General features: G+C 42.2%; 1 protein-coding gene across 2 annotated transcripts; it reads right to left on the bottom strand.

Moving 5' to 3' along the window:
• Positions 1–14,499: 14,499 nt before the first annotated feature.
• Positions 14,500–53,146, bottom strand: LOC147464703 (protein CHAPERONE-LIKE PROTEIN OF POR1, chloroplastic-like). 2 transcript variants are annotated; one of them, XM_086516242.1, is made up of 5 exons: positions 52,994–53,145; positions 52,752–52,861; positions 15,529–15,908; positions 15,349–15,425; positions 14,500–14,945 (listed from the first exon to the last, which is right to left on the bottom strand). In XM_086516242.1, exons 1-5 carry the CDS (start codon positions 53,074–53,076, stop codon positions 14,795–14,797), a joined length of 801 nt encoding a protein of 266 aa, XP_086372368.1. In that variant the 5' UTR covers positions 53,077–53,145; the 3' UTR covers positions 14,500–14,794. The 2 variants fall into 2 exon arrangements, with proteins under 2 accessions (XP_086372368.1, XP_086372360.1); XM_086516234.1 differs by lacking the exon at positions 15,349–15,425 and having other exon boundaries at positions 52,994–53,146.
• Between the last annotated feature and the right edge of the window lie 18,943 nt (positions 53,147–72,089).

Genomic DNA, 72,089 nt, shown 5'->3' with positions numbered 1-72,089 from the left:
TGACTCTCTAGAATGTAATGTTCCCATTGGGCTTGGCATAGAATAATGAGGTCGACTGAAAGATTCAGTTACATGAGTCCTCTCTCTACTGTTGCCATCGGGTCTGGCAAGACAGTTGTAGGTGATGGTCTCAGTGGGCTTGGAGTGACATAATAATGGTGGAGTGGTCCCCCAAAGTATGTGTATCCTTCCAACTTTTTATCGATTGCTGCATATCGTCTTCCATACTTATCATATGCGACAATCTTCGTTTCTGATCCCTTGTGTAGGTAAAGACATAAAGTCTTTTCCGCTCTGTCAACTCATCAACGTAGGGTTCCTCTCGCATCTATAATAGAGATCTTCCTCTCCATTATTATACTTGTATAACCCCACGTAGACGTTGTCTGTGTTAATTCTCAAAGTTTCATTTTCTCATCTTAATCTAGCATTAGGAAAGATCATTGTTGGTGCTTTCTCTTCGGGTTCTTCATCTACTTTGGCTTTCGTGCCCATCCATCCCACTTGTCCACAATGTTAGGATTCAGGACTACCAAGTACATGATACCTTCATCATCTAAGTACCTATCTCCGCTATAGCTCACAGGCACTAAGTCCTTGAACTTACTTGGTCTATCTTCTATTTTCACACAGTAGTGGTCCATACCATCTTTGTAGATCTTGGCACCTTGCTTGTTGTCATATTGATACTTGATGAACAATAGCTTCATTGCAGCCGAAGGGTTTGATGGTCTTGCTGCCATGTTTTTCTTTCGTTTAAGTTCAAGTATCCTAAGTGTTCAGTGAAAATCTCGTAAGATCTCTCTGAAGAAAAGTATCGGAAATACTTCCTTCAAGGATCGGCTCTAACGGTCGCACTACACTTTGGTTTACACTCTCCTCGGTTGATATAACACTCGCTTGTTCTCTTTGTCTCGGTTGGTTATTCTGGAGATATCTACCGGATCTCAAATTCATCAATCCCCCTAGAGGATTCTAACTTTTCAGTCTCGGCAGTTTGTTTTATCCCCGTTTCTGTGATCAAAAGTGATCTAAACTGAATGATACTTGGTCAAAATGGATTGTTTTGTCAATTGGAAGACTTCTGTTATCTCAAGTGAAAATTTTGTATCAGATTTGCTCAGAAAGACATTATACGCGTATGATGTCTTTTTTCCCAGATTTTGGATACTTTTGCTTTGCTCACTCCCAGTAGCACCCTTATGCTCTGTCCACTCACAAAATTCAATTTGAACTCTGGTTGTGCAAGTTATGGCCAGATTAGGCTTTTCTAGGCAATTTCCCGAATTTTGACGTATGAAACTTGAAATACAAGCTCTAGACAACTAGTACAAAGGATCTGTGATAGCAAAATGTCAAAATTTTCCCAGAATTAAGTTGGAGACATTATATGCGTATGATGTCTTTTTGTCCAATTTGGTCCAAACTTGATATTTCAGCTATTCACTATGTTTGCAACAATGTTGTCAAGTCAAAATTCAAAAAATCACATCAGCAAGTGCAAAAAGACATTATACGCGTATGATGTCTTTTTTCATAGATTTTCCCAATTTTCTATTTTAAGCTTTCCAAGTGTTTATCTTTGAGTTTCAAGTGTTTTATCAAGTTTGAATGCAAAATGAGCTCTGAATCAATTTTCCCTATTCTTTGCGTTTTTTTGCACTCTCTGACATGGTATTTTGAGTTTCTAGAAGTGTTTAAAGCCCTTGTTTTATGTTGATCTTAGGGTAAAACCCCTTCTGAACACTCTGGTAATGTCAAATTTTCTGTTCTGGTCTCTGTTTAGCCCCTAAGACATAATACGCGTATGATGTCTAATGTTACAGAATTCCAGTTTTTTGGCCAGAAACTCTTCCAAGAGCTCTCTTAAGTGCTCAGCAACACTTAGTTTCACAGAAAATCTCTCTACACTTTGTTTATGCAAGTTTCACTACCAAATCAATGGTTTAGTGATCTAACATGCAAACAAACACATCAAGCAAATAAATCACTGATTAATAGCCCTAGATCAGGATCAAATCAAGTCCTACCTAAGCTACTTCTAATCATAAATTGGGTTTTTGCAATGGTGAGTATAAGAGATTCACTTCCACACACAGACTAGCAAATACCTCAATCTCAACAATCACTCAATCACCAACAAAAATCAATCTAATCTAAACTAAAAAACTGTCAAACAAGAAAGACCTAGGAATACCACGAGTTTCCTAGTACCTCTCAAAGATCCTCGGAGTTCACCACTCCTAGACCTTTCTAACTAAAATATACAAAGTAAATGAAACAATTCACCTCGTAGGATTAGTCTAAGGTCACCTACTTAGGGCTCTTGTCCCGGCGGCGGCGCCAAATGTTGGGCGGTTACGCCGCTAGCGGTGGCTATGATAGCGAGAACTCAACCGACAAACAAGAATGTCAGACGAAGACGGAGCTTGACCCGCAGGTGCATGGAAAACAAATAGGTGGGTGTCAAATCACCTACTCGACCTTCTAATGACAATCACTACCAAGGAAATCAAACCTAAGTTCTCAAATACGCAAATGACTGAAAACCGTACCACAAACAAATGCTATCCAAAACGTGATCTAAAGTCATCGAATCAGCCTCAAACTCAAAGGGGAATCTCTACACTAGGTAAGGACAATATCCTATGAATCTACAATATAATCTCAACCTGTAACCACTCCGTGCGGTAAACGCGTATGAAGACAGCCGAAAAATTTAGGTGACCGAATTTCGACTCCGATGGTACTAATGTGTAGCTCTACTCGCTGCGGTTCTATAGATATATGGCACGCTCAATTCCGACACACAGGTAGGAAGAAAACTCACATAGAATCTCGTGGGAGCTCACCTCGCGTAGAAGTCGAATACGCACACACTTGGTATCGGTGCGTAGCTCTCGCCGTTGCTAACACAATGGCGGTGTCGCTTCTCCAATGGCGGCTCCATAGCTCGCGTAGCAAGAGGATAAGACTCTCTCTCAGACACAGTCACGGACGCTCAAAACTTATCTTGATTAATGATTCAAAAAAAACTGTCCTTAGGTTTACAATAATTGGCTCTTATACTTCAGCCTTGGAGGTGTGAACACATCTCTAATCTAATTACATAAGCAGGTGAAACTACTTGGTGAATACAAGCTGGAAACTCAATTGAGTCCCGCTAATTACAATGAATCGGCTCCATCAAGAAATGAAATGTCGAAAAGACGTTTATTACAATAAGTGTTCACAAAAATATGCGTGTGAGCAAAAAATTATAGTGTAGTCCTTCGCTCAACAACTTGCGAAATAAATAAGATCATTAGCTAAGTGTTATTATCTCTAGCTATAAGTGCAATCTTTTAAATGTCCAATGGTAGGATGGTACGTGTCTCCATGTGTTGAAGCACTAAATATAGTTGTCTAATGTGAAAACCTTTGACGTGTAAGAACAACTAGATATATTTTGAACCTTCCTTTTTTGGCTTACTTCCTCAATGCACTCGATTCTCTTTTAACGTGTAGAAACTTCTATAGAAAAAGTACACGATTCTAACCTAACAAAGTGAAAACAATAAAATAAAATAAAAAGGAAATCGAGCAATGCAAGGGTATGAAATTAAAGGACCTATAGAAAAATTAGAAAAAAATCAATCTGTAATCTTCAGCACCTCAAGGCTCGGCTTGAGTTTAAGGCTAGTTTGTAAATTTGATGTTGTGCTTAATACAATCCACTCTCAAATTGTGAGTTTTGCAAAAAACAAAAACAAAAAACAAAGAGATTTCACTCCAAAAGGTAGATCCATTCAGGATAGAAAGTAATAAAGTATCACATGTACGCTTAACTCTCTTCTTCTGTACGGCTTCTTTTATGTTTGGTTTGCTAAGAAAAAGGCTTCTTTTAAAAAGCTAGAACTAGACTTTTATACCCCATAAAGTTGCATATATCATCCAAAAAAGTTACACACACACACACACACATACACTTTTTATCTCACCCTTCTAAGAAAATCCCATGTGTTCCATGTGACACATTTTTGCCTCTCTTCTAAGCAACTCCCATGTGTTCCATATCTCGTGTGTGTGTGTGTGTGTGTGTGTGTGTGTGTGTGTGTAAGAGAGAGAGAGAGAGAGAGAGGGAGAGAGAGAGGCTTATTAATGTCTACTAGAGACCAAAATCATTCTATGAGATAGCTTGGATGAACTTATCATGCTTGATTAGCTTCATCTAAGGACACGCTATCTCATGTTGCATAGAAACTAGGGGTACAAAGTCTCATGATTTTTTGAATATGATATCATACTAAAATATGTTTCAATATCATTTATGAAAGATTAGATTGTATGGAGCACGAATCTTTTTTCTTTTGGCAGTACTCACTCAACTAAGTGAGTTGAAATATATCAAAAACTAGAAAAGCATACACCACCTCCATGCTCCAAATGAGCCATGGAGTTCAAAAGGAGTTACAATAGGACAACTTGCTCACCCAGACAAGTCACAACTAAGCAAAAACACAAAGAGGCTGACAGGGAAATAAGGTGGATTGCCACCTCAATAAGACATCCCCCTCGAGATGGACTACCTCAGAGCCAAAAACCAAAACATTACAAAGGCTAGAATAGGGAGCCACCCTTCTGAGAGGCATCCATAAACCAAACCATTAGGAATACAACAAAGCATAATCGCAATATGGGTGGAGCCTGTAATCTCGATCACCATCAAGAAGGGTTCACTTTGCAACCAACCGGACGGATCTTATATTAAAGTTGCTCATTTTGGTGTAAAGCACTAATGCAATGAACACTTCATGACAAAACGAGCATTGACTTGAATAGGTAATGTGTTCATTCAAACATGTTTGTAAATTAAATAACCTTGCTTTTAAAAGATCAAGTTAAATTGTTCATATTATGAAAGCTTTGCGAAAATATTGATAAAGTATATAGTGCCTAGAGTAATAGGGTTCCATACTAAAGTATGTTGCAAGAGTTGGGATAGTATCTCCCAAACTTGAAGAATTGAACCTGTGCCTTGCCACATAGATCCTATCCTACTACATGGCATGCAAATGAAGAAAAAGGCAAACAAACTAAAACTGTTGACAATTTGATTATGCATACTTCTTCCATTCACTATATCGTCCATTTCAAACATACTGTAGTGCAAAGGAGCCTACCTTATGAACAATATCTTTATTTTGCATCATTTTATTCTTTTTCTTTTTCTTTTTTTGTCAAATTCACAATTGTGAGTGGATTACTTAAATTAACCCAGAAAGAAATGTACAATCAACTTCAAGCACGACGGATGATGTCTTGAGGGACCAGATATAGGATGTGGGTTTACATAATCCATAAATACGATAGCTACTGAGAGAGTCACATTTTTTTGGCTGGAGGAGCTAGAGTTAAGAGGGAAAATATTTCTTGACGTTAGTCTTCAGAGTTCTTATGTTTTCTAACATCGATGGTTGCTTCACTACTTTCTTGAGTAATCTCTTTGAAGCTAGCCATCGAGTGGTCTTTTCCAAAGACACACTGGTTCCTAGACTTCCACGTTTGTTTGAAGTAGCAAAAGCGGACACTTTGTGTGCAAATCAAGATGGCTTGGCTTCTTCCCACCATGCCTCCCAAAGTAGTTCATCTTGAAGAATGGATCACCAAGTCTTTTGTACCCATTTGCATAATTTTCCCACTACCTCTTGTAGATGGATAATTTTGGAACAAGTGGAGGGATCCTCACTGGCCGCTTTGCACCCTAAGCATCTATTCAAACCTATCTCTCTGGTTAAAATCTTGACCACAATTGAAAGGGCCCCCCAAAGATTTTCCATAGAAAGATCTTTATTGTTGGGGGCCATTGAGGGTCCCATATATTTTTGCCGCCAACACCCAACTAGATTTTGGCCAGAGCTTTCACCATTGTTAGTTATTTGGAGAACTATTTTTGCTTTGAATATGAGTTTGAGTATATTTCCTTAGTTTGTGGCTTGGTGAAACTTCTGTATTCTTAGAGCTAGCTTTTTTTTTAGTTGGATATTGATTCTGTGTGGAAGATAAGTTTCTTTGTTGTGCATTTTTGAGCTTATTGCAAAAGAAGGATACCGTTCAAAAATTATGATGGTGCGCATATTTTTTGAACACCCCACTTTTTGTAAATTGTATATATGTACATGTAGTGGAGTGTAATGATAGTGAATATGCTTTCCTTTTGTGGATTTTTATCATGCTTTAGCAAGGTGTACATACAAAGCAACTCACATATGTAGTGTCAGCTAGCAGGGTTGTGTTGGTGCCCGTATGTATGATTTTTAAGGTACTTATTGTATATAATTAATACTAGTAAGTGACCCATATGTTGTTGTGGACAACAAGAAGTAAGGCCTAATTTTGGTAGCACTCTCCTTCCTCCCTTTCCTTCCAAGGTGAAAACATGTGTAAATACTCTCTATGCATCCACATCAAGGTAGTGATAATTATATCTTGGATGCTTTGTTACCAAATAATTAAAATCATCGTCCTAATATAGCTATCAATAGTGAAATCTCCTGTAGAAGGATGTAGGAGATGACATCCAAAAACTCTCCAAAGGCAATCCAATGAAGAGAAACCCACATTAATATGTTTATATTATCCTTATATTTTTTTGAAACATAAAGTAATTCATGGCATGCTTTAAGTCTACCTTACTATGGCTTTGGGGATCGTTCAAATGTTTTCCACCACCTCAAGGTCAAAGTGCAATATTGAAGAATCAAGATTGAGCTTGCTATTAGAGAGTCACTTGTTTGACCCATCTGAATGGTTAGGAGAGGTCGTCTCTAAAGGAAAGGCATTCCGCCATCTAGCGGCCCCACTTGGGGTCAACATCACCAACAAGCAGAGGTTCTTGTGGGTCTTGGACAAAGTGCAAAGCAAGATGCATTAGTGGGAGTATGTGCTCCCCCCCTCCAAGGGTAGAGTACAAGTGATTAATATTTTTTATGATCTCGTACATATCCTTTGCAGGTCCTCTCTTAAAAATGGCTGAAAGGAATTCTTGAAACTGGTGAACAAATTCCTTTGGAAGAATAGCACGCGAGTTTTGCTCCCCTGGTAGTGGGTCAGATGGAAAATTGTTGCAAAACCTAAGGAGCAAGGCGTCATTGGAATCCTCAACCCTAAGGTGCATGCAAAGGCTCGGTGTGCTAATTTTTTTGTTGCACTAGCCAAACAAGACCAGGCATGGGCCATTAAGATGACATGATTAACAAAGTGAAGGTCTCCTCTCAAGGGGCCCTTGGAAGGAACTAGGGATTCACGACAAACTGCTAGCACCTCAGTGGGAAAAACTAAGGTTAAGGGCCATCACGAGCGAGCTAGTTTGTACATGTGTCAAAGGTATAGAGACCCTCGAATCGGGGGAGTCCGCCAAATATTTCCATAACACACTAGTTCCCATGGCTATAGAAAGTGGGAAGGGATTTAGTAACTCCATTCGAGAGAGATTGCTAGGAAGATCAATAACAAAGGATTGAGATATCTAGCTCAATTTTGGATGGCAGCAGCAACACAAGATGGAAAGAAGCAAACCAATTAACGACTCTGTTTCTCCTGAAAGACTTCTAATTGAAAGAGCCATCGAAGATTTGAATCAAGTTCTGATGCCTATTTGTGAGTCTGGATCTGAGGGGAAAGCCTAGTGGTGGCCTGTGGAACAAAATTTTCTTAAAACTTCAAACCAAGGAAGTTTACTTTAGCCTAATGCTTAAAACAAATTGGTTTTCCCATCTTAATAAACAATGGCATAAGAAATGGCTAGAAACGAGGCGAAGAATGCTAATCAGTAACATTTGGGACCATTAATGGCCCCAGGCAATGAAGATATTCCTATGGAAGGCACTTTAGGGGGCTATTTTGATAGGCAATAAGATTCTTTGCTAGAGAAATTGGATAAGATAGATTCTCAGGATGCAAAGAAGCAATTCGATCAGATAGCACTCTTAGGATGCAAACATCAAATGAAGATCATAATATCTGACTATAAGTGGCTTGGCAGGCAAAGTCTGCAAATGGATACAAAAGATTATATTCTACATAATTATTTCATCACGGGAGGGAAGTTTATAAAGAACCAAGCTCCTTACATGCACACAAGTTTTGTGCTTTGGCTACTTTAAACAAGTCTAGAGAACTAGGAACAAATGTATTTTCAAAAATGAACTCTCAACTACTGACTTCAACGAGATAATCCAAGAAAGCAGGGAAGTGATAGTCTCTAATGGAAAAGGGAGGAGCTTTGGTGAGTGGATCCAAGCGATTAAAGCCATCCCACTCCATTCCAGTTGACACTATGAAAGATGATTGTGGTTCTAGCCAACTCGAGGGTGACAACACCCTCCATTATATCTCTCTCAAGTAAGTCTCTTATGTCCGTAACAAAAAGGCCGATCTGTAGTAATGTTGATCCCTCAAGGCACAAGATGTGCTTGAGGTCTTTTGTACATTATTTTGTTGAGTTTATATACATCTCCACTCACAATTGTGAGTATGGCAAAAAAAAGTCTATATATACTATATAAAAGGGAAAGAGATTCATGTAGCCCCTCCCCCCACATGTCCTCATTTCTTGTGTCCGGGTGTCTTAAACCGGTGTGCATTGGCTGTCCAATTAGAGAGAGAAGAGAGAAAGAGAGAGAGAGAGAGAGAGAGAGAGAGAGAGAGAGAGAGAGAGAGAGAGAGAGAGAGAGACTCTAGAGGCGGCACCTCCAAACTAATATCTATATTATATGCCTCCATTTGTCATTTGAAGGGTGACTCTACTTTTCCTTTTCAAGGCCATTTGAAGGTGACTCTACTTTGCTTTTTGAAGGCCATAAAGGAACTCCCCCTTTTTTGTTTTTTCAATGCTCATTTTATGACCTAGGTGAAACTATAAAAGAAAAACCATTACATCCGTATAGGCTTTTATAGGTAGTCACAACTTTAAAAACTTACAAAGCATAAAAACCTCATTCAACTGCCCTAAGGATCTAGAGAGCCCTAGAAGAGAAAAGCACTATCTGAAGCAAGGGTGCCACCACATAAACACTCCCTCACACAGAGCCAAATTTGCCCATACCATGAAATAAAAAAGTAGTAGATATACATAAACGAACATAGCTTGCAGAGCTAAGAAGACATTTTCTCTCTCTCTCTCTCTCCCTCTCTTTCCATGAGGATGAGGCTAAGTATATGTGTGTGTGTTTCACATACATTGCTTCTTTGAAACCATTTGTGTGTGTTTTCAAAAGCACAATGCCGCCTCTTCCCTCTCTCTCTGCTATCGAAACTACTCTCTTCTCTTCTCGTCGAGAGTGTCATGAGAGGCAAGGAAGCTCCTCTCTCTCTCTCTCTCTCTCTCTCTCTCTCTCTCTCTCTCTCTCTCTCCTCCTCTCTCTTTCTCTCTCTCTCTCTTCTATTGCACTACAGATTGGTGTCACCAGTGTTGCAATTTTACTTTGCCTTGCGTTGCTTTTGCAATCACCAGTGCTAATTGTACAAAGTAACTAGCACTTCCTTCCTTTACCTTTTTCAGTTCTCATCATAATCCAGTGCTACCAGATGAGTCAAGTTCCTCTTCACTCGATTCTATAGATCCTCCTCTAGTTCCTTAGCTTTGAAAGCGTTGCAAGACCTTATGCTCCTCTTGAGCCCTGTGCATGCAAGATGAAGGTGAAGATGTTGATGCACCTCCCGCCTAGGCTTTGATACCACTTGTGAAGTGCGCGTGCACAAGTGTGGGTGTGTGTGTGTGTGTGTGTGCGTGCAGGAAAATGAGGGAAGTAGGAGCACGGGTTTGGGTGGAGCACAATGTGAGGATGTAATCTCACAACTCCTTATTCTATAGTATATGAAAGAATAAGGTTAGGGTTAAGAGATGGGCTAGCCAGTTGGCGTGAACCCCAACAAATTTCCCTTATGATGGAATTGAAGGTCTACTCAGGGTATTATATAATTTTTAGTGGTCGATTCTCTTAAGGCGATCATACGCCTACAAAGTGGGGATCGTTCTTTGGCACATGTTGTCAATCACACATTGTACAACATGGTTTAGGAATTCACCGAGTTCGGTTCAACCAGTGTGCGGCAAGGTTTTAGGAAGGTCCCTCTCAATCCTATCATTGAGTGTCTCAAGTTAACTTCACACACAAGTACTTCTTGTACTTGACAAATATCACATTTATTGACATCACTATATGAGAAATATTCCACATGTGAAGAATATGAGTCTATGGACCAGATATTAATCCTTTTTCTTAATTATGTATCATAAAAAAGTCCCTATTTGGCAGGAGGGTGACCTACACTTCAGCCTGCTATACAGAGCTTACTCCATAGGAGTGGTGCAGCAAGAGAGAGGAGTGTTGGGAGCGCATCAGTGGCCTGACACTCTGGTTCATCTGGTGGGCCCGTTGTTTCTGCATCTTTGAGGCTCGCCCTGTGCGACCAGCAGAGACTGTACGCGATTTTTGGCTAGAGCTGATCCACACTCTCAGAGGACGACTACAAGGCAGCTCCGACCGCATGCGGCAGCGCAGAGAGGCTTTCCTACGACTCTGGCATCCTGGGCCCTTCTACACCATGGTCCAGGGTGCACTACGATGGCACTACCGACCACCTGTGTGGATTTTCCCTCCCCCCATTTCTTGATTTAGCCCCATTGTACATATTCTGGTTTTTTCATTGGGAGTCTCCCACCATGGTTGTTGTAGCCCTCTCTTGAAGAGGTGGTTGTAGCCCTATGGGCAGTTTCAGTAACTAATAGAAGGATCTTTTTCTCGTTTTTTTTTTTTTTAAAGTCCCTATTTGGTGCTGGTGAAATCCGTTTATTAGATCATTTCAAGCATGAGGTATTGGGAACAATTTGAGTGGCCAAAGCTTATCGAACATCTAGTAAAACTTTGTTGATGTAACAAGTACGACAAACAACATTAATGAATGGTTGATTAAGATTTTTAGGTTATATTATGCACACCTATTACGTACATAGCAAAGGCTATATCATGTCAATAAAAATGTTTCATTGTTTTTACTTGGATGTGATTTATGTTTGCATTCTATCATGGTTCACATATTTTAGCATGTTTAGTAATTGTTCTGTTTAGTATATTATGAATTGTTACGATTCAAAGTGGAAAGTGTTTAATTTCTTTTAAAGAGCTATTTACATATCTATTCCCTCAAGTCTCATGTATGCTATGTGCATCAACTGTGCCATGAGCATAGGCAAGCACAAAACACTCCAATAGTGGAAACACACGCTCGGATAATTTTTTGCTAATGTATGCACACTAAGTGTTATGGATCCTAGTGTTTAGAAAATTCATATGTGAAGCAACATGTAAATTCATTCATTTGACTAATTATGAAGCATTTTAATGAAAACAAGTGAATTACTTGTTGAGTCTTATGTACACCTTTCCACCCAATCCATCAGTAAGGGTGGGATTGGCTACATCAACAATTCAGCAAGTCATGGACATTATCCAAGATCACGTGGATATGCTCAAGATTTCTCGTCAAAATGTTTGACAAGCACAAGATAGATACAGAATGTATGTTGAGAAAAAAAAAATCAATAAGTCACTTCTAGAGAAGGTGAAGATATATTTTTACGTATTCCAGACCATTCAAAAAGTATAAAAACTGGTTAGATAGCTAAGTTATCTCCTACATATTGTGGCCCATTCAAATATATTCAAGCGAGTTGGAGCTATAGCCTACAAGTTTTCTTCCTATCAAGTTTTATGTACTCATCATCATGTGCGTCCACAAGTATTGGTTAAGTGGAAAGATAGACATAAAGAAAGTGCCACTTAAGAAGACATGAGTGTTCTTAGGAACAAAGATTCCACCTTTTTTTAAGGACAAAAACTCTCCTTCAAGGAGGGAGTAATGTCAAGAGAAAGGTAGGACCAGAAGGACACGGTCCAGCATGAGTTGTCAAGGGGTCTACTGAAGATGGGCCAGGGGGCCTATAAGAGGAGTACAGATATGTGGAGATGAATATGCTAGAGTCCCTCGCCTATCAGAGACATAGTCCCTAAAGCTTATCACTTCTCACTAGCCCTTTTCCATACCGAACCTCTAGCATGGTTAGCAAGTTCTTGGTTGCACTTGTTGGTCAAAGTCTTGATTTACATCAACCAAATGACCATTTCAAGAAAAGAAAAATTCTTGAAACAAATTTGAATGCAACACATGATTTGCAAAAAGTGTATTCTATTATGGACACATCTTTCAAATTGTAGAATGCATGCCCACTACGTATCATGTGATCAAAACTAGTTTACTTCTTTGCGCACACTTACTACCCGCAACTAGTTTACTGACTCTATGGAATCCAACTTGCTTCTAACCAGCATCTAGTCGACATTGTTTATTGAGTAATTCATTCCAATTTTGGTGGCACAAGTGCTTGAGGAAGCCCCACACTATTGAAGGTGGAATTTCAATTGTTTGTTGGACCCACCTCAATCAACTAGCATTTCCATGCTAAGACAGCTCACATTTAAAACTACTCGTCACTCCCACATTTTATGGCACTTGTCCAAAGGCAAGGTTATTAAAAGCTAAGAGTTGACCTTAGCATTTCTCGTTACTTTATTGAAAATACCTCGACACTTGAATAGAAGCATGAAGACCTTGTTTTTTGAGATTCTTAACAAAGAGTTTAGATCTTGCACAACACTAGATGAATTTTGAGAGGCTAAATATGCACATATGTAACGTTATGTTTGCTTCATATACCCACGGTTGTAATGTCTTAACTGGTAACATGCCAAGTGATGAATTTTTGCATTGCTTCTACACTTGTGCTCAAACAAGTTGGCTATATGAGAACCTTAACATAAAGAGAGTTGAGAAAGACGTCAACTTGGGTATCTTTCTAATGGGACAACAAAATGCAAAAAATTAATCATGTTTCTTTCCTGCCTTTTATTCCAAAAACCAACCTTTTGACCCTTTTGCCAATGTAAGGAGCTTATTGAGAACATTTAAAATCTACCTACTATGAATGCTAGGATACAAATGCATGTTTTATTATGGATAAGATCCTTGTTTCATCAGCATGACAATACAAATCCACATGTGATCCATAAATTATTAATAGTTTATGGAACTCTTATTCCTTCAAGAAAAGTACTATTTATTAATAACATATTCATGGCTAGGGAGCTTTTTCGTGCTAGATACGAACAAAGCCCGTCTAAATGTCAATTCATTGAAGCTCACTATTAGGACTGGCAAGATGTTTGGATGTGGAAAGACACATTTTTTGAGTGACAACCACATCAATAGGAAAATTCTAGAAGGTATGAATTAAGGATACGAAAATGAAGAACGTATGAATGAAGGTTATGGCAAAGTACTTAATCTCACATCAAGAAGCATCTAAGCAAAGCCGATCAACCACAAACAATGGCACTGCCGTCTAACATAGACACAGTAGAGGAGGCAAGGCAAAAGGGGAAAGCAATGCCTCAACCAAACCACATTGAGCCGATAATGGAGTGGAAGATCAAAGTGATACGCCCAAAGGTTGTTGAGAGATAGAGAAGAGATAAGTTCGAGCTTTTTGTGTTGCATAATGCCAACATTGTTAACATCTAACATGCAGTTTACAAGGGTGCAATTCAGAGGGTGCCTCTTGAACATTCAACGTTGGTTCAGGTCGGGAAACCTTCGAAACAAAAGTGTTCATCCAAGGAAAAAGATCAATGAGCCAGTTAGCACTAAACCTCTCATTTGCAAGTGCTGAGAAGGCAACTGCTCTTGTTAAATCAGGTGGTATAAATCAACAGGCTCCTCTTCACTTTGCAATGTAGTAGCTACAGGCAGAAGAAACTTTAATGTGGTAGAAAACAATCCCAAAAACCTCCAAGATCTATCCAACAAGTGTTCAACTCCACCTGTTACTCAAGACGGAACATAGCGGGAGGTCACCTGATATTTACTTATCACATGGGTTCAATAGAAGGATATTTTTTAATTTCAAAAAATTGCCACATCTTCATTTACAAAGGGGTATAGCTTCAAAAAGAAATACGGATTGAACACAAAAAGGGTGTGCTATATTCACAAAAAAATCACAGGTAAGGAATTTTTATGGTACCCTTTGAACGCACGAGATATAGGAGTTCTACATAGAGTGAGCGCCCGAGAGAGGTAACTGGGATCCGTACAGCAATTGACAAGAAGAAAATCCTAATTGCAAATTTAGTCATGGATTGATTCATGTCAAATGAAGGTGTATCTTTAGGGGGAAGTGTTTGAGTGTGTGCTTTGAGAATAATAGGACAAGCAAAAGAGAAATACCACCACCAAAAAGGAAGCCACTACTAACTGCACTTCCCATTAGAGCCTTGAAGATTGTAAACAAATTTTCAAGTCCACCAGATTTAAACCAGTCCTCACCGCTCAGTACTACAAAAGCAGTCATTAGCTGACACTCTGCTTGGAATTCGATAGAAATCCCTCCCAAAACGGTCATTCAAGTGACAATCACTACTTCATAGAGCATGCTTTCTTTTGAACAAATCCCGATACATATTGATATTCACCACTAATGGGTACATTACAAAAATGTCGATCGGGTAAATTGGCTAGTGTGACAGAAATAGTAATGGTGCATTAAAAAGGAAGAAAAGCTCTATCTACTCTAGAAAGTGTGTTACTGAAACATTTAACGGACATCCTTTTGAGCACAGGCATAGATGAGTGCTAGAGCCACCACTTGCAAGTCCAGCCTTTTGAGGCCCGGGTATACAATATCTATAAGGTGTCCTTACTTCAAGAAAGTACATGCAACCCACATGAATACATATGATATCAGTGCCGTTATGATTTCTAGGCTCCAATTCGGAGGCAGTAAAGCCATTGGCACGACAGGTACAATGAAGGAGCCAACCAACCATCCCACAACAAGCCCGCCGAATCTGAAACCACAGACATGCTCAATTAGATCAAATGCTTGATGAATCAGAGAAACTTATTATATATATACATATACACACACACACACACACAGAAAAGTTCTGAGCGTACAAATTATAAGAGAGGCTAAAACACACAAGCAAGGCAACACAAGAAAACAGATGAAGAAGAAAAACTACATGACCTGATATGTTTCTAAACAAAAATAAGATTTGAAAAAAGAAAACCATTATTCACTTGAAAATCCTTTTAGAAGAGGCTTATGTAAAATAAGTTAGAGAAGCTTGCTTGACTGAAACTGTGAAACAAGTATTCTACTCTAAACAACAGACACGGCAACACAAACAAACGACAAAAGAACGAATTCTTTCATATCAACTGTGAATAAACACTTCGAATGCTTACCCAAGCATGAAGGACCGCCCAATGCTTTTGAGCCTATAATTAAGAAGATACACACATCCTGCTAGAGAAACAGCCACCTGCAGATGATTCGATTCTTAAGAGCAGTCTCACAATCATCTTTGATTAGAATAAAGCTCAACAATGTTTGTAAAATGCTCTTTCATATGGTGGTTGCATAACCTGAAATGCGGGGCCCCCCTCGGCTGGATTCATCACACTCCACACTCCCATAAGTCCAAAAAAGGCCGCCCTCTGTAGTATAATTTGAGAAGGTGGAACTTCAAAAATATTCAGAATTCTTTTCACCCACGGAGGTGATTCTTCAACTTTCTTTTTAAGGTTGCTCTTAAGATTGATTTTTGATTTTTTCCTTGCTCGGAAGCTTTCCATGATGATTTTGTCATGAGCTGCCTCAACAGCTTCCCTACTTCGTTCATGATGTGCATATTGTTCAGCAAGAAAGTTGCGAGCTGATTGAATCTCTTCCTCGGATGCATCCCGAGTAGCCCTAAAACTGTGTGGATCTCGCACATAGATTCTCGGGAATACAGCTGTATATCCTGCAAAAAAATCATTGGAATATCAAGAAAAATTGTTCATGCCAGGTTTCTTCAGCTGTCACGTACATGTAAAAGTACAGAAATCACAAGGCACCATAAAAGACGTCATTCCTTTTGCATGGGACCAATTCTGACATACAGAAATACCTGCACTTTTCTAGTTGGAGTGGGAACCAAAAACAGCCAACATTGGTACAAGGTCAAAAAATGAAAAAATGAAGTTGTAGCTCGAACAGAAGCATTTGCAAAGGGCATTAACAATTAAACTTCTCCTAAGATCAAACCCATTTGCTATAGTTTTGAAATAATAATTGTTTGTTTTCATTGGTTCGCCCCATTCGGTCCATGCTCATTCCAGTAGTAGAAAGCAGGTATCAGGTTTGTTTGTAGATAGCGAAACCATTAAGGCACTCGCTGGCAAACCATTTGGAAACTTACTGAACTGCTAGCTTGTGTAAGGATGGCTACTTATTTAGTGAAAGAGAGGCAGAGACCATCAGTGTAATCACCTGTCAAGCGGATGATCAACCCGAACTCACAAACTGCAATTGCAAGACTGAGCAGAACAATATAAATGACACTTGAAGACACTAGACAACACGAGAGAATCGTACTTACCCTCCACAGAGTATTGGCCCTCAAGTCGAGCCCCCATGTTGTATATCTTTACATACCATCTCAAGAGTTTTTACAATTGTTTGTGTGACCGTGCAAGCTGATCTCAATTACATCTAGCACTAGAGCCCTTAATTTATGGGAATGTAGCCTCAAAAGCGACTCAAAAATCATTTGCTAAAATTAATTTTAGGTCAACAGTTGTCAACTAAATGGTTGCACAAAAGCTTCTCCCTGATAAATATCAGCCATGTACAACAGTGTTAGATAAGCATGCTGCAGCCATATCTTAGTTCACAACAATCCATGATTGCAGAAGTTTTTGGGTTGCATTTCACTAACGCCTACGCCAGAGAAAGTCCCTTTGTTTTTCCATTTTCCTGCTGCTTCACCACGTGTTAGTGCCACGTCATTGCTTGTCACCTATCCCTCTCTTAACGAAGAGTACTTTAAGAGTTATTGTCCCCTCGATTACACCACATACTCAAAAAATAAACCCACATTGTTACCAGTTACTACCCGATGCAATCATGCATACAAATTCAATCTTTTGGACATAAACCCTTTTGATGAAGAGAGAATCCTGCAATAATTCATCTCCAAATACAGATATTGTCACGTGCACATTGCACTTGAGGACAAGCTACTGCTAGAGGTCAACATCAGTCTTAGTTATCTTAGGATCTAGCTTGGCACTTTGTGAGCCTCTAGCAGGACATGCATGATCAAGTAGGTCATTGTCACAAGACGGGCACCACGTGCCAATAGAAAAGAGCAGACTGAGCAGACTTTTAGCACTTCAATAACAACTGAACTGAGAGAGAGAGAGAGAGAGAGAGAGAGAGAGACGACACGCGACACAGAGTGGCGGAATTCCACCCCAAAGAGTATTGGCCTTGGCGCCCCTTTCGGTATTTCTTTATATTGCATCAGCAAAGTACAAGCCGGTACTCCAGACTCTGCACCTTCTCCAGGAAGCATGCCAAAGAATGAGCCCTTAGCACATATTTAAAGGCCCTAGGCCCCAAAAGCAGTTTACAGTAAAAAGCCTTCAAACTCAAAAGCATCTGGTCTAAAAGCAAAGCCAAAAAACTGTCAGCGTAAATCACGGAAATCCATATAGCTGCCACGTCATCAGCTAGCGCAAAACGCAAAATCCGTACAGCCTGCCACGTCATCATGCCAGCACAATTTTCGAAAATCTACCACGTCATCAATTTTGCGTGTGTGCGGGTCCTGCTATATTTTAATCCTTTATGTCACTTGGGGCGCCATCGGACGGGGTCCCCATAAGTTGATAGGACTTCTTCTGTTACTTGTTCTTCTTAGGGTTTAGGCCCCTCGGCCAGCATTTGCAAGTTGGCTCCATTCTTTAGGCTTTGACACGTCAGCAGTTTGTGACATCTCCCCTTCTCAAGGTTGGATCAAAACGTACGTATTGATCCGTTCCGTACCGTACGGACGTTCTGTACGGATCCGTACCATACGGAACGATCCATACGCCGTTTTTTTTTTTTTTTTTTTTTTTTTGGGTGGGGTGTGGAAAGCCCGTACAATGTTGATTTAAAATAAAAATCCAAATCTCTTGCAATAGTTACACAGTATATGGTTGTCTTGTGAAACGTGTCTTTGAATGTCTCTATAAGTTGTTGGCTTCTCTCTTGTTTTTTATTGAAAATGTCCTAGAAAATTTAGTACTTTGCGGTTTTTTTATAAGAGTACGTATTTTTACGTACGTAAAATTTTTTCCTATAAGGAACAACGTACAGTACATACATATACGCCATGTACAGTACGTTTGGTACCGCCTTGCCCCTTCTTGAAGGAGAGTAATCGTTCGCGATTACAGCATGTCTGCAAAACAACTCAAGTTAGCTCAAAAATTTCCGAGGGACAATCAGTTTGCTCTTTTTATTAAGGAGTTAGCTTCTCCTTTCTGCTCTTTTGATCAAGGAGTTAGCTTCTCCTTTCGTCCAGATCGGAACTCTTGATATTCCGGCGTAGTAAAATTAGCTATCACACCCAGACCGTACTGATCTTCCACGGGTGTCTTGATGCACTAAAAAATTACATACCCAAGCAATCTCATCCAATTAGGAATATTCAGTAGCTGGCACATCACAATGCAACAAAATGCTTACATATGCATGTTACAAGACATAGAAACATAAAGCCGTTGAACACTCCTCCCGCATAACCTAACAAGGTCCGAGCCGGGAGATATTCAACGACTCCCTCATCACTCCTCCCGCATAACCTAAAAAGGTACGGGCCGGGAGATATAGAGGCCTTTTACAACCAAACGCCCCCCCAGACCGCACCTGCGTCATTTGGAGGTGCTGAGAGTAACCACTGCTCATCTTCTTAATACTCCTCCCGTATAACCATCCAGGTTCCGGCCGGGAGTCACAACAACAATTATTTTACAAGCATTCAACCAAACGCTCCCCAGGCATCGGCCTGCGTCGTTCGGAGGTTTTCTAGCATACAACATAACGCTCCCCAAGCATCGACCTGCGCCATTCCGAGGTCAAACAATACCAAACAGTATTTCTCACTTCTCCACCCGGGAGTAAAATCACCAATCATTGAAACCAGTATTAAAACCAGAGTTAAACAATTCAAATCGGCACCAAGACAGGTTTAAAACAGATAGCATCCATTTCAAACAAATTCCAAACACGATCACCAAACAAGCTCTCAAACAGATTCTCACACAAAATTCAAACTTAAAAAGCAATCTCGACATCAGTCGAGCTCGAAAAGTCGACTGACTTTCCATCCTAAAACCTGCACCAAAAAAATTAGGGTTAGGTTCATTCCATAGGGTCGTAGCCGAGCACAGCATGGTCCATCAGCTCTTGGACAAACAGTGTTTCTTTGGCGACAATGGTAGTCCCAAGATAGCAATCACACTAAGCCTCCAAGGTCATCTGCTCGAAAAGACATCTACTGAGAGATGTCAAGAAATTTCAAGATATAATCTGCTTGGGTTTTCCATGGCAAGCATTTCAGGATACCACACTCTGCCAAAAGTTGCACTCTGAAGGAAGATGTCAGAAACCATAGAACTTCGGGCAAAAATTTTCTTGAAAGCTTGCCAAGTCCTTGGAGTGTGCTACTTGGTAGCTGTAGACATCAACATCTGCATGGCACTGCTTTTGAGAAAAACAGTGACTTGAAACAAATCTTGGATCCTTCTCTTGCAAGTGATATTAATGGCTTATGCCCTGTAAGACATCAGCGGTGTGTGGGGGAGCAGGAGAGAGAGCCCACTTGCTATTCTATGCAATGAGAGTGAAGGAGAAGAGGAGAGTGGCGCAGAAGAAGCACACGCAGAGAGAAAACGTGAGAGAGAGAGAGAGCTCGTAGAAGTTTTTGGGAAAAGTCACGATTGTCACATTTTGGGCTTGACCTTTGAGTATATGAGTAAGTGACTAGGGGGCCATTCACACTTGGGCCCCCTCACTTATAAGATTTTTAACTTATAAGTTAATAAGTACAAGGCACTTAGGCCTTTATTCCCTAACAACCTCCCACCTAAAGGCAATGTACCTTGGGAGATCAAAGAATCAGCTAACTATGATACATCAACTGATCATGCACTTACTCATCCAACACCCATCATCTGACGGCAATATGCAAACCGCTCTGCTGGAAGACTCTTGGTCAAAAGATCTGCAGGATTGTCATCTGTGTGCACCTTGACAAGTGTAATGCTCTTGTCATCAAGCACACTCCTGATAAAATGATACTTCACCTCTATGTGCTTTGTCTTGGCATGAAAAACAAGATTCCTTGCAAGCATAATAGCACTCTGACTATCACAGTGTAGCACAGGAACCGGTGACTTAATGCCAAGCTCTTCTACCAAACGCATGAGCCACAAAGCTTCTTTGCATGCCTCAGTGGCAGCCACATACTCAGCCTCAGTGGTAGACAAAGCAACACATTTTTGCAGTCTAGAAATCCAAGAAATTGCACCTCCTGTGAATGTAAACACATATCCAGAGGTAGACTTCCTACAATCTGGATGTCCAGCAAAATCTGCATCTGTAAAGCCATGCACAGATGTCTCACTCTTCCCAAAACAAATGCACAAGTCTTTAGTGCCTTTCAAGTATCTCAAGATACACTTCACTGCTTCCCAATGCTTTTTGCCAGGATTGCTCATGTACCTGCTTACTACTCCCACCGCAAATGCAATGTCCGGACGGTGTAGCAACCATAGCATACATCAAACTGCCAACGGCTGATGCATAAGGAATCTTGGCCATTTCAGCCCGCATATCATCTGTGTTTGGGCAGTCATGTGCAGTCAGTTTTACATATGGAGGCAGCGGAGTACCAAGTGCCTTTCCCCCATCCATATGAAAACGATGTAGCACCTTATTAACATAATCTCGTTGAGATAGATACAGACGCCTGTTAGGTCTATCTCGAGAGATACGCATGCCCAAAATATGATTAGCATCACCAAGATCCTTCATGTCAAAGCGATTCTTTAAGCTTTGCTGTAATGCATCCAACTCCGTGACATTTTTACCCGCAATAAGCATGTCATCAACATACAAAATCAGCAATAGACGAGATCCATCACTTGCCGTTTTGATATACAAACAGTGATCAGAATTACTTCTTTTGTATCCTTGAGACCTCATGAATGTATCAAACTTGTGATACCATGCACGGGGAGACTGTTTCAAACCATACAAGCTCTTCAAGAGTCTACATACTTTCTTCTCTTGCCCCTTTGACACAAAACCTTCTGGCTGCATCATATAGATCATCTCAAGCAAATCGCCATGCAAAAACGCTGTTTTGACATCCATTTGCTTTAACTCCATATCTTCAGAAGCAACCAGGCCTAAAACAAGACGTAATGTGGCAAGCTTTACAACAGGAGAAAAAATCTCATCAAAATCCACACCATGCTTTTGCTTGTACCCTTTAGCAACCAAACGTGCCTTGTACTTAGAAGAAGCATCAGATGTGACCTTGGTCTTGTAAACCCATTTACATGGCAGAGCCTTATGCCCTTTAGGCAAATCAACCAAGTCCCATGTATGGTTTTTCTCCAAAGACTGCATTTCCGAAACCATTTCTTACTGTCTTCCCGTTGCATAGCCTCTTTATAGCAAGACGGCTCACCACAATCAGTAAGCATGACATAGTCCAAAGACGGTTCATATCTATCGGGGGGCCTTGTCACCCGAGTAGACCTACGCACCCAATGATCCATAACAGGTGGATTTTCAGCCTGTAAACCATAAAAAACAGCAGGCTGTTCAGCCGGTTGCATCGCAACAACGGGCGGTCTAGGAGCATCAACCTGTTCCCCTACCTGTGGTGCATCAATGGCAACTTGTTGGGGCTGATTTTCAGCAGCTAATGGCTGATTTTCAGCACCATTTTCAGCATGTAAAGGCTGCTGAACATTGGGCCTTCTTGGCTGTCCATATGTAACATCTTCACGAAAAACAACCCGGCGCACTTCCTCGACCTTTGTGGGCTGTTTGTGCATGCAATTCTCATTGAAGATGACATCATTGCTACGTATGATTTTCCGTAATGCGGGATCCCATAATCTATACCCCATTTCACCATCCTCACCATATCCTAGGAAAATGCATTTATGAGACTTTGATTCTAGTTTGGTGCGCAATTCACTCCGGATGTGAACATAGGCCTCACAACCAAACACTCTTAAATGTGCATATGAGGGTGGCTTGCCAGACCACACCTCCTCAGGCACCTTTCCACCCAAAGCCTTGCTAGGTGAGCGATTAATCAAGTGAATAGCTGTTTGCACAGCTTCTGCCCAAAAACCATGAGGTAATGCAGCATGTGACAGCATACTCCGAACTTTCTCTTGGATAGTCCGGTTCAACTTCTCTGCAACTCCATTCTGAGAGGGATTAAAAGGAGCCGTGAGCTCTCTTTTAATACCTTTAGTGGCACAAAAGTCAATAAATGCTTTTGATACATACTCCCCCCCATTGTCTGAGCGCAAAGACCTAAGCTTCTTGTCAGTTTGATTCTCAACAAACGCAAGAAACTTCTTGAAAGTATCCAAAACATCGCTTTTAGCACGTATTGGATACACCCACACCTTACGTGTAGCATCATCGATAAACGAGACAAAATATTTCTTTCCCCCTAAGGACAACTGTGGCATTTCACATACATCGGAATGCACTAAGTCTAACCTGTCAGACTTCAAAGAAAGAGACCTTTTGTGCGGTGTTTGACTGTGCTTACCATAAATACAGTGCTCACAATGAGAAAAATCAGCATACCTCAAACACGGCAAATAACCACAACGAGACAAAGTTTCCATTCCTCTTTTACTCATGTGTCCCAACCGGCCATGCCACAAAGAAACACTTGGCTGCTCGGTTACGGCGACAACATGGTCACGCACACTAGATACATGCAAGATACAAAGTGTCCGATTTACAACCCTTGGCTACAATCCGGGCCCCTTTACAAATTTTCCACTTGCTATCACCAAAAGTGGTGTGATAGCCTGCATCATCTAGCTGCCCTGTACTAATCAAACTCTTCTTGAGTTGTGGCACATGGCGCACTTTGTGCAAAACAAAAGTCATACCATCAGCAAAGGAAAACTAGACATTGCCAATACCTGCAATGTCACATGCATAGTTATCTCCCAAATAAACAGTGCCCTGCACCTCACCTGAGTACTGTGTAAACCAATCCCTATGAGGTGTTACATGAAAGGAGGCACCTGAATCAAGAATCCAAGTATGCATGTTCACATCGAAACCCATAGCAAGGGTATGTGCGTCCACAGAGGAGGCATTGAGTACATCAGTGCTGCTGTCACTGTCACAGCTACTAGCAACATTGATTTCCTCAATCAACACAGTGCTCTTCTTGGCATTTCCCTTGTCCTTTGCATCAGTTTCAGCACCCTTGTTCTTCTCTTTCTTCCACTCATAGCATTCCCGTTTATAATGCCCTTTCTTTCCACAATGATGACACACAACATCTTTCCTACGAGATTTGTTGCGTGCCCTGTCCTTACTGTCAGATTTCTCCCTCTGTTGAGACCTGCCTCTCAAGTGCAATGCATTAGAAGACCCACCTGTGGTGTTCTTCCTGTTCATCTCTTCCATCAAGAGAGAACTCTCTACATCTGCATACTTAAGTGATGCACTTGAGTTACTAAGAGCTGTCCGGAATACATCCCAACTCTCGGGCAATGTGCATAGCAGAAAAGTAGCTTTGAACTCCTCATCAATCGTGAATTTCAGCTCTGTCAGTTGGCTGAAAATAGAATTGAATTCATTGAGGTGCACTGACATGTGCGTGCCCTCCTTCATGCGGAGATCCATAAGCTTCTTAAGCCAATACACTTTACTGGCAGCACTCTGCTGTGCATACAACTCGTCTAAGCGCTTCCACATGCCCCATGCTGTCTGCTCATTCTCTACATTGAAGAGTAAATTGTCAGACACCGAAAGCATGATCGTGGAGCGAGCCAACTCGTCCACTTCTTCCCATTCTTCAACCTCCGTATCAACCGGTTTCACACCCTGTAACTTAATAGGTTTCGCCTGTTTCTTCTGCAACATCACATTATAACATTGCTTCTTCCATATAGCAAAGTTATGGGCACCTTCAAGCTTGCGAATGTGCAACAAATTGCCACTTTCACTGCTAGAAGCCATTCTGAGTGATTGCAAACACTGAAACCCTGTTTTGCAGACCTAAACACGCCCAAATGTGCGCAATCGGGCAAAAAACAGCTTGCTGTTACAAAAAACAGCGAGCAAATTTCACGCGAAATCACCCCAAAACGGCGTACATTCATTGCCAAACCCTTACCAAAGGTTTCCACAAGGTGTATACATCATTTGCTTGCTGAAATTCCCTGTTTTGGGGCAAAAATCAGACCTGTAAACACCTGTTTTGCTGAATTTTCAGAACCTCATTGGTGGAAACACCTGTAAGATTGACCTGTGAGACTTGCCCTAATGAAATTGCATCAAATTGACCCCGAAATTGGTCAATTTCAGCAGAAATAGGCTGCTGTTCGCCAGTTTTTGAAACCCTAATTTTGGGGAAACTGTCACCGGAGGTCGATTCTACACGGTGAGAGGATCCCTTCGCGACAGAGTTGATCGAAAACGGTTGAATATCCTTCCCGCAGTGAGCAAGAACAGAATTCTGATCTGTGTTGCGAAAATGGCTCTCTTGGAAACCCTAAAGCTCTGATACCATGTGTGGGGGAGCAGGAGAGAGAGCCCACTTGCTATTCTATACAATGAGAGTGAAGGAGAAGAGGAGAGTGGCGCAGAAGAAGCACACGCAGAGAGAAAACGTGAGAGAGAGAGAGAGCTCGTAGAAGTTTTTGGGAAAAGTCACGATTGTCACATTTTGGGCTTGACCTTTGAGTATATGAGTAAGTGACTAGGGGGCCATTCACACTTGGGCCCCCTCACTTATAAGATTTTTAACTTATAAGTTAATAAGTACAAGGCACTTAGGCCTTTATTCCCTAACACGGTGAAGACGGGAGCGCGCCTGTTGCTAATTGGACTATTTTCTTATTTTTAATGATTAAATCTCTTTTTTAGGATATTTTATTATGTGCACTAAAAACTGTTAAAAAGATTGTAGCTACAGGAACTGCCATCAGGAACGGACAACTCTGATGTGTCATTTGATGGGTGACGGTAAACATCACGAAGGAGTTTCCGTAAGTTCGGTGGAAAGGGCCGGGTTACGAGTGCCTCTAATGCGTCACATGATGGGTGACGGGTGCATCAGTAAGGGGGCATCCCGTATGCTAAGGAGGAAATCCGAACTGAGTAAGAAAATACGCGTAAGAATGCAAGCACAAGAATAAAGATGGGTTCAATGAAGCTTTTTACGAAAAGCAGGAACAGTCGCGGGAGGACAGATGTTTTCCCGCGAGGAGTCTGTGTCTGCATTGCATCTGTGTCGTGTCCTGCACCCAGGGACGCCTGGAATGTGTCCGTGTAGCATTGTTTTCACTAACTGAGTGAGTTTTTAAAGTTTGAACAGGTTCACACTTTATTTTATAAAGTGACCGATCACTTTTATTAATATAATAAAGCAAGCAAGGCTCTTATAGAAAAAGCCAGCGCTAAAACCAACGCAGGGGGGCTGAATTGCGATCTCTCTCTCTCTCTCCTCTCTCTAGAAAACACGATTTTCTCTCTCCTCTCTCTAGTAGCGCCAAGCTCTGCTTTTGGACCCCTATTCCTGTCGGGTGTCAGACCCTATAAAAGGGTAGCCAGCGTTTTAGTTTGGAGGAGCCGGAAGCAGCAAGAAGTGCAAGCGCTGGGATTCTGGAGCAGAGACTGGCGACGGAATTTGCAAGTGCTCGTGTGACGACTGAGTACGGAGGTTGATTCTCCGAGCAAGGAGCGACAGGTATAAGGTGTTGATACGCATTGAGAATTGCTCCTTTGTGTGGTTTGTTTTGCAGGAATCTCCCATCTCAAGGGAAGGCCCTTCACGGGAAGTACGGCTTCACGCCTAAGTCCCTTACGGGAAAGTACGGCTTCGCGCTTAAGTCCCTCACGGGAAGGAACGGCCTTGTGCCCAAGCCCTTTACGGGAAAGCACGACCTTCGGGTCTAAGACTACAGAACGGAGGGGTTTCCTCGGGTTCTCGTGCCTGTATAAGAATTCTCCCTGAATAAAAGAATACTCTCTGAACGGGGGGGGGGGGACCAGAAGATGTTCCGGTCCCCAATACTGTGTCGATCTTCTCCCTTCTCTCATGTTTTTCAAAGAATTATAATTTTCAGATTTTCTAAGTGCTCGTGTACGCTCCCGTTTTGTGACAGCGCCCGATGCGCGATGAAGTAAGGGTGGGAGTGGCTAATAAGTCCGGGTTGGAGGGCGAAGATACCTGGAATAAAATTCCAATAGCTCTGTCTGCTCTTTTGTAGGACCGGTATGCTTTCAGAAGAGCACACGCCTGATGCTCTGATACCACTGTCACAAGACGGGCACCACGTGCCAATAGAAAAGAACAGACTAAGCAGACTTTTAGCACTTCAATAACAACTGAACTGGAGAGAGAGAGAGAGAGAGAGAGAGAGAGAGAGACGACACGCGACACAGAGTGGCGGAATTCACCCCAAAGAGTATTGGCCCCAAACCTTGGCACCCCTTTCGGTATTTCTTTATATTGCATCAACAAAGTACAAGCCAGTACTCCAGACTCCGCACCTTCTCCAAGAAGCATGCCAAGAATGAGCCCTTCGCACATATTTAAAGCGCCCTAGGCCCCAAAAGCAGTTTACAGTAAAAAGCCTTCAAACTCAAAAGCATCTGGTCCAAAAGCAAAGCCAAAAAGCTGCCATCGTAAATCACGGAAATCCGTACAGCTGCCACGTCATCAACCAACGCAAAATGCGGAAATCCGTACAGCCTCCCACGTCATCATGCCAACGCAATTTTCGAAAATCTGCCACGTCATCAGTTTTTGCGTATGTGGGTCCTGCTTTATTTTAATCCTTTATGTCACTTGGGGCCCCATCGAACGGGTCCCCATAAGTTGGTAGGACTTCTTCTTTTACTTGTTCTTCTTAGGGTTTAGGCCCCTCGGCCAGCATTTGCAAGTTGGCTCCATTCTTTAGGCTTTGACACGTCAGCAGTTTGTGACAGTCATAGTCACAAACCCTTACTTGCACTATACAGTCACTTCAGCATACAGACATGAATAGTCACTTAAGTCATTTATTAATAAGTGACTTTGAAATGACATTTCTAAAGATAAATAGGGCAAATGGCTAAAACTATAATAGAGCCACTTGGCCTCCAGTTTTTAGGATCTTAAAACCTCATGCCAGCATAGGAGTTTACCCATCCCCAACGTTTTACAAAGGATCCGTGTTTCTTGCAGCAACTTGGTAGATCAGCCCCTCACCTACAAGGGCCAGCAATTGCCCTTCTCTTGCTTACAAGTTCCAAGAAGTATTATCAGCAGTAGCAGATCTAGCGCCCACGGCACCTCACAACCCTAGCGTTTGCAGATTGCATCAATTCAACCTAGCATTTTTGCATCAGTTCAGCCCAACGTTTTTGCACCAAACCAGCATTTAACCATTGCAACAGCATTTCTACAAGTAATCAAAGCAAGTACTTACTCTGGCAACAGAGCAAGGGGCCCTAGAGGGTGATTGGGACCCAACATGCATTGTGCTCTCTCTCTCTCTCTCTCTCTCTCTCTCTCTCTCTCTCTCTCTCTCTCTCTCTCTCTCTCTCTCTCTCTCTCTCTCTCTCTCTCTTGTGTTCAGTTCAGCTTCCCTCTCAAAGTGAAGTAACCTAGTATTTATGCGAAGTACTAGATTTGAGCTAAATCCTTAAACCCTTCCGTTGCACTTGGCAGATACTCATCCGCTAACACAAAAGAGGGGTCTTATACATCAATCAACTGACAATGTGCATAGGTCAGTTGGTGCCCAGTGCAAAAAGTGCTCAAGTGTGTCGTGTTGCCAAATCAATCCGATGCTGGTTTCTCACAACGTAATACATGGTTCCATAGTATGTTTAGCAAAGCATTGCCTGATCACACCATTAAATTGAGTGAAGCAATCTAGTGTTCGTATGTATCTTCTCATCGCATAGCCCCATAGTATATCCAGCACATATACCCTACTAGGCTATGCCTTTACACTGTTTCACTCGAACAATGTGTACAGACTAATCATGCGCATACACAATACTTCCTGTGGAGGTTCTTTGGACCTCGACTCGAGAGCCAAGATCGGTTCTTCGTGATTGATCGTATCTGCAACGAGGTTAGCTTCGCTAGAAAAAGCATCAACTAAACCATCATCCCTGTGAACAATCACATCATTATCTTGCAAATCATCATGCTCGTGAATAATCACATCTTGATCATGCAAATCATCATGCTTGTCAATAATCACATCTTGATCATGCTTATCATTATAATGCAAATCATGTGCGTCATGCTTTCGAGAAGACAAGACTGAGAGAATCTCCTTCTCCTGGTTCTTTTCATTCTTCGCCTGCACATTAGAAATGAGAGATGAAGAATGAACAACTTGCTCCCCACGAATGACAATGGGAGAGTCACTTTTAGCATTGAAAGTGAACGTATTAGCTGCCCAATCAATGAGAGGGTTATGCTCACGAAACCATCGAATGCCTAAAAGCATATCACATGTAACCGGCCTGTTCAATCCAAAAAGGGCGGTAGACTTTACTTCAAACCTTGATTTAGCTTTCACCCATTGTATTTTACCTGTACTTTCAAGACACAACACGGGGGAAAGGGATACAGGCTGCTAGATTGCACCTATATGAGTAGACCGACACCAGATTGGCCCCTAACTTAGGCGCCCCTTTCGGTATTTCTTTATTCTTCAAAAGAGGGAATAAACGTTGTGAATCCCTACAAGCTGCCCCGCACAAACTCGGCTGAATTTCCACTGTTCCAGCCCGATTTCGGCAGCATAACTATACTAGGACACTTCACAGTCAATATTCCCACGCATTGACTGACTTTCCCGACGCATACGGGCACTTTGCAAAACCTGGCGAGAATCTGCAGCACGCTGAATTCTCTGTTTTCAGCCCTGAAAATGCGCCAGATCACCTGTACAGCGGTCCCCTTGCGTCCCCGAACCTCCTGGGGGTATTAGGGTCCGTTTAGGGCCAAAACCCTAAACCTGCAAAAATACACAGCAGGCTGTAATTTACTGTTTCGGGCTCCGTTTCGCGTGCCGGTCGCATCCGTAGCAAGTCCTCGAGCTCCCGCACCTGTAGGGCTACTTGCCCTTTGAATCGGACGAGATTTCTGGCGTGAAACCTCTCCGAATTCACCTGTACCTGCGGGGGGATTAGCCGCTAGCTAATCCAGTACCTGTGCAAGAGGCTCTTGCCTCGGCAATCGCGCATGAACCCACACAACTGTACATTGGTCAAATGAAGAGCCCACTAGTGGGGCATAACATACTGCCAAAGGGGAGAGAGAGGGCAGTGCGTAGCGTGCAGGGCATCACTCCTGGCACCGCACTGTACATAGGAGGGAAAGCAAGCACTCCATAGCTCTTAACCTGTGACAAAAACTGAAAATGAGCCTCTCCCAGCTTAAAAATCAGCGCCCAATTTTCTGTACGAGGAAAGTGCACAGAATTGTGCCACTTGGCACATTTATAAGCATTTTCCCGTTTCGGGGTTGCCGCCTAAAAATCTCCCAACCGCTGCCCAGTTGACTTCACGGCAGAGTAAGAAAATGTTCCCTTTGTCATTCCGGAGGTAATGACGTCAACACATTTTCAGGTCCCAAAATAGCAGTTCCCTAAATTTTAGGAGATGCTGCCATTGTATCTTTCTAGGTCATTCGACCCTCTTTGTACACTGCGGCCACATCCAGAACTGAAATGTAGCCTCTGTAGCAAAGGATTCCACTTTGGCTAGTCAATGACCCCACTTTGCTAACCATAGTCCTTGTCCAACCTTAGTGCTCTCTTGCCCTCACGCCTGGACTCCCTCTGGACACTTCCACACTAGCTATGCAATGCAGGGCAGTTAGATTTCCCGAGGGGTGTTTCCAAAAAGTGAAAGTAAATAGATAATAAGAAAGAAATCAACAAAAAGGATAGATAGTAGTCACACGCTCGTGACATACCCCCCTCTTGAAATCTCAAACGTCCTCGTTTGCATCTATGTCGTACATGCTTACTGTCAACACTGATGTATTCAACACCTGTCGACACATATACGACACATACATGCTCATTGTCAACCCTCGTGTATTTAATAACACCTCGTCGACTCATGTATTGCCTACGTGTGAACCCTGTCCCACCATGACACGTGGTAGCTTCGCACTCTTGCTGTCATTGCTTTGAGTCACTAACTTTCCAATGACAAAATGGTAGCTGCACATTTTGCCACTGTCTTATAGTACACGTTGGATCCCGTAACACTTTCAAGCATACCCAAACCGACAGTTTAAGAATGCAGTTACACATGTACTCTTTAATAGAAGCAATTACTGTATCCTTGACAAACTGACAAGAAATACTCACTTCTATAGCACTAACCAAACTTTTGGACATTCCATAAGAGCAATTGCCAAACTGACAATCTGTACAGCTCTAACATTCATGTAACAGGTATTTCATTTGAGCTCACTTTAAATACCATGTACATCATTTGTTTCGGAAGCCATTGTCACACTGACAATCCATGTAGCTCTGAAACTCATGGGGTCAAGGTAGGTTGCAAACCGAAGGCTTCAAGGTAAAGTGATAACACAGTTGGTGACTCTGCAAGTTCACCTTCTTCCATCCACTTAGCATCCATTGGTGGATAGTTTCTGAACTTTACCAAGTAACGCCTAGCAACCTTGCCTTTCACTTTCCTTTCTTTGTGTGCCAAAATCTGTTCAAGGACAAAGATCTCGTCAAGTTCCTCGACTTCCGGCTGATCTTCAGCTGGCATATCTTCTGGCACATCACCCACATAGGGTCTGAGAAGACTCACATGAAACGCATTGTGAATCTTCCAACTGTCAGGCAATTTCAGCCTATATGCAACATCACTGATTATGTCGCATACTTGAAAAGGCCCATAGTAACGCATGCTGAGCTTTGGAAACTATCTTTCCTTGCCCTTCATCTTCTTTAACCTTGCCTTTTCAAAGCGTAAAAGCACCCAATCACCAAGTGAATATACCACTTCACGACGGTGACGATCAGCTGCTTTCTTTTGCTTTGCCTGAGTCTTTTCTAAGGCCACTTTGACCTTCTTGTACATTTCATCCATGTCCTGAACATACTTATCTGCTTCAAATATCTTGTCTTTTGTATGCAGTATGGGAGGAACTTTCTTGCCACCTTCAACAATCTCAAAAGGTGCCTTGCCAGTTGATGAATGCATTGTATTATTGTATGCATACTCCACCAATGGCAAATACTGCTCCCACTTTCCTTTATGCTCTAACACATAGCACTTCAGCAAATCTAGGACAGTAGAATTTGCCTCTTCCGACTGCCCATCTGTTTGAGGATGAAATGACGAAGAGAATTTGAGCGTGGTGCCCATATTCTCAAATAAGCCTCTCCAGAACAAACTTGTCATGCGTGGATCACGGTCGCTAACAATCGACTGTGGCATGCCATGATACTTGAAAATATTGCTCATAAACAAGCGTGCCATCTGATCTGGCTTTATCTTCTTCCTGACAGGAATAAAATGAGCTTGTTTGCTGAATCTGCAAATAATGGTCCAAATACCATCGTTTCCTGTCTGCGTTCTCGGAAGATCAAAGATAAAATCCATAGCAATACTTTCCCATGGTTTATCTGGAATAGGTAGTGGTTGCAATAACCCTGGTGCCTTTTGCCTGTCAAACTTGACCTTTTGGCATATTAGGCATTCTCGCACAAAGGCATCCACATCCCTTCTCAATGTAGGCCAATAGAAGAATGTCTCAACCGCTTTAACTGTAGCATCGATACCACGATGCCCTGCATACGGTGGGACATGACTCTCTTCCATCACTTTGCGTCGCAATGGCTTTGTGACACACAATCTGCCATGCATCATCATGAACCCATCTTTGAGAAGATAGTGTTCATGACGTTGTCCATCCATTAGCTGCTCAAAGACCCTTGCAAAATCTTCATCATTTGCATACTGTTCTCTCATATCATCAAGTTCATGATGATAAGGAATTGACACAGCTGAAATTTGTGGCTTCCTTGACAAGGCATCAGCCACAACGTTCTTCTTGCCTTCCACATGCACAATCTGAAAATGGAACATTGACAAGATATTTGCCCATCGCATATGCTTCTCAGATAACTTTGTCTGTGTCAAGAAGTACCGCAAGGTCTGATGGTCCGTTTGGACAACGAAATCTGCACCTAGCACGTAGTGTTTCCAACTTAAGAGCGCATGAATCACAGCCAGTAACTCTTTCTCATAGACCTGCATGGTCATCTCTGGCCCTTGCAAAATTCTGCTCTCATAAGCTACTACCCTGCCATCTTGCATTAGCACAGCACCAATGCTACTACCACAGGCGTCGCACTGGACCACAAATGACTTCCTAAGATCTGGCAACACAATGACTGGATCTGAAGTCATCTTTTCCTTTAAGAGATTAAAAGCTGAAATCTCTTTTTGTGTCCATCTAAAGGTGACAACCTTCTTTTGAAGAGCATGTAAAGGTGAAGCAATCTCAGCGAAATTTCAGATAAACCTTCTGTAATAGGAGTATAGTCCCAAGAAGCTTCGGACATCGTGCACCGTCTTCAAATTTGGCCATGACTTGATCGCTTCAACTTTTGCAGGATCCATTCTGACACCATCCTTTGAGACAATGTGTCCCAGAAAGCGAATCTCTTCCAGAAAAAATTCACTTTTCTTTGCATTGATGAGCAACCTATGACTGCGTAGCTCTTTGAACACAATGGCCAAGTGATGCCTATGCTCCTCTTCATTCTTTGAGTAGACTATCATGTCATCAAAGAATGTACCAACAAACTGCTGGTGTGGACGGGAAATTCTATCCATCATCCTATTGAACGTAGCAGGAGCATTTGTGAGACCAAAGGGCATCACTAAAAATTCGTAAAGGCCAAACGTCGTTCTAAAAGCAGTCTTGTGCACATCCTCTGATCTAATGCGGATCTGATGGTACCCACTCTTTAGATCTATCCTGCTAAACATAGCTGCTCCTTCTAATTTGTCCATAATATCATCAATTCTAGGTATAGGGAACCTATTCTTGATAGTATTCTTGTTCAGTGCACGGTAGTCGATGCACATACGCCATGAGCCATCCTTTTTCTGCACCAACAACACTGGAGAACAGAATGGAGATGAATTGGGCTGAATCAGACCCTTTTCTAACAACTCTTGTACTTGGCCCATTATCTCTTTCTGTTGAGCCGCACTAACCCTGTACGGAGGCTTATTTGGTGGGCTACTACCTGGCACCAAATCGATCGCATGGTCCTCGGGTCTCTCTGGCGGTAATTGGAACGGTAATGAATAAGAAAATGAATAAGAAAAACAGTCACTATACTGTTGTAAAAACATTGACCTTTCTTTATCTAGCACAGATAAATTTGATTCATCACAATCTGACACTTCACGTGCAAAAACCAAGTACGCAGAAAGATGCTTTTTCATTACAGAAGTAATAGCACAAGCTGATACAGTGGGAATAGACTCCCCTTTAAGCTTTACATCCAGAATGTGAGTCTTTCCCCTGCTCTGTACAGTGATCTTTTTGTTGTAGGCATCCATGATTCCCTGTACACGAAACAACCAAGGAATACCTAGCAACACATCACATCCGTCCAGTGGCATGATGTAAAATTCTTCAGCATCTACATAGGACTGGATATGTAGGCGCACCTTTCCGATGATGGGTGTCACAGCCTCTGTATGGCCAGGACATGCCAAACCTGCCTCTGTTGTATACCCCATCTCTTCAGGTCTGATTCCCAACGTTGAAGCCAATTCTGGGGAAATGAAGTTGGCTTTGGCACCTGGATCAAAGAAGATAAGCACTGTTTGATCCCTGACCTTTCCCCATGCTCTGCAAACCTCACTTGCATCTGAATTTGGCTTGTCGCCCACCATATATGGCACTAGACCAGCCATGGGCTTCTTTCCTTTCTTGTCTTCCTTGTCATCAGAATCAGCTGGCCTTTTCTTTGTAGGACAATTGTAAGCAATGTGGCCGGGCTGCTCACATATAAAGCATGTGTGTTCTCTGTCCTCAGGACCTTCTTTTGCTCTTCTGACTTGCGAGGAAAACGTCTTTTCCATTTCTTTGCTGGTCCTTTTTCTGATTCAGTCGTAGCTTTATCTTTCCCTGCGTTGGCTGACTCCTGAGTCCCTTTAGGAGCCTCATTGGGAACGTGCTTCTTGGCTGAATTTTTCTTGCCTTGACGCCAGTGTTAAATTCACAATCTTCTCCCTTGAGCAAACCATTGCCAGTGTTTGCTACCTCGATGAGCTGCGTCAAAGTAGTGACTTTTGTCTTCGTACAGTACTTTCTCAATCCTTTAGGTAGGCCACAACAGTATTTTTCAATCTGTTCTGTCAATGGCACAAACCTATAGGAAGTTACTGGAAGTAGAGCTTTCCAAAACCTCCGATTGTAATCATCCAGATTTCTACAAGTGGCAGCATTAAGCTGGTGCCATTCTGTCATGACATCTACTTCAAAGTCATCAGATAACCATGCTGCTGCAAAAATCTGCTTGAAATAAATCCATGTGGACGGAGCTTGCCCTTGAAGCAATAAAGTTGTCCACCATTGTCCTGCATTCCCTGTCAAGAAAGTGGCTGCCTTGCGGACCTTTGAAGCCTCTATAAAGTTTCCCCCTGCATAGGCCTTGTCAAACTGCTGGAGAATGAGAGAGCCTTCTTCCTGTCATCAAACCCTGTAAAGGTCGTGAAAGACACCTTTGCCACCTTCTTTGTACGGAGTTTGCCTCTCCAGCGGCGTCAAATTGTCATATGGAAGTGACTGAAACATGGGAACACTGTTAGGGTTCATTTGTGTTCCCTGGCCGCAATTAAGTTGACCTGGAAATGCCATATTTGGCTGCTGATTTGTAATTCCAGCCATACCAAAATTTGCCTGTGGCATCCCAAATTGGCCCTGAGTGCTCTGAAACCCTGGTAGCATGCCCGTGACACCGTACATGGGGTTAGGCATCATCGTTTGAGCACCCCCGAACACTGTTCCTGGCGTGTAAAACTGATTTCCAGGCGCATGACCAGCCATGCTCTGGAATACCGATCCACCTCCAAAATAGCCAGGGTGTACTGAAGGTGGTGGAAAGACCTGTTGCATAGCCTGTAGGTTGCTTCCCTGCCCATTAGAACCAGCTATAGGTTGCTGAAAGGTGGCGGGCTGAACTGGTACAGCTTGAAAGACTGGCATCTCAGCCACCTGTTCTTGCACCTTAGGCACAAGTTGTGGAGACTGCATGTTCTCCGTCAAGTGTACAGGTGTTTCCATTGACTGTGCGGTATGAATCACCTGTGCTCGAGCCTTAACAAGCTTTTGAATATGATCCAGTGACCCAACTTGCTGAGACGAGAAGAGAAAAGGCTAAAAACCTCGGGTTCTGCATTACTTGTGTGAACATAGCCACAGCAGTAGCCAACTGGGTCCTGAATATATCGTCATCTGTCTGTGGTGGTCTTGAGGACTCACCCACTTCATGTGTCTGTTGACCCTGTGAAGAGGAAACCTCTTCAGTCACATCATCTGGTCTGTCAGCCATAATTGCAATTTCCTGTGTCTGGTCTATGATCCCCTGTGTCTTCAAGCCCAAAACTGACCAAGGCTCGCTTCTATGGGAAAAAGTGATTTAATCCCGTCGATGGAACCATGTAACCGGCCTGTTCAATCCAAAAAGGGCGGTAGACTTTACTTCAAACCTTGATTTAGCTTTCACCCATTATTAGTCGTCTATTTTACCTGTACTTTCAAGACACAACACGGGGGAAAGGGATACAGGCTACTAGATTGCACCTATATGAGTAGACCGACACCAGATTGGCCCCTAACTTAGGCGCCCCTTTCGGTATTTCTTTATTCTTCAAAAGAGGGAATAAACGTTGTGAATTCCTACAAGCTGCCCCGCACAAACTCGGCTGAATTTCCACTGTTCCAGCCCGATTTCGGCAACATAACTGTACTAGGACACTTCACAGTCAGTATTCCCACGCATTGACTGACTTTCCCGACGCATACGGGCACTTTGCAAAACCTGGCGAGAATCTGCAGCACGCTGAATTCTCTGTTTTCAGCCCTGAAAATGCGCCAGATCACCTGTACAGCGGTCCCCTTGCGTCCCGAACCTCCTGGGGGTATTAGGGTCCGTTTAGGGCCAAAACCCTAAACCTGCAAAAATACACAGCAGGCTGTAATTTACTGTTTCGGGCTCCGTTTCGCGTGTCGGTCGCATCCGTAGCAAGTCCTCGAGCTCCCGCACCTGTAGGGCTACTTGCCCTTTGAATCGGACGAGATTTCTGGCGTGAAACCTCTCCGAATTCACCTGTACCTGCGGGGGGATTAGCCGCTAGCTAATCCAGTACCTGTGCAAGAGGCTCTTGCCTCGGCAATCGCGCATGAACCCACACAACTGTACATTGGTCAAATGAAGAGCCCACTAGTGGGGCATAACATACTGCCAAAGGGGAGAGAGAGGGCAGTGCGTAGCGTGCGAGGCATCACTCCTAGCACCGCACTGTACATAGGAGGGAAAGCAAGCACTCCATAGCTCTTAACCTGTGACAAAAACTGAAAATGAGCCTCTCCCAGCTTAAAAATCAGCGCCCAATTTTTTGCATGAGGAAAGTGCACAGAATTGTGCCACTTGGCACATTTATAAGCATTTTCCCGTTTCGGGTTTGCCGCCTAAAAATCTCCCAGCCGGCTGCCCAGTTGACTTCACGGCAGAGTGAGAAAATGTTCCCTTTGTCATTCCGGAGGTAATGACGTCAACACATTTTCAGGTCCCAAAATAGCAGTTCCCTAAATTTTAGGAGATGCTGCCATTGTATCTTTCTAGGTCATCCGACCCTCTTTGTACACTGCGGCCACATCCAGAACTAAAATGTAGCCTCTGTAGCAAAGGATTCCACTTTGGCTAGTCAATGACCCCACTTTGCTAACCATAGTCCTTGTCCAACCTTAGTGCTCTCTTGCCATCAGGCCTGGACTCCCTCTGGACAGTTCCACACTAGCTATGCAATGCAGAGCAGTTAGATTTCTCGAGGGGTGTTTCCAAAAAGTGAAAGTAAATAGATAATAAGAAAGAAATCAACAAAAAGAATAGATAGTAGTCACACGCTGGTGACATCACATCTTGAGAGAGGAGAGACTACAAATTTTCTGCGGAAGGACGCTTGTTGAACACTGAACAAAACATCAAAGCACTCTTGCATGATGAGAGAGTTCATACCGGGAGCGAAGCCCGACACCTCGAAAGGAGATGTCGTGCTAACCTCCAAGCGGGCTCTTTCGACAAGAGAGTCACTAATCACATCATGCATACTACCTGGGTCAAACAATAAGACAAAACCACTGACCCTACACATGACCATAACACTTATTGAGAGACTCATCAATGGGAGGATCATGAGAAACTGGGTCACACTCGTGTTCTCATTTATTGCATTGATAGAGGAAGTGGGTTCTGTGGGTTCTTTAGATTCATTAGAGTCAAGCTTAGGACATGTTCTTTTTATGTGACCCTTGATGTGACAATGATAACAACGACCTTCCTTAGAATAAATGCTTTGCTCTTCTGACGTGATGTATCCTCCTTTAATTCCTTCTTCTGCCTTTTTATATGGAGTAAGCTTAGGTTAAGCAATTGTGGTTGCTTTACCCTTAGGTTCATTTCGAGTGTGCTTTTCTGAGAGACTAGAGGAAGATTGGGTAGAAGAGATACCGTTCTGAGGGTTCTAAGAAGTCTGAGTGGTACTTGGAGAAATCTTGTTTTCGTTTAGGCTTTCCCTTGTTGTGCTTCATCTCTTGTGCAAGAGCAATCGCTACCGCCTTTTTGAGATCGATTGGATCGAGTACTTTGACATCATACTTGATATACTCGTCCAATCCATAAAGGAATGCCTCCTTGCGCTCATAATCCGATTTGCGTAATTGGGTACCGAGCTGCAAAACACGATTAGAGAAAGACATAACGGACATACCATTTTGCTTGAGACCGCGCCAATCATCTTTCAAGCGTGCTAGGTACTATGATAGCATAAACCACGCCTTGAGCTTGTCTTGGAAGTCGGCCCAATTGAAGGAAAGAGGCGTGCCTTCCTCGGCTTCCTCTAGGTGCGCGGTCAACTGTGCCTCTTGACATGCGTGGTACCAATTAATGGCATCACCGGCAAGGTACATAGCTGCCGTCAAAACCTTGCTATTTCTTGTCTTCTTAGTTGTCGCAAAATAAGCATTAAATTGATGCAAGTAAGAATGAATAATTCCATCTTACCATCATACTTACTGAACGTGATCTTCTCTGTGACGAGGTTGTTGGAGTCCGAATCTCGGCTTGCGCCACTTGATGAACTACCAACATCTTTGGCCGGCTCGGATTTCGAGGTGAGAACCTGTCGGACCAACTCTTGCATTCGTAGGTCTCTCTACACCTCACGCTCTGCCTCCAAGGCCGATCGTCTGTCTTCGGCCGCCAAGCACACTTGCTCACGCTCACGCTCAATAGCTGCCTTTCTTGCTGCTTTTCTTTCTTTCCGTTCCTCGGCCTCCAAACGCGCTTCGCGTTCCAAGGCAACGCGATTCGCTTCTTGTTGTGACATCATATCCATCATCGTCTTGAGGAGAGCCTCCATAGAATTTGGTGCAATCCTTGGCGTAGATGGGGAAGGGGGAGGGTCAGAAAAACCTCCTAATGGGGAAAATTCTTCTTCGCCACTTTCATGCTCATCACCTTCATGCAAAGTATCCATTTCACTTCGGGTGATGACCATACACTGAAGTCTTGGGTTCTTAAGTTCACGAGGAACTTGGGTTCTTGTGGGTCTTGGGTTCTTGGGTTCTTGAGTCTTGAGGTTCTGGAGTCTTGAGGTTTTTGAGGTTCTTGTGGTTCTTCTTTAGCTTGCAATCTGTGTTAAGAGAAGGATCTTCTCTTACCCGAGCTCTTCTCTTTCTCGCGGGCGCACCCCTTGGCGGCCTTGCACTCACACCAAGGTTGCTTTTTCCCACCTCACGTCGATTGGCCAGCCGCTAAGTGCACAGTCCGCTCTCAATGAGTGAAAAGAGAAACAAGGGGAGGCTAGACAAGCCCTTCTTTCTTGGGTTTCTTGTCACTTTTCAAAAACACGATTAGGAATCGACACGCCCAAGAGGACTTGGGTTACGTGCGACCACAACAAGCAAAAAGAAAATTCTTGTGGTTCTTTCCTTGAGTGATACAGAACGTTGCCAAAGCTCGGATACCAATGTAAGTTGCAGCGGAAGTGAACGTTGAACTTTGTTCAAGATGAGTGCTTCGAACTGTGCTCAGGGATTCCTTTTACTTACGGAAGGGAGAGCCTTCCGTTCCTTTAGTGAGAGAGTGCAATGGACACAAACAAAGTGGTGAACACTGTGAATGAAGGTGCTGAGACTGAGAGATAGAGAGAGAAGAGAATACGACACCAGAATGTTGTCAAACCCTCCTCCGAAGGCCCCACTCTCTATGGCGAGAGAGGTCTACTATTGATTGCACAAATCTCTACAATGCTTTGGACTTGCCGACGATGTCGACGACGATGGGGACGACGACAAGACAGGCTGAAATCTGAAAACGCTAAGGGCTGAAATCTGCAAATCTTTATCTGCTGAATTCTGACTCTATGTCGGTGACGACGGCAATGACGATGATGCGACGACGACGAGCTGAAAACCAAGGTGGAATCCGTACGTACGTACGGTGCCATTCCGTACAGTACAGCCGTACGGTACGATACGTACGGTACAATGCAACATTTAAAAAAAAAAAGGGCGTTTTCTCCTCGGACGAGTTGCGCTAGGGGGCGCTTTCAGATGGGCTTAATAGTGTGAAGGGGAGAAAGCCTCAGGCTTTTTTAATCGACCACGAAACCAAAAGAGTCTCTGTTCTGTTACAGAGAAGTCTGTAGAGCAGTGCATAGAGACCTGCAGAGCCGAGCTACGCGCGTGAAAAGGTACTGCTTCTGCCACCATGCACTCCGTACTCTTCTCGCACTCCGTACTCCTCATGTGTGCACTCTTTTGCATTTGCAATGTGCAGGATTCATTATGCCCCGTAAAACCAACCCCAACTGATCGCTCCACACCAATGTGTTGAGCATCATCACGACCACTTCTCAGCAAGGTTCCGGCACACGCTTATGGCAATGCAAGTATTGTGCGGACCAGTACACCATACGCCAGTCAAAAAGCACTTGACAAGCATCGTGTGCACTGATCAAATTGGTGCATGTGAGAAAATACCACCACCTTTGAGGGAGCAGCTTATTGAAGAGTATTTTCCTGTTGGTGCTCCTGATTTGAGAGGTGCTCCCAGCACACAGGATGCTTTACATGATGCTTTTGTTGGAGAGCTGGAGTCTTTAGGTGCGGAGACAGAGGTTGGAGGAGGTTCGGCCTCCATGCAACCCCCTACTTCCAGGAAGAGAGCACGTGTTGGCGGTGAAGATGAGGATTCCTTGCCACGTGAAAAAGGTACATCTGAAACACCAACGCAGACCACTTTGCCTAGTCGCATCTCTTCTCAAGCTTGGGTCAAAGAGCGTCAGAGGGTGGTAGAGATGGAGATATGTCGCACTCTTATTGAGTGCAATATATCTTTGAATGTTTTGCGCACATATCAGTGGAAAAGAATGGTAAAAATCCATTGCACAGGTGGGGCCTACTGAGACATGGACACGTCTTGATTACACCAAGATGCACACCACTATGTTAGATGAACAGAAGGCCTTAATTGACAAGGCACTTACGCCTGTGAAAGCTGAATGGAAGGAGTTAGGATGCACCATTATCTCAGATGGTTGGGCAGACATTAGCAGACGACACATAATCAATCCTTGTGTCTTCTGCTTTGGGCACCTATTTCTTGCGTGCTGTGGATGCTTGAAAAGCAGGGGAAAAGATCACGGCTGAGTTTATATTTAGTCACATCAAAACAGCCATAGAGGAGGTTGGCAAGGAGAATGTTATGCAGGTGGTGACAGATAATGCAGCTAATTGCAAGGCAATGGGATTTATGGTCGAGCAACAGTTTCCTGGCATAGTGTGGACTCCATCTGCTGCACATTGTTTGGATTTGCTCATGGAGGATATTGGCAAACTTTCATGGGTGCAGCCCATAGTTGCAGATGTAGTCAAGGTCACCACATTCTTTCGCAAGAAACATCAGGCTCTTGCTATCTTCCGCAGCCATAGCACTTTGGATATGGTTCGGCCTTCAAAAACCAGGTTTGCCTACATTTACTTGGTTTTACAGAGGCTCTACAAACTTAGAGATCCGCTACACCAGACAGTGGTGGATCCAAAATGGCGAGGCATGTCAAGATCGCAAGATGAATCTACAAAATACTTGCAAAGACGGATCCTTGATGAGAGATTTTGGCAGGAAGTGCACGCTCTTTTAGTGGCACTCAAGCCAGTCTACGTCCTCCTTCGATTGACGGATATGGAGGGATCGACCTTGGGACTAGTCTATCATCTGTTTATGCAGATGAAAGACCACGTTTCCAAATGCTCTCTGTTGACTATTGATCGGTAAGGGGTTCCTCATGTTCTAATGGTTGTCTGTTTTAACCATCAAGTCTAAGTTCTAACTTGTATTGACAAGTTGTTTTGATATTTCAGCCGATCAGATTTATTGGGATGTGTTGAGAGCCGCTGGACTTTCATGAGCCGTCCCATGCATGCGGTGGCTGCCATGCTTCATCCTCTCTACAGATCGCCAGAGCTAAACAATCAGAGTATGTTGGGCTCATGTTTTCAGAGGATGATCAGCTTGGGATAGACAAGGAATTCACCAACTACATGAATGGCATTGGCGCTTCTTTCACAAGAGCAGTTTCTTTGAGGAAGGAAGCCACAAAGTATCCTTTGACGTGGTGGCACTTCGTATGGGAGAGTTGGTCTTCCCAACCTCTCACGCGTTGCTCTTCGTATCCTTTCTCAGGTTAGGAAACTACCATCAATGATTCCATTGTATATACTACTTCTAACTTCATCTTTATATTCCTTGACACTTGTCACTCTCCTAATTTTGTGTGCATTGATGATTGTGCTCTTGCTTGAGCACTGAGCAGGATTGCTCGACTGGAGCATGTGAGCGCAATTGGAGTGCTTACTCTCTCATACACACGAAGATTCGAAATCGCCTTAGCACTTCTTAGTTGGAAAAGTTGGTGTATTGCAGAGCCAACATGAGGCTCGTGCGGAGTTACCATTCTTTGGGGCAACCCAAACAGGTAAATTATCTCGATGTTGGCCACTTTAAACTCAACCTGCAAGCATATGCCATAAATAAGTCATTTTAACTTTATTTTACTCTTCAACAGGTTGATGCGACAGAGCTGAAAATGGTAGATGATCCTAGACCAGAGGAGGTGGACCGACAGATCAGAGACAAGCAAGAGCAGATTCTCAAAGAACTGCATAGAGAGCTCGAGAGCGTGGATCGTCGTGTGACTAGATCACATGCACGAGCTCTTAGCCTTCCTCTATGCACGGTGGGAGGAGATCCAGACACTGTGAGACGAGAAAGTATTCGCGGGGGGAAGCTTCCTATTCGCTCCAATCGCAGGCGAGGAAATGAAGCTGTCCGGCTCATCCATGGAGAGATTGTTGATATGCCTGAGGAGGCTTGTGGTGCAAAGGTGCTTGTACCAGAGTTGACATATGCTAAGCCTGACCCTGAGTTTGATGAGGAGGGCAATGTCCTTGATGATGGGGGCTTGCTCACTATACCGACGATTCATCTTCCGCATCTGACACAGACTTTTGAGGCTGCACGTCTTAGTGCACACTGGTGACTGCATGCTTTGGAGGACAGGCTGCAACAGACTTTCATTGTTATCATGGCATTGTAGTATTTCACAATACTTTGTTTTGGATCTTGATTCAGTTTGTATGGTATATGCCGACTTCTGGCTGATGACATGGACATGATGTTTGTAGTTGTTATTTGGTTTTATGATTTATGGTCATTGGTTTTCTCATTGAGTATTGAGTCTTGAGTCATTAAGTTTTATGTTCAATATGTTTATTTTCAGCATTGCATTGTTAATGAGGCTGAATTTTGAAAGGTTTGTGAACTTAAATTTAGTGTAATTATCTTTTTTTACAAATGGTACGTACCTATCACGTACCTAAAGGTTGGTTCAGTACGGAAGTGCGTTCCGTACGTACCTAAACCGTACCGTACACTACGTACCTTTCCACCCTGCAGCACGACCCAAGCTTACTCCTCAGGAGCGGGCTCGCTTCATTAGGGAAGGGAAGTGCTTTGGATGCGGGGAAACTGGACATATCTCCGCAAAGTGCCCTAAAAAGGCATAGAAAGAACAGAACGACAAGGATGACGAAAGGCCTGAGAGTTCGAGAGCAGCTGAGGAACGTGGAAGAAAGGCAAGATGAAAACAGGACTGGTTCCAGATTGCGTGGGTACCGATCCCATCACGTTGGACGAGAGTACAGAACTTATGCCGAGCTTTGGGCAAAGAGAAAAGACCAAGAAGCCCTGATCTTCTTTGATGGAGGAGCCAAGGCCAACTTTATTTCACCGGAAATTGGCGCCACGGCTCGAGATCACTTCCAATCGGATGGGAGTCACGTGACACATCCAGCCTATGTGTCCGTGGACAAGCTACAACATGATCAGGTTTCAGTCAGTCCAGTCAGTCTAGATTAGAAGTGATCTGGCACTTTTCTGAGCCTATTCATAGACCGTGCATGCCCAGTCACTTAGTGTAGATGCATATCCCCTCGTTGCACACAGCATGATCATCAGTATTTCCATCAGAATCCACTAGAATCAGTTAGGGGAATTTTCCAGTGATTTTAGGCTATTTTCCCTATTTTTGACATTTTTCGCTTATTAATTTAAGTGACTTTCCAACAAAAGTAGGTAGGGCAATTTTGCTAATTTGTATATAAGCAAACCCAAGTTAGCACTCAATGGTAGAAGAGGCAGCAGGAGCTCCACGCTGAACAGGCAACTTCTCAACAGAACCCCCCAGGAGACCTAGTGTTTTTGGAGCAGAAGCCTAAAGCTAGCGTTTTGGGATCAGATCAACCCTGCTATCACCAGCGTGTGACTACTATTTATCCTTTTTGTTGATTTCTTTCTTATTATCTATTTACTTTCACTTTTTGGAAACACCCCTCGGGAAATCTAACTGCTCTGCATTGCATAGCTAGTGTGGAACTGTCCAGAGGGAGTCCAGGCCTGAGGGCAAGAGAGCACTAAAGTTGGACAAGGACTATGGTTAGCCAAGTGGGGTCACTGACTAGCCAAAGTGGAATCCTTTGCTACAGAGGCTACATTTCAGTTCTAGATGTGGCCACAGTGTACAAAGAGGGTCGGATGACCTAGAAAGATACAATGGCAGCATCTCCTAAAATTTAGGGAACTGCTATTTTGGGACCTGAAAATGTGTTGGCGTCATTACCTCCGGAATGACAAAGGGAACATTTTCTTACTCTACCGTGAAGTCCACTGGGCAACCGGTTGGGAGATTTTTAGGCGGCAACCCCGAAACGGGAAAATGCTTGTAAATGTGCCAAGTGGGACAATTCTGTGCACTTTCCTCATGCAAAAAATTGGGCGCTGATTTTTAAGCTAGGAGAGGCTGATTTTCAGAATTTGTCACAGGTTAAGAGCTATGGAGTGCTGGCTTTCCCTCTTATGCACAGTGTGGTGCCAGGAGTGATGCCCTGCACGCTACGCACTGCCCTCTCTCTCCCCTTTGGCAGTATGTTATGCCCCACTAGTGGGCTCTTCATTTGACCAATGTACAGTTGTGTGGGTTCATGCGCGATTGCCGAGGCCAAGAGCCTCTTGCACAGGTACTGGATTAGCTAGCGGCTAATCCCCCCGCAGGTACAGGTGAATTCCGAGAGGTTTCACGCCAGAAATCTCGTCTGATTCAAAGGGCAAGTAGCCCTACAGGTGCGGGAGCTCGAGGACTTGCTACGGATGCGACCGGCACGCGAAACGGAGCCCGAAACAGTGAATTACAGCCTGCTGTGTATTTTTGCAGGTTTAGGGTTTTGGCCCTAAACGGACCCTAATACCCCCAGGAGGTTCGCGGACGCAAGGGGACCGCTGTACAGACGATCTGGCGCATTTTCAGGGCTGAAAACAGAGAATTCAGCGTGCTGCAGATTCTCGCCAGGTTTTGCAAAGTGCCCGTATGCGTCGGGAAAGTCATTTAATGCGTGGGAATACTGACTGTGAAGGGTTCTAGTACAGTTATGCTGCCGAAATCAGACCAGAACAGTCAAAATTCAGCCAAGGTTGTGCGGGGCAGCTTGGAAAGAACCACAGCGTTTATTCCCTCTTTTAAACAATAAAGAAATACCGAAAGGGGCGCCTAAGTTAGGGGCCAATCTGGTGTCGGTCTTCTCATACACGTGCATTCTAGCATCTGTATCCCATTCCCCTCTCTTGTGTCACTATAGCGCAGGTATAATAGACGACTGATAATGGGTGAAAACTAAATCAAGGTTTGAAGTAAAGTCTACCGCCCTTTTTGGATTGAACAGGCCGGTTACATGGTTCCATCGACGGGATTAAATCACTTTTTCCCATAGAAGTGAGCCTTGGTCAGGTTGGGCTTGAAGACGCAGGGGATCATAGACCAGACACAGGGAATTGTAATTATGGTTGACAGACCATATGATGTGACTGAAGAGGTTTCCTCTTCACAGGGTCAACAGACACATGAAGTGGGTGAGTCCTCAAGACCACCACAGACAGATGATGATATATTCACGACCCAGTAGGCTACTGCTGTGGCTATGTTCACACAAGTAATGCAGAATCCGAGGTTTTTAGCCTTTCTGCAACCTCCTGTTCCGTCTCAGCAAGTTGGGTCACTGGATCATATTCAAAAGCCTGTTAAGGCTCGAGCACAGGTGATTCATACTGCACAGTCAATGGAAACACCTGTACACTTGACGGAGAACATGCAGTCTCCACAACCTGTGCCTAAGGTGCAAGAACAGGTGGCTGAGATGCCAGTCTTTCAAGCTGTACCAGTTGAGTCCGCCACCTTTCAGCAGCCTATAGTTGGTTCTAATGGGCACGAAAGCAACCTACAGGCTATGCAACAGGTCTTCCCACCACCTTCAGTACGCCCTGGCTATTTTGGAGGTGGATCGGTATTCCAGAGCATGGCTGGTCATGCACCTGGAAATCAGTTTTACACGCCAGGAACAATGTTCGGGAGTGCTCAAACGATGATACCCAACCCCATGTATGGTGTCACGGGCATGCTACCAGGGTTTCAGAGCACTCAGGGCCAATTTGGGATGCCACAAGCAAATTTTGGTATGGCTGGAATTACAAATCAGCAGCCAAATATGGCGTTTCCAGGTCAACTTAATTGCGGTCAGGGAACACCAATGAACCCTAATAATGTTCCCATGTTTCAGTCACTTCCATATGACAATTTAACGCCGCTGGAGAGGCCAACTCCGTACAAAGAAGGTGGCAAAGGTGTGTCATTCACGACCTTTACAGGGTTTGATGACAGGAAGAAGGCTCTCTCATTCCTCCAGCAGTTTGACAAGGCCTATGCAGGGGGAAACTTTACAGAGGCTTCAAAGGTCCGCAAGGCAGCCACTTTCTTGACAGGGAATGCAGGACAATGGTGGACAACTTTATTGCTTCAAGGGCACGCTCCGTCCACATGGATTTACTTCAAGCAGATTTTTGCAGCAGCATGGTTATTTGATGACTTTGAAGCAGATGTCATGACAGAATGGCACAAGCTTAATGCTGCCACTTGCAGAAATCTGGATGATTACAATCGAAAGTTTTGAAAAGCTCTACTTCCAGTAACTTCCTATAGGTTTGTGCCATTGACAGAACAGATTGAAAAATATTGTTGTGGCCTATCCAAAGGATTGAGAAAATACTGCACGAAGACCAAAGTCACTACTTTGACGAAGCTCATCGAGGTAGCAAACACTGGCAATGGTTTGCTCAAGGGAGAAGATTGTGAATTTAACACTGGCGTCAAGGCAGGATCAGGCAAGAAAAATTCAGCCAAGAAGCACGTTCCCAATGAGGCTCCGAAAGGGACTCAGGAGTCAGCCAATGCAGGGAAAGATAAAGCTACGGCTGAATCAGAAAAGGGACCAGCAAAGAAATGGAAAAGACGTTTTCCTCGCAAGTCAGAAGAGCAAAAGAAGGTCCTGAGGACAGAGAACAAATGCTTTATATGTGAGCAGCCTGGCCACATTGCTTACAACTGTCCTACAAAGAAAAGGCCAGCTGATTCTGATGACAAGGAGGACAAGAAAGGAAAGAAGCCCATGGCTGGTCTAGTGCCAGATATGGTGGGCGACAAGCCAAATTCAGATGCAAGTGAGCTTTGCAGAGCATGGGGAAAGGTCAGGGATCAAACAGTGCTTATCTTCTTTGATCCAGGTGCCAAAGCCAACTTTATTTCCCCAGAATTGGCTTCAAAGTTGGGAATCAGACCTGAAGAGATGGGGTATACAGCAGAGGCAGGTTTGGCATGTCCTAGCCATACAGAGGCTGTGACACCCATCATTGGAAAGTTGCGTCTACATATCCAGTCCTATGTAGATGCTGAAGAATTTTACATCATGCCACTGGACGGATGTGATGTGTTGTTAGGTATTCCTTGGTTGTTTTCGTGTACAGGGAATCATGGATACCTACAACAAAAAGATCACTGTACAGAGCAGGGGAAAGACTCACATTCTGGATGTAAAGCTTAAAGGGGAGTCTATTCCTACTGTATCAGCTTCTGCTATTACTTCTGTAATGAAAAGGCATCTTTCTGCGTACTTGGTTTTTGCACGTGAAGTGTCAGATTGTGATGAATCAAATTTATCTGTGCTAGATAAAGAAAGGTCAATGTTTTTACAACAGTATAGTGACTGTTTCTCCGATTCATTACTGTCTCAATTACCGCCAGAGAGACCCGAGGACCATGCGATAGATTTGGTGCCAGACAGTAGCCCACCAAATAAGCCTCTGTACAGGGTTAGTGCGGCTCAGCAGAAAGAGATAATGGGCCAAGTACAGGAGCTGTTAGAAAAGGGGCTGATTCAGCCCAGTTCATCTCCATTCTGTTCTCCAGTGTTGTTGGTGCAGAAAAAGGATGACTCATGGCGTATGTGCATAGACTACCGTGCACTGAACAAGAATACCATCAAAAGAAGGTCCTGAGGACAAAGAACAAATGCTTTATTTGTGAGCAGCCTGGCCACATTGCTTACAATTGTCCTACAAAGAAAAGGCCAACTGATTCTGAAGACAAGGAGGACAGGAAAGGAAAGAAGCCCATGGCTGGTCTAGTGCCAGATATGGTGGGCGACAAGCCAAATTCAGATGCAAGTGAGGTTTGCAGAGCATGGGGAAAGGTCAGGGATCAAACAGTGCTTATCTTCTTTGATCCAAGGGCCAAAGCCAACTTTATTTCCCCAGAATTGGCTTCAAAGTTGGGAATCAGACCTGAAGAGATGGGGTATACAGCAGAGGCAGGTTTGGCATGTCCTGGCCATACAGAGGCTGTGACACCCATCATTGGAAAGCTGCCTCTACATATCCAGTCCTATGTAGATGCTGAAGAATTTTATATCATGCCACTGGACGGATGTGATGTGTTGTTAGGTATTCCTTGGTTGTTTCGTGTACAGGGAATCATGGATGCCTACAACAAAAAGATCACTGTACAGAGCAGGGGAAAGACTCACATTCCGGATGTAAAGCTTAAAGGGGAGTCTATTCCCACTGTATCAGCTTCTGCTATTACTTCTGTAATGAAAAAGCATCTTTCTGCGTACTTGGTTTTTGCACGTGAAGTGTCAGATTGTGATGAATCAAATTTATCTGTGCTAGATAAAGAAAGGTCAATGTTTTTACAACAGTATAGTGACTGCTTTTCCGATTCATTACCGTCTCAATTACCGCCAGAGAGACCCGGGACAATGCGATAGATTTGGTGCCAGGCAGTAGCCCACCAAATAAGCCTCCGTACAGGGTTAGTGCAGCTCAGCAGAAAGAGATAATGAGCCAAGTACAGGAGCTGTTAGAAAAGGGGCTGATTCAGCCCAGTTTATCTCCATTCTGTTCTCCAGTGTTGTTGGTGCAGAAAAAGGATGACTCATGGCGTATGTGCATAGACTACCGTGCACTGAACAAGAATACCATCAAGAATAGGTTTGGTACCCCTATTGGGTTTCAGGGATACTGTGAGTTGACACTATTCTGCTGTAATGACTTTAAAATTTGGAATTCCCGATAGTATGATACTAATTTGTACTTGACTTGTTTAAGTGCAGGAAGTGATAGACGAAATGACTGCAGCATTTTGGTGTGACAAATCTCTATAGACATGATTGCAATAAGGATTAGTTAATCGGGCATCTGTGAGGTCCCCATTGGATCTAGATGCGATTGCTAAATACGTTGCCGATTAATCATAGTCTGAGATTGGAATGACTGTTGAATGTGATTTGCCATGTGGTGTCCTGTGATGTCCAGTGATATCCTCTGATGACTGTCGATTGGTACATGTGCTAGATGTGTTGTTCCTAGAGCGTGGGTACTAACAATCAGTGTCTGCTAAAACAGCTTATGGCCTTTGTTTGTTTTGCAGGCGTAATCGAGGGCAATTACAATGCTTTCAAGAGGGGGGTATGTCACAAACTGGTGACGTATAATGGCCCTAGACACACTTATAAGTGGGGCAGCAGAGAACACACACACCTCGGCTGGCAACACCCGCGGAGACAGGGTGACCTGGCAGATTCCGAAAAATGCGGCGGAATTCACGCGAAGCTGCTGACGTGACAGTGCGTACGAAAAAAGCAGGCTGTATAGAATTCCAGCTTTTGCGCAAGCTGAATTTTATGCTGGCTGTTTTTGGGGAAGCTTTTGGACCAGTTGCTTTATTTAAGAGGCTTTTAAAAATTGACTGCTTTTCGGGCTTTGCTTATGGGCATCCCTTGTAACCTTTAAATATAAGCCCCTCAGAACTCAAAGCATCTGGACGTAGAGTCTGAGAGTGAGAACCCTCCCACTCTCTTGTACTTTGAACTTAGATTAATACAAAAAGAAATACCGAAAGGGGCGCCAGACTTTGGGGCCAATATCTCTAGGCACGGAACTCCATCGGGCCGTGTTGAATCAATTGTGAATTGTGAACTGTGTTGAAGTGAACCTCTGCTGTGTCGCGGTAGAATCTTGACTTAGAGTGTCCAAGTTTGTTACAATGAGAGCTGAAAAAACATGAATTCCCTCACCATCCACTTCCATGTTGCATCCAATAACCATACACATAACATACCAAAAGCTTTTTCCATTAGGGTGAGGTTTCTCCTCATCGGCAGGAGAGAGGATTCTCTCTCCCTACACTCTCATACAATAGAGAAAAAGCATAAGCTGTTTTTATTGCAAATCGCAAATTTGGAGAAGGGGGGAACCGGGGGGGGGGGGGGGGGGGGGGCTTTTTTTCTTGCAAACTATAATTATTGGGCTGCTTTTTGAGCGCCAGCCATTTTAAGAGCATATTGTGTGCACTGACACACTCAATGAATAGTTTAAGCACACACTTCGTACATACAGATTGCGACTTTGAAGAAGACTAATTGCAAATTCCCGCCGTCAATTGTACACGGTCAATCAATAGACAAATCCCCAACCGGGGGCGTCGATAGTGGCGATTCAAGGCGACCGATTCTCTTTCACAATCTTTGTCATCTCTCTCTTCAGTCTCTTGTTTTGTTCAATTATCAGATGCTTAGAAGAGTAAAAGTGTTTTAAGAGTTGCAAATTGTGGTAATTCACTATTTTTTGTCCGACCATTCGCCGAAAGTGGTTACATAAATCAACTGCTTCACCTCAAAAAGAGGGAGGGAGAGGGGCATGATGCAAGCGAGGGAATGCCATCTCACTCACTATCTTATTCATCCTCTCCACAAAGGATGTAGGTAAGAGAAGTTTGTTGTTGAACTGCTCTTAAGAGAGAGAAATGAATTAAATCAATACATACGCCTCCATTGTCCCTTCTCAAGATAGAGACTATAGAGTTATATTGGTCTTCAACTAGATTGATCCACTATTGAGAGAGAGAGAGAGAGAGAGAGAGAGAGAGAGAGCATTAGACTTGTTGGCAAGAAAAAATACATATAGCCCTCATGCTCAATATGGTATGCTATATGTATGTGTGGACCTTCACTATGGTTTTAAGACTTGAGGCCGTCTCCTAGATTTTAAAATTTCTTGGTTCTCATCTTATTTTGAGCAGAAGCTAAGGATCCACTCTTCATGTTGGTGCACTTAGGATATAGAAGCGACACTCTAGATATGCAATCGGCTACTATACATGCTTTGTGAAGGATTCTATCTTCTCTACTAATTGTTGAATGGCACTATGGGTGGGGCAAAACACTGATTGCTTGCATACCATGAGCCTTCAACAGCTAGTACGCTCATTGGCAGATCAATAGAGCTTCTCCACACCCTTCACAGTCAATGCGTTAAATTACCTGGCTATTCATTGAAGAGCGTCATATACTTGTTTCGAGGAATTGGCCTCGTACACGACTTTTCTTCCACCTCACATGGAGCAAGATTACTTCGGAAATATGGACCCACCAATGTGGTATATCCTAAATTCCTCTTATATACCACCTGTACCATTTGAATGGCTTTCCAGCTCCTCTACATCCGCGTAGTGATAGGCTCCTTCTAACACCCTAGGCACTCACCAGATACATCTCTGCTTCTACCAGGCCAAGATTTCCCTAGTTAGCTTTTGGCGATCAAACTGCTTGCCCCACAGCATAGAAGGCGGAATATGGAATAATAGCCACAATGACCCCAAAAAGAGGCGCCACATAATCACGCCATTAAGGGGAAAACAAAGTGGCACGGCCAGGCATATCCATACAGCATCAACACGCGATTTGGGCAAGACTGGCATGATATATGGCAATGTATGGACTAGAACTACCTCACAAACAGCAACGAACAACCACAAAACAACCCTCACCCCCTATCATCTGCCCCTGAAAGATGCCGGGGCTCGCACCTTGTACATACACGAGACGACTAACTTAAACACATGCAGGCATTAGCAAATAACACTAAGGCCTGAGCGAGCACTCCTATGATGGAACAATAGAGAGAGGGAGAGACCAAGGCAGTTTTGGCCATCACTATAAACATGATGCAGAAAAAATAACAAAATAAGCCAAACTAGAATGAGTGAAGGCTTCACTTTGTGAACACATATACATACACAGGTGCAGAGGAAATATGAATGGGATTAGCACAAGGCGCAAAACTCGTCTTACAACTTTTTTCCGTGACCGAGTAAGAGAAGAAACACAACTAAACTATTTCCTCTCAACAATTATTACAGGATTTTCACGGGATATTGTACAGGATTGAAAAACCTTGGCAGTAGAGAACAAGCTTACCTTCATCAGAAGAACCACCCAAAGCACATACTATTTTGTTGTGGTGATGGATGTGTCTGCTGCCTTTTTGGCCTGGCCAGAAAAAATGGAGCTCTCTGCAACCCAGAAACCTGGTTGTCCATTTCGAAAAAAATGCCTTTTAAAACCTAAACGTGTACTACATGCCCATAAATCTGCGTGAGAAAACCTGTTTGTGGTTGTACATTTCAAGTTAAAACCCTCTTGAGCAGCTGAAATTGTACCTTGCAGACTGGGCAGACTCATGACCGTCTGGGCGACCCACAAGCGGGGCTGCCGGAGAGAGGGAAATTCTTAGACCCGCCATCTTCCCCTCTTCACATCCAAAATTGTAAATGGAGAGAGAGAGAGAGAGAGAGAGAGAGGGAGATGATACGAGTGCCCTCTATGGTCAAAAAATCATGGGACCCGATGAAACATGTCACATGCGTGACATTGGAGATGAGGTTGGCAATTGAGAGCTCACAACATAAGGTTAGGAGAGAGAGAGAGAGAGAGAGAGAGAGGTATGAAGGGAGTGCTTCAAGCTACAAATTTGAGAAAAACAAGCTCAAATGTGAACAGAAGATGAGCACTCAAGTCAGGTATGATGTCAAAACTCTTGTGCTTGCGAGGGCATTGTGTGCATCAAGGAAGGGTCCCTAGTGCCTCAGTGCTTTATCTCACATTGAAAGGAGTGCGAACTAGGCTAGATTGTTCTCATAAAAGTGCAAATTGCATACAAGGGGATAAGCTCAATCAATAAGGGTGTTTTCTCTTAGAGAAGAACGCACTTTTGTAACTGGAGCATTGTGGGTGGTATAATGGTAAAGTGCAAACCTCCAGATTCTTCCCACATCGTGATACATTGGCGTTGTAGGAAAGCCGTGTTCATTGTGTGGTCCAATGATTCATCATCGTGAAGCTACTATATTGCACGCCATCTTAGAAGCGAAGAAGCGAAGACAAGCTTTTAACATCGTAGAAACAATTCAATATACCTCAAAGATCTATTCGTTGACAAGTGTTGAAAACTCAAGAGAAGGAAAATTTTGGGTGGGGGTGCATTGTAATGCAATTTGTATTCTATAGCTTGATCGCATGCTTTTGACTCCACTCTCACTAAACAAAATCGATGAAGAAAAATGTGACTTGAGCCTCGAACTTCCACATTGAAGCCTAATGGCATGACCATTGGGTCAAAGAGTATACTACATGTAAGTAGAGAGAATAGGGAGATTGGCTCCATAGGTTATCTCAAAAAGACATTAAGGGATATCTTTTAAATGGCAATAAAGGGCTTTAAAATATGCTTTTAGATTGTGCTAAAAGAGCATTCCATAGAATTAGCTCCTCAAGCCTTGCATATCTGCCATCTACAAGATTTATGATCACAAAGTTTGGCTTTCATTCCCTTTACTCTAAAGCCTCAACAAAATCAAACATATTGGCAATGTTCAAGAATTCAATGTTGTAGGATATAATAACAAAACCAAATGGACCTAACATAGCAAAACTTGTATAAAGACAAGACAAGTCCACAATTTTGATGAACCCATTCGATTATAAACTATTAATAAGGTGCAAGATGATGGCTTTGTCCACTCGTGCACGATGTTTAGAGGGAAATCCAATAAGTTGGCAGATATTAAGGAGAATAGTATATAGCAATGTTGATTCTCATGCCAACATTTGGTTTTGACTTCCTCCTTTGTGGTTGCAAGGCCCATCCTCTTTCCAAAAAAATTGCAATGAGAATCCAACATATCAGGTTTAGTGCTCCCAAAACAAGATCATCTTTGAGGATGGCAAAAACCAAGTTTGGATCCTTCTTAGTTTTTGCAAGTTTGGCTCAAGAAGTAATCATATTAGAATTTTGATAAGAGCCTTTTATCTATTAAGATTTATCTCTAGTTATTTTTAATGGTGTACAGAGTTTCATGGTTTGATATTAACTAGCCCAATATGAGCCCCAAAAAGCATCTGAAGCGGACATCAATGATTTCCTCTTGGATAAAACACCAAGATGTATACTCGACTAGCAAAATCCTAGTAATAGTTAAATCTTGGGCTATTCACCTATGAGACTGCGTATTCAATTCTTGGCCTAGTAATGCAAACATAAACAAGGTAGCCAATGGTCTGTTGAGAGAAAAAGACATCAAAGTAGTCTTCGACATCATGAAGGGTAAGCTTCACATTTATTTCCATAGGAGTATCCATGGGTTTATAGTCCTCAAAGTCGAATTATGCAAATGCAACATTGTCTCGATAGAGTTTGTTTGGCACAAAGCATATACCTATCACACCACTTAAAGTATAAGGCCCATGTAACAATGCAAGAATCCTAAGTGTGACATCTCAAGGGAAACATTCAAATCATTCTTAAATTAGCAGTGTGCTTCTCATTCAGTCCAGCTAGTAGCACGTTGTTTGAACAAAGAACAACAATAATGTGTCTCACTTTCAATGAGGGCTTGTGGCCAGATTGCACTCTAGTGCCCAAATCAATCATAAGGCCTCTAGGCCAAATGCATTCAAAAGTAGATGTGAAAGCCACATTGTATTCAACTTTGTAACTAGAAGTAGCCATAATAGGGTGCTTCTTTGTTAAAACAAGATGCATGAGTTACCTGGGAGAAATCAAGGCACCAATTGTGGGTACGCACGTGCCATAGCAATCAACCCTTATAAAATCACGTAAATCACATAGCTATCATACCCCCTTGGGCTAGAGCAAGTGGAGGATTTGTTTAACATCTACAAATTCTTAGACCCTAGGCTACGCATAAATTTGCTCACTTGTGAGACTACATACTAAACATCTAGCCTTGTAATCACATATAAATAAGGCAATCATCTATTGGGCATGAGCATGTAGGAGCATGTGGGTGAGCTCATGTGATAAAGACAAGCGAGCAACTACAAGGCATTGGATTAAAAAATAATGCAGCTTGGGTGGGTCAAGGGGAGCCCAAAAAGGGTCTGCAAGTTTGCAGATAGCGCCAAGCCAGTTTCGAGATGATGTCAAGAATGGAGGGTGTGTAAATGTTAAAAAGAGAAAACCAATAAGATCTTGTTCCCACAGAGACAAAGGCCTTTGAATGTGAACCCCCACGGCTAACTAGCGAGGGAGAGGGAGTCTCTTACATGATACAATAAAGAGAATGGCAAGAGGACAAATATGAGTGTCGAGGTTTGTAAATTTTTGCAATAATAATATCTTAACCCAAAAATGGCAATCATTTGCCATGCACACTCCCCAAAAAACATAATAATCACAAAATCCTCTTGTCATTGATGGATCAAGCATACAACCTTGATGTTCGAGCTTGCACACAAAAAAATATGTTCAATTTTATGCCACTTTAGCAATACAAGCACAAAATTACGGCCTCATTTTCTCTCATGAAGAGTGCCATATTCTATCAATAAAACACTTGACCTCATTCTAACTATCATAATCCATGCTTGAGCCCATGAATCATGCATTCACAACATGAAATGAGACGAATTGGAAATCATGCATGCACAAAGATTGGGCTTCAATTTCAAAATTGATGCAATTTGATTGCCATTTGGGTAGCACACTTAAACAATGCATATATTCCCTTCTTGGCCATTCTAAGACCAATCAAAATCATTGCAATATGAATTTCTCATCTCCAATAGCTCAAATCATCCAAACCCAATTGGATTTGTCATTTTGGTTTATATGGCTACTCACATTGTACTTATAAACACACAAATCAATGCACTTTTGACCATACCAATGAACTTGGCATACATTGTAATGGTAGTGCACTTAAAATCATCCAAGTGAGAACCAATCGGGTCATTCATCTCAAATCCTTTGATGATACACACCAATCTTTAGCTCCATTAATCATTATGATTTGTAACCAAGACCAATCATTCATCTCAAATTTGGACATCAAATGCCATTGAGTAGGCACACACACCCAAATTTAGACCAAAACTATATGCAATTATTCCATCGACTTCACATTACATAGCTCAAATTGCATATTCAATCAAGCATGAATGAATGAATGAATGAATGCATGCATGCTTAATTTCTCAAAGATTAACACTAACTTGACCCAATCAAGCAATACTCACAATAAAAAATTAAGCACCAAAATTCAAAATTAGCTCTTTTGGCCATGCAATTAGGCCTATCCCTAATGTTTACATGCACATTTGATACATATTTTACAATCAACAAGCATTTGGGTGCCCCAATTGACCATCAATCATTCAATCAAGTGGTCTTCAATTGGGCACACACACTCTTTCTTTGCCCAAATTTTTGGCATTTAGGCTTATCCAATGATTGAATTTTCAGCACACACTAATTGCATTGAAGTTGGCCTCCCCAATCATCACATGCCAATCAAGGTACTCTAATCATATCACACACAAGTGACATTAAGCTCAAGGCCCTTAAACCTCCACATATTAAGCACACAATTAGACACAAAATCTAATCACATGACGAATAGTGCACACACTACACTAATCAAGAGAATTAGAGGAGTCATCAACTAATTGAAGTACTCATGGAAGAAGAGTGTTAAGATCAAAGAAAGAAGTCATTACATCTCTCAAATCTAGAATAATGAGAGTGCAAAACTACTTCATGACATAATGAAATATAGAGAAGGCTAGATTAATGAGCAAAATAGAGATTAGATTAATCAAGAAGAGCTACTCTAATTACAAAGGATTAGCACTAGCTTTCTAAGCATGGGCATTAAGCTCAAGGCTATGCCATCCATAAAGTGAACACTCAAGAGTGACTACTCAAGAATGGCTTCTCTTTAAGCATAGGGCTCTTTTATAGGTTTGGACCTCAATCCCTTCAACTATGGGATTAAGTTGAGCCATTTTGTCTAAATCTTATACAACATGGAACTCCTAAATGATCCCAAATCCTTATACAATGAATAGGAAATATTGTGCACAATAGCACATCCATAGCTTGGTGCATAATTGGTGTAGCATGTGTTAGCTGCTGCTAACACCTCATCTTTGGACCCTTCTTCACATTCTTTAATTGGTAGATCATCAATGAAAGGCACATGAGGAATAAAGTCCCTTGATACCTTATTCATGCCGTTCATCATATGAGCTATTGAATTAGTAGCACCGTGTGGTAGAGTGCACATCCTTACCAAAATGAGAGTTGTGCGCATCGTAGTAAGATCCTTTCTCTCCAAAGCTAACTAAGATTGATTGTATCAAGAGTAGAGATCACCCATATAGTAAATAAATCTACCTGCAAAGGCCTCAACAAATTCATTCACAATTGGGCCACCAATACCCACATTGCAGATTGTTACCTTGTTAACCAGCTACATATCATGTATGAACCTTAAAGTACCATTCTTCTTTGGCACAATGAACCATCAAGTGTAGTAGGGTGCAAATGATGGTTTCAAAATGCCCATTTGCATCTTCTCATTAAGCAAATCAATAATCTTTGGCAAGTGAGATTTTGGAACTGGAATGGGATGTAAGCTCCATGGCATCTTCTCATTAAGCAAATCAATAATCTTTGGCAAGTGAGATTTTGGAACTGGAATGGGATGTAAGCTCCATGGCATGTGAGGAACAATGAGTATGAACATAGGTGAAACAACACTCAGATCCACACACCCAATCTTGCTTGGATCAAAAGAAAAATATTTACCGTGGTTTTCAGGCATACCTTGAAAGCATTTAATCTCCTCTTCATTGAGGAAACCATCCTCTCCAATCTTCAACTGCTCCAATGTCTCCTTAGTAAATTTGTGTCCAATGTTCTTCTAATTTCTAAGTATAGGATGTCAAAAAGCTTCATTGAACATCCCATCACTTCCTTCTGGTAGAGGTGGAGCCAGTGGTCTCACTTTCTTGCAACCGTTTTGTACTTGGTCTCTACCCGTGCTTCAACTGCTTCATCTAAATCTTCCTTAATATGAATAAGTGCCGTGTATATGTCTAGTTCTTCATACATGTCCATTGAGTGCACTTTAACAATGTCAGTTCCACTTTGTAACCTGCTTTGCTTGATCTACTCAAGCTTTGGCATAGTATCAACATAAGATACCTCTTCAAAGATTCTTGAAATCATATCATCTAGCTCAAGCACATCAACACATCCCTGCAATTCACTTTGAATACTTGAAACATATTGTTTCTCCCACTTAGGCAGCTTATTAAATTTCTTGTAAGATAATGAACCCTTAGATGTCAACCCCAAAAGCCCTGAGAAGAGAAAGCTTCTCTTTGCAAGAACTTCTCCTCACTTGTACCACCCATAGTCCTGCTTTATAGTGGCACCCCAAGAAAATCCTATGCAAACTTGTGTTCTTTGAACTCCTTGCATATTTAGGGGAATGGGAAAAGATGACCTTGGGAAAAATAGGATGAATTTGCAGCTAGCTAATGACTATATTGCAAAATCTATTGGTATTTTGGAACAGGTGGTGATGAATTCTTGTGGAATCAAGCATGAGCATAAGTTTGCTATAGTAGATTTAGGTACTAAGAATAGCTATGATGTTATTCTAGGAAGGCCATTCATGCACCAGTTAGACATGGTTCACGACTAGAGCTATGATTATATGTACTTGTGCCACATGGAGACCAGGTCCACACTCATCAACCTAAGTGACCACAAATGCAAAGATGACAGAGAACACCCGTAGAGGATTTCAATTCTACAACTGCTACAGAATTTAAAGTACCTGCATTGCTAAACTCTAAATCTCACCTATGGATGTTTGGAGCTTCAAACTATGAAAATTTTATCAAGGACAAATGCAAGAGAACAAGCCCATTTGAGGATCCAGACTATATAACGGAGCATTTTCTCAAAGAAAGAATGGAGCCCTTGGAGTGAACTCAAATTAAGGCCACTTTAGATGTGTGCATCAAATGAGATCACAGCTACCAAGTTTTGTGATGAAAATGGCTTGAACTTATTTCCACATGATTAGAGTGGATCTAGGCGTGAATCACTGAGAAACAACCAAGATTGGTAGTGAGGTGAAACAAGAAGGGGATTGAAGTATAGTGTTTGTGTATTTGAGACAAGATTTCTATTAGAGATCTTACCATGGAAATTGATTCAAGCCACATCTTGGAGAAAAATAAGGAATCAAGTGATGAATGTTACTATGACACTCTTGATACTCGAGGTACGTGGATCTTCGCATAGACAATGAAAAATTAGAAGGTCATGAGAGTGATCTTGAAACACAATCAAAACAATTCTTGATTTTTCAAACCAAAAACCTAGAAGACAACAATGTTACAGAAATAAGCACTCAAAAAAGAGGATGAGAAACAATCCAATGCCATATATCAAAGGGAAACAATCATACTTGAAACTAGTGGGAGCCCTTGATTGCATAAATGACAAGTTAACTAGAAAGGAAACAACACCTTCTCAGCCAAACAAATTGAAACAAAAAAGGGACAAACAATAAAACCTCCAAAAGACGCATCAAAGACAAGCTAGTGAACCTAAATGGACAAAAGTTTAGCAAAAAAAGAAGTATAGGGAATTGAAACGCACACTTAGAGAGGTTTGGACAACAAAAATGGAAACTGATGATGAAAATGGAAAGAATTGAGAAAGTATGGAATAAGTGTATCCTCTCATTACAAAAAGTACACTATTCATGATTGCAAAACCATCATTGAACAACCAATGAGGGAGAAGGTTGAACCAAGAAAATCTTATGTTGGACTTGAGAATGGTAAAAGGATAGATCTAGCAAAGCCATGCAAAGAGCCTAAAGTTTCTTATATTTCTATGGATCTAACACTTGACAAGGAAGAATTGTTGATCTAGACGCTCAAGGAGTATAAGGATGTGTTTGCGAGGTCTTATAAAGACTTGAAAGGGGTTGATCCTTCCATTTGTCAGCATAGAATTCCCTTAAATTGTGATGCTAAGACAAGGAGACAAAAATATTAAACTTACAATGAGACATTTGCAAAGAAAATCAAAGACGAGATTGATAAGCTAAAGGAAGGTGAGTTCATTTACGAATAGAGCACATGGATTGGGTATCCCCAATTGTAGTGGTACCTAAAAACAATGGCAAGTTAAGAGTGTGTGTCAATCTTAAAAAAGTAAATGAAGCTACTATCCATGATAGTTATCCTCTTCCTATCAATGATCATGTCTTGAAAAGAGTAGTGGGGAAGCACACATACAATTTTTTGGATGGATTTTCAGGTTATAATCAATTGGTGATTAAACCAAAAGATTAGCACAAAACAACCTTTGTGACTCAATGGGGCATGTTTGCTTATGGGTTGATGCCATTTGGGCTGACAAATGCACTTACCACATTCCAAAGACTCATGGATCAAGCTTTCAGATAGCGCTTGCATATATTTTTAGAAATGTAAATGGATAACTTATTTGTGCACTCAATGTTATGCAAAGACCATATAGAACACCTAAAAAGAGTTTTGGAAATTTGACACCTATCGAATCTACCTGAATCCAAGAAAATGAGTTGTCATGGTTAGGTAGGACAAGATCCTAGGTCATATTGTGTCCACAAATGGAATATCCATGCATATGGACAAAATCAAGGTGATTGTGGATATGCCACATCTAAAAATAGCGAAGGAGTTCCAATCATTCATGGGACATTGTGGTTAATACTGAAAATTTGTTTACATGTATGCAATCATTGCCAAGCCTCTCTATGGTTTGATTGTAACCTTTGATTGAGCTGGATATTGTGAGAAATTAGTTTAAAAGTTGAAGCAACCATTGGTATCATCACCAATTCTCACGGCACCATATTAGAGCAAATTTTCATGTTCATGTAGATGCCTCTGCTTTTGCCATTGGATGTATCCTGGCACAACCTGGTGAGGGAGTTATGGATTTTTTATGGATTTTTAATATGCTATGCTAGCCTTCAACTGAACAATGTTGAACAAAATTACACAACTATGAAAAGGGAAGGATTGGGAATGGTTTATGTTATGAAGAAATTTTTGCATTATTTCCTAGCCAACCAATTCATTTTCTTTGCGGATAACCCAAGCACTATTGTATCTACTCAACAAGCCATGCAACACATGCCGAATAGTGAGATGGCTCATCATTTTGCTTGAGTTTGATCTCTTTAACCTAGAAATGATACATAGGTGGAGTGATAATATATTCCTAGTTTTGTCTATAGGACAATTGTCAATAGACCATGACAAAATAGATGACAGATGCATAATTGAGCAAAGAAATCCTTTCCAACTACGTAGTGGATGACTATATGTTAGGAGTTTGGATGGCATCTTGCAGTTGTGCATCAAAGCCTTTGATATTCCTTTGTACTTGAAGGAAGCACGTGTCATGATGGACTTTATCCATCATGGGAAAATCAAAACGTATCAAAATTTGATGAGAATGGGAGTTTTTGTCCTAGTATGAAATTTGATGCACACATGTGTGTTAGGAATTGCAAACCATGTGCATGCATAATCAACTCACACTTTGTGCATCAAAAAATGAGTACATACCAATCTTACATGGGGAAAGCACATTCACAGCAAGTGAGAGGTCATCTTTCAACATATAAAAGGGCTAAGGCTATAATGTTTGTCAAAATTTATTGATCTACACTCTTCGTGGATGCTGGAGCATTTGTGAAGCGGTGTGATGAGTGTCAACAAAGAACAAAAATTCCCATAAAAGGTATGAAATACTGATGAGACTGATGGTAGGAGCACGTGTATTTTCCAAGTAGGGTTCAAATTTTGGGTCCCATAGCACCGTCGGCTTACAGAACTCATAAAAAATATATCATAGTAGTCACATACTATTTGACCAAGTGCGTAGAAGCTAAAACCACACAAAAATATGATGCATGCACCACAATACATTCTTATATGAAAATGTTTTCACATGTACAATCTGCCTATAGAAATTGTTAGTCATCGAGGGACATATTTTGTTAATGAAGTCATTGAGTACTTTCTTGATGAATTCATTGTCATACATAGAAAATTGGCCTCGTATCACCCACAAGATAATGGTCAATCCAAGAGCAGCAACAAAGTCTTGTGCATAGTTCTCACTAAAATTGTGAAAAACAATAGATTGGATTGGGATCAAAAGTTTTACTCCGCTATTTGGGATTACAAAGTTGCATACAAAACTATTTTAGGGACTACATCTTATAACATGGTGTTTGGACTTAATGCAATATTACCCATAGAATTTTTGGTTCCAACCTTGGGAGTAGCCAATAAACTTGAATGGACTAGACATGAATGGTCTGACCGTCTAATTGACTTAGAAAATTTGCATGAAATTAAATTAAAGGCAGTGGTCACAATATGTGCCTAAAAAAATGCATGAAAGAGTTTCATGACAAGCGCGTAAAGTCCAAAGACATCACACTAGGGAATTATGTGCTTGTCTACACTCTTAAGCAAAAAACAAAAAATTAAAGAAGCATGGAATGGGACCATTTGTGATTCATTCCATATCACCGAGTGGGGCCATTAAGCTTGCTACATTGGATGGACAGGAAATGGCAAACTAGATTAGTGGATGCAAGCTTTAAAAACATCACTTGCCGTTGACACATGCATGCTCAAAAGGACACATGTAGTTAAAAATAGGAAAAAGAAGCAAGAGCTCAAGATTCAAGAGGCACAACAAGAAGCCAGAGAATGTGTAGCAAAGAGGAAGCACAAAAGTTATTAGATTACCAACATTGAGGACAATGACAAAAATGTGGATCCATATATTTCTGTAAAGCTAGGAGTCAGAATGTTACCTATTCATGCATTGATCTCATGTGAATACAATTAGTTGGAATATGTAGCAACAAATTCCAAAATTGATCCTACACCCCTTGAAAAAACATTTACCGGATTCAATGGAACTATTAGTATTGCTATAGGTTTTGTGGATCTCATATTACATATCAATGGATATGAATGTTCCCATAACTTTTTTGTATTATTATTAGATACCTTGAATAATCAACTAATATTGGTCACACCATGCAACGAAAATACAATGTGTATATACAATGCTTTGACAACTAGGTGCATGTTACAATGGGTAGTCACATAATGTGTGTCATTTTTGCTCCCGTGGAAGATACCAAGCATCTTTTTGAGAAAGTCAGTAACAAGGTCAAGAATGAATCCAATGGTGGGACCGTGATCGAGACATAATAGCACAGATCACTATAGCTATCGGGTCTATTAAAAGTCTTGAAGTTGCAGCTGCCAATCTTTCACTCCCTTTAGAACAAGTCACAACAAGTACTTTGGCACTTCAAGCCCTAGTTGCTACTCCTCTTTACCTTCAAAGATAAGCACTCAAGCATCTATACCCGTGGCTCGATTATTATAAATTGCAAGGAATAGAAGAGAGGGTTTCACAGAGCCAAGACAACATTGGTTCCTGTCAAGCTTCTAATAGCTTAATAATGATTAAGCCATAGGCAAGCCCCATAGGACTCCATTATTAAGACCATAGCTCTCCGGTATCCCCGTTAACTTCATAGAGTAGGCGTGCTTCAAGGATTAAAAATCCCTAGTCTACTTACTCTTTTGCAATTAATAACACCAACCGTTTGTAGCAAGCTTGAGGACCTCTCTTGTTGAGCAGGAAAAGGGAAACCAATAGCTCTGATACCAATGTAACACTTAATACACTAGTAACTTGTGTGTAGCGAAAATAATGACATAGTGAGAATTTCATTAAGAACAAGTCCCTAATGAGCATAGAGAGAGTGCTTGGTTGGAGAAAGCAACATAGCAATTACACCTAGCTAGTTTGGCATAGACAAAACTTGAAAAGAGAGAGAAATAGAACAATTGATGTAACATTTAATGCACTGGTAACTTGTGTGTAGCGAAAATAATGACATAGTGAGCATTTCATTAAGAACAAGTTCCTAATGAGCATAGAGAGAGTACTTGGTTGGAGAAATCAACATAGCAATTACACCTAGCTAGTTTGGCATAGACAAAACTTGAAAAGAGAGAGAAATAGAACAATTGACAACAATTGAGAATCGGATTTACATGGAGCCGGTCCCCCCTCCAAAAGGCTTTTGTATTATAGCTTCTCCCATCAAGGGAGACTTTTGTACAATACAATCTTTGTGTTCCTTGACAAAACTCATTGGTGCAATGAAGATGGAAGCTTCATGCACCAAATTATGCTTTAAAAAACCTAGCCTGAGTCCCAAGACCTCACACACCTTCAAAGATGGTGAGAGCTAGCAGGGAATGAGGAAAGATGAAGAGGAAGAAGATGTATCTTACAAGAAAGAAGTATTCTCCTCACATAATCACTCTTAGAGCATAGCTTAGCTTAGTAATTAGCATGGTAGAGGAGATGAGCATGCCATTGAAGCTTGGCTCTTGGTTGGATTTGCACTTCATAGCCAAGAGTTGTTGGTGTAGGCCTCTACTTCTCAATGCTTGGAGAAGGAGATGGAGTTCTTCTTCCACACATGAGTTGTGTGTGTGTGTGTGTGTAATTGTGTAAAGTAAAAAATGCAGCCCTCTCTCTCTTCTTGGTCGACCCCTCTTGGGATTTACTCATTCTGGCCTCCCATTGGCTCCTGCAAGGCTTAGCCAATAACAATTAAGAGGTAAATTTAATATTCTTGTGACAAGTGTCCCCCTTTCCCCTTTTGTGAGAGCTTTAGGTAATTAAAATAATTTATTAAACTCTCATTGAACCTTTTAGTCTTCTGGCCAATAGGAATCCAGCAAGCCATTGGGCTGCTTGATGCTCATTTGACCCCTTGGTAGACTATCCAATAGTCTCCTACGGAGCTTAATTTCTATTCGTTCTTTTATCAAGCAATTTTAAATTGATTAGACTAATTTTACTCTAGCCTAATTCTCGTTGGTCCACCGCTTTGGCCATCCAATAGGATCTGAGGGAAGATTGGGGGGAACTGGGCTAAGAGCCTGCCATGTGTCCTTTATTCCCTTTGTGAACAAGGGGAAAGCTTTGGAGCGTGTGGGTGTGTTTCTCTCTCCTCCCCTATTCTTAGGGCTGGCCCCGGGGGATTCACCATGGAAAACTTACCGCACCACGTAAGTGCAGGGGAGGGGGGTTTTTTTTACAAGTTACATAAGCGTATAAGTTAGGGCTAGACCCCTAGTAATTTATCTTCAAAATAAGGGAGGGGGGTGTTATATTTATGAGGAGAGGGGGAACTTGACCCAGGTTGATTACTTGTAACGACGACTGGTCATCAATGTGCACTAGAAATTGGATGAATTTAGGGGAAGTTTTTTATCAGGTCACAAATCAAATTTTGCATCAAGTCGATCATAGATAAGGACTGATTTGGAGCAGGTCAAGGGTTGATTTAAGCTAGCTTTGGATGGGTAGAATTAGACGAGTAGCCACAAGAGTGCAGGTTGATCGGGCACATAGTTTGAAAGTATAACTAAGACACATCGAGGGTACATCTAGTTATCAACAGAATTGGTCCTTAGTACATTGCCAGTCACTATGCTACACACTCTTTGACTAGTTTTACTCAGTTCAATCATGTGAGACCTAAATTTTATATGTAAGATAAGGGTATGATAGTTTTATTCTGTCATGCGATACGGGAGAGCGAAATACATTGATAATAAACAAAGAATATACAGAGTACGCAGAGTAAACAAATGGGAATAAAGAGTCTGTATGGATACAAAGTAATCATTACAAGAAGAGCATAGCTCGTTTCATAACCTCCCGACCACCCCCGAGCTATCTCAATCACACTCTCACTCTCACTCTCAATCTAAATCTTGTGCACAATCTCAATCTTAATCACACTCTCACTCTCAATCTCAATCACTACAAGAGGCTATTCATATTAGCGACGCTCATGCAGCGACGCTCAAAAAAAATAATCCCGGCGTCGCTATGAGCGTCGCAAATTTACAAGTAAATTTGCGACGCTCATAGCGACGCCGACTGGGCTAAAAAAATAACAGAGAGCGCCCAAAAACTCAGATCTCATATTTGAGTTTTTCGGCGCCCTCAAGCAAGGAGCAGGTAACGCTCTCCCTCTCTCTCTCTCTCTCTCTCTCTCTCTCTTTCTTTCTTCTCCACACACAACAACACACACACGAGGAGAGGAAGGAGAGCCAGGTATGCTCCTTCCCTCTCCTCACTCTCATGTTCCCTTCCCCTCTTTCTCTCTCCCTCTCTCTCTCTCTCACACACACATAGTGTTTTTTGAGAGAGAGAGAGAGAGAGAGAGAGAGAGTACAAACATAAACAAAAACGCACACACACATACATAAACAAAGAATGCACACACACATTGAGAGAGGAAAAGAGAGAGAGAGCATGCATAAACAAAAAACGCACACATTGAGAGAGGAAAAGAGAGAGAGAACATGCATAAACAAAAAACGCAGACATTGAGAGAGGAAAAGAGAGAGAAAACATGCATAAACAAAAAAACGCACACACATTGAGAGAGAAAGAGAGAAACTAATTTAACGTCGTAGGAAACTAATTAAAATTAAAAGACCTAAAGATCTAGCCGACGAGGAGTTGAACTCAAGACCTATTATTCAAGAGGGAAATGGCATAACCAATCTATCATACTTGCATGGGTGATATAAAGGTTATACCATTTATCTCTTTTTATTGGCACACACATCCACACACGCGCACACACACAAGAAGAAGAGAGTTATAACGTCGTAGGAAACTATCCTAAAAGACGTTAAAGATTAGGTTAGATGTAGACTTATGTTAAATTAGATTTAGGTTTATTTAAGTTAAATTAGATTAGATTTAGGTTTATTTTTAATTAGATTTACGTTTATTTACGCTAGATTTAGATTTACGTTATATTAGATTAGATTTAGGTCTCCATAGACTGCGATGCCTGCATGAAGCGGGTGAAGAAAGCCCTCAATGGAATATAGGGTATTGCTGCCTTCACTCATGGTGGGCTCCGTCGATCCAAAAGTACTGGTGAAATGTCTTCAGAAGATAGGGAAGAAGGTGGATCTTCAGGGCGGCAAGAGTCACTATATCCCCGACACAATGACCATCTAGACAACCTCTAGTCATTCAACAGCAACTTCAAAGTTAGTAACAAGAGCAAGAACTGTCTAAAGGGCCAATTGCTGTTGTCAGATGTGGATGGAGATGAGGCAACGTCACCGCCGGAAGTTAACTCTCACATCTTTAGTGATGAGAATGCCAACTCTTGCCGAGTTATGTGAAAAATTTTGTGTTAAATCAATTTTAAGGTTCTTATAATCCCTGTTAGTTTAGTTCTTTGTTTTTAATATAACATAATTTACGTTAGATTTAGATTTATGTTATATTAGATTAGACTTAGGTTTATTTAGATTTATTTAGGTTTACACACCACACACACACACACACACACAGAAGAAGAGAGTTTTAATGTCGTAGGAAACTATCCCAAAAGACGTTAAAGATTAGGTTAGATGTAGACTTACGTTAAATTAGATTTAGGTTTATTTTTAGTTAGATTTACGTTTATTTAGATTTACGCTTATTTACGTTAGATCGAGTCCACGCAAGAATTACTTACGGTTTAGGGTTTAGAGTTAGACGAACAGTGAAAAGATCTACTATGAAAAGATGTTAAGATGCTGTGAAGTGCTACAGCTAGAGAAGAGGCAAAGGGTTTTGTCCACTACATGCAGTATCATGTAGACGTGGGTCTGTAGATTTCTTGTACCCACAAATATAGGTATTGACCAATAAAGACGAGATTATAACCCGGTGGTTCTGATCTCCGTGCACCTCTAGACCGAGGTGTGTGGGGATTGGACATGACTAGAGAATGGAGGTGTAGAGAGAGAGAGAGAGAGAGAGAGATAAGACGAAGAATGCCAATAGAATATTAAATTTGTTGTCCAGGTTATAAGATTTTTATCCTCATTATGAGTAGTGACGAGGATGTGGGACCGTCCAACCGAAACACCTATCTCTCAACGAGGGTCTTATATCCTTGTAATCAATGCAAGCATGCTGTGCGACGGACAAGATGTGTTTCTTTGCAGCACGTTCGCGAATTTGGCGAGTTCGATCCATCTATTATAGATCGAGTTGTTGCCAATTATAACTCGTTGGACTCTGACGCTGGCCAACAAGCAGCAATCTTGCAACCCAATAGACGTGTTCGCAGGCGCTTTGGTCAAGCAGCATATGTGAGGCCACAAGATGTAGCCTCTGACAGCTCGGGGGATGATCATGCAGAGCACATTCCCAACGAGGCAATGTTTGAGCCTGAGATTGATGAAATGATCGAGACGATCATGGATTTAGAAAGGCTTATCTATGATGATATGAAAAGTGAAGCCGATACGCCATTGTATAATGGAGCACGTATGTCTAGATTGAAAGCACTCCTGGTTCTTCTCAACATGCAGACAAAGTTTGGATGGAGTGACACTAGCGTCACAACGCTTTTCAGGTGATCTATTACAATTAGTTTACTTTAATAAAACTCTAAATGTATAATGATCTAATAGATTTTTACATGACTGTATCGTATTTTTATGTTGTGTAGATTGCTTAAAGAGCACATACTACCAGCTGACAATGTGATGCCAGATTCCCGAGATGAAGCAAGAAAGATTTTGCGAAACTTGGGGATGGATTACAATTCTATCCACGCTTGTCCTAATGACTGCATTCTTTTCAGAAGGGAATACATAGACATGGAGAAGTGTCCGAAATGTGATTCCGAAAGATATCGAGTAGATCTCCACGGGACAAAAACCACAAAAGGTTTTGCGACATTTTCCCTCTGCTTCCTCGCATCAAGCATTTCTTCGAATGTAAGTCCATGGCCGCCCTAGCATCATGGCATGAGGAGAATAAATCTTCGGATGGTGTGCTACGAATTCCTGCAGATTGCGCAGCCTGGAAACATATAGATGGAACATGGTCGGATTTTGCCAGGGAAGCTCGAAATTTGCGCTTAGGCTTGGCTATGGATGGCGTAAATCCATTTGGTCAAAGATCAACATCTTACAGTGTATGGCCCGTTGTCATCGTCAACTACAACATTCCCCCGTGGTTGACTATGAAGAAGGGGCACCTATGGCTAAGCTTGATTGTGCCAGGGCGATATAAAGTGGGGAATATGGATGTGTATCTTCGTCCACTATTGGAAGAGCTACAACAATTGTGGATTGGCATAGAGGTGGTGGTTATGAGCCGACACACAGGACGACGGAATGCTTTGATTAGAGGCATTCTAATGTGGACCATGCATGACTATCCCGGGCTAACAGAATGCTCAGGTGATCTATTGACACTCCTCACTCAGACACTGTAAATCTTGTTTTTTCCCATAGTTGATCTATTATCATGTGTATACATGCAGGGCTTCAAACAAGCGGATACAGAGCATGTGTCACATGTGGACCTAGACTGAATGCACGTAGGGCGCGCTCACTGAAGAAGCAAATCTACGAAGGTCATCAAGCGTATCTTCTAGAGAATCATGTGTTACGCGACGGCTTTTTGGGAAGAGAGCCACCAAGGATGTCTGCACAAGCATGGTTAGAGCAGAAGGAGATGTGCGATGACGGATTGCCTCCAGGGATGAAGAGACTATCTCTATGGTACGAGTTACCATATGGTACGAGTTACCATACTGGCCCCGACTCATGATCAATCACTTGCTCGATCCAATGCACATATTCAAGAATATGGGTAATCTACTATGGGACCATCTGACCGGTAAGAAAGATACTTTGGGAGCCAGAGTTGACCTTAGAAATGTGGATCGTATGGAGCAATATTGGCCGCAAACAGCATCTGATGGATCGATAAAACTCCCTAAAGCACCATGGATTTTCATAGGAGCCCAAGAACGCAAAGTAAAAGAGACCATTCGATCTTTGCGGACCCCCACTGGCGTAATGCACTCGCTCCGAACGTGTTTTACTAAAGAAGGAAAGCTTACCGGTTTGAAGTCACACGATTGGCATAAAATGTGTCAGGTACGTTCATAGTGGACTTTAATATCATTGCATAAAATGTGGACTTTAATATCATTGATGCACATACTTTACAGTTTATTTTACCGGTTGCCATTGAGGGATGTTTGTCTCTCGACATCCGTAACACAATCTACAAACTTGCAAAGCTGGTGCAATGGATCTCACAAAAGGAGATCAACGTAGACTCCATACCATTCGCCAAACTAAATGCTGCGGAGCTTGTGTGCATGTTTGAGAAACATTTTCCTACTACCATGCTAACCATTCAGGTGCATCTTCTTGTTCACATAGTTGATGAGGTGGAAATAGCTGGCACAGTTCATTCCAGATGGATGTTCTTCTTAGAACGTTTCATGAAAACGCTTAAGGGATATGTGCGTCAAAAGGCACGTCCGGAGGGTAGCATGGCAGAAGGTTGGTTGGTATCAGAGTCCCTAGTGTATATTGGAGAGTGGCTAGACGGATTTGATAAAGCCCGGGACACGCTATGGCGAACCATAGATGATGAGCGCATATCTGGGATTGTCATGTGCAATCTCGGTGTTGAGAAGAAGATGACGGAAGATCTAGAGGCTAAAATCAACCGATTTTGCATGCTTCACAATCCAGTGATGCAAAAGTGGATTTCACAATATGAGGATGCAAAGCAAGAGCGACAAAGGGCACGAATCGAGTGGAGACGGGGAAGACGACCACCGATGCACTATCCGACGGTTCTGGAGAGCCTACCAACCTTCATGAGCTTAAGATGGTTGCACAACCAATTGAAAAGCGCACAACAATGCGGTGACGAAGTGACTGAGGAAGAGTGGGAGTACTCTCGGGGTTGCGCGACCAAGGTAAGTTTGCAATGTACGACTAGCTAGTGACTTTATTTCTAAACGTTTGAACGGCCACTCATAATCTTTGTTCGTTGTAGTATAAGTCATACACAGCAGCATGGTGTAAAGGTCGACATTTTAGGGTGGAACGAATCGACAAAAAGCGTTTTACTCAAGATTGTGGAATCATGGCAAAATTTGAACAGTCTAGTCGACGACGTTCCTTTGATGCAGATCCTATGGTGGCGGAACTCACTTACTTCGGCACGCTGCAAGAGATTTTGAGGATCGATTAAAGAGGATTTTTTGTCGACTTGTTCGACGTGCAATGGTTCAAGATAATCATGGAGGGTTGCAACGCTACTGTGCGTAGAGGAGAGTCTGGTTTTCTTGAGGTGGATTCTACTAAGAAATGGACTGACCTAAGAGACACTTTCGTACTACCCGAGCATTGTGAACAAGTAAGTATGTAAATAGTTAACATCCCCCTTCTACAAGTTATGTGCTT

This window comes from Adiantum capillus-veneris, chromosome 1 (assembly GCF_014529385.1).
Source record: "Adiantum capillus-veneris isolate H3 chromosome 1, ASM1452938v2, whole genome shotgun sequence".
In the NCBI taxonomy this organism is placed as follows: domain Eukaryota; kingdom Viridiplantae; phylum Streptophyta; class Polypodiopsida; order Polypodiales; family Pteridaceae; genus Adiantum; species Adiantum capillus-veneris.
Note: the sequence above shows the minus strand (reverse complement) of the source record. Positions and strands in the feature narration are given on the sequence as shown.

Bases quoted from the DNA above. Each gene is read 5' to 3' on its own strand.
- LOC147464703 (XM_086516234.1), bottom strand. From the start codon at position 53,076: ATGGCGGGTCTAAGAATTTCCCTCTCTCCGGCAGCCCCGCTTGTGGGT. The intron at 15,909-52,751 runs GTAAGCTTGTTC...ATTTTTTTGCAG, and splicing joins GGGTGGTTCTTCTGATGAAG to GATATACAGCTGTATTCCCG. The intron at 14,946-15,528 runs GTTATGCAACCA...CTGTGGTTTCAG, and splicing joins AGGGGGGCCCCGCATTTCAG to ATTCGGCGGGCTTGTTGTGG.